The sequence below is a fragment of the Eleutherodactylus coqui genome, chromosome 11 (genome assembly GCF_035609145.1).
Source record: "Eleutherodactylus coqui strain aEleCoq1 chromosome 11, aEleCoq1.hap1, whole genome shotgun sequence".
Taxonomy (NCBI): Eukaryota; Metazoa; Chordata; class Amphibia; order Anura; family Eleutherodactylidae; genus Eleutherodactylus; species Eleutherodactylus coqui.
Genome location: NC_089847.1, coordinates 83,116,542 through 83,187,644, shown reverse-complemented (window position 1 = coordinate 83,187,644; position 71,103 = coordinate 83,116,542). Strand labels below are relative to the sequence as shown.

General features: G+C 45.7%; 5 protein-coding genes across 6 annotated transcripts in view; 1 reads left to right on the top strand and 4 right to left on the bottom strand.

Annotated features, from left to right (window-relative positions):
* The window catches only part of TAF6L (TATA-box binding protein associated factor 6 like), a 12,250-nt gene extending 201 nt beyond the window's left edge, over window positions 1-12,049 (bottom strand). Inside the window, exons 1-9 of the mRNA XM_066582856.1 lie at window positions 11,974-12,049; window positions 10,279-10,432; window positions 8,685-8,771; window positions 6,876-7,026; window positions 6,737-6,787; window positions 6,563-6,657; window positions 3,548-3,622; window positions 1,371-1,588; window positions 96-228 (exon numbers count right to left, since the gene is read on the bottom strand). Coding sequence (XP_066438953.1) covers window positions 96-228; window positions 1,371-1,588; window positions 3,548-3,622; window positions 6,563-6,657; window positions 6,737-6,787; window positions 6,876-7,026; window positions 8,685-8,771; window positions 10,279-10,425 — 957 coding nt within the window. The 5' untranslated portion in view covers window positions 10,426-10,432; window positions 11,974-12,049. The remainder of the gene's footprint in view (window positions 1-95; window positions 229-1,370; window positions 1,589-3,547; window positions 3,623-6,562; window positions 6,658-6,736; window positions 6,788-6,875; window positions 7,027-8,684; window positions 8,772-10,278; window positions 10,433-11,973) is intronic.
* An 8,534-nt stretch (window positions 12,050-20,583) lies between these two features.
* Window positions 20,584-23,064, bottom strand: LOC136581725 (mRNA decay activator protein ZFP36L2-B-like). The gene is made up of 2 exons (XM_066582349.1): window positions 23,041-23,064; window positions 20,584-21,470 (listed from the first exon to the last, which is right to left on the bottom strand). The coding sequence occupies exons 1-2, from the start codon at window positions 23,062-23,064 to the stop codon at window positions 20,715-20,717; spliced, it is 780 nt and encodes a 259-aa protein (XP_066438446.1). The 3' UTR covers window positions 20,584-20,714.
* Window positions 23,065-31,523: 8,459 nt separating this feature from the next.
* Window positions 31,524-45,302, bottom strand: POLR2G (RNA polymerase II subunit G). Its single transcript, XM_066582854.1, has 8 exons — window positions 45,188-45,302; window positions 43,624-43,733; window positions 40,123-40,282; window positions 39,849-39,899; window positions 38,576-38,641; window positions 37,712-37,783; window positions 34,416-34,449; window positions 31,524-31,705 (listed from the first exon to the last, which is right to left on the bottom strand). Exons 1-8 carry the CDS (start codon window positions 45,197-45,199, stop codon window positions 31,692-31,694), a joined length of 519 nt encoding a protein of 172 aa, XP_066438951.1. The 5' UTR covers window positions 45,200-45,302; the 3' UTR covers window positions 31,524-31,691.
* Window positions 45,303-45,335: 33 nt separating this feature from the next.
* ZBTB3 (zinc finger and BTB domain containing 3) lies at window positions 45,336-52,416 on the top strand. 2 transcript variants are annotated; one of them, XM_066582852.1, is made up of 3 exons: window positions 45,336-45,612; window positions 45,899-46,035; window positions 49,895-52,416. In XM_066582852.1, the coding sequence occupies exon 3, from the start codon at window positions 49,897-49,899 to the stop codon at window positions 51,988-51,990; it is 2,094 nt and encodes a 697-aa protein (XP_066438949.1). In that variant the 5' UTR covers window positions 45,336-45,612; window positions 45,899-46,035; window positions 49,895-49,896; the 3' UTR covers window positions 51,991-52,416. The 2 variants fall into 2 exon arrangements, with proteins under 2 accessions (XP_066438949.1, XP_066438950.1); XM_066582853.1 differs by lacking the exon at window positions 45,336-45,612 and adding an exon at window positions 45,638-45,799.
* Window positions 52,417-52,477: 61 nt separating this feature from the next.
* On the bottom strand, window positions 52,478-61,941 carry LOC136582079 (microtubule-associated proteins 1A/1B light chain 3A-like). The gene is made up of 4 exons (XM_066582855.1): window positions 61,836-61,941; window positions 59,527-59,582; window positions 56,313-56,419; window positions 52,478-54,546 (listed from the first exon to the last, which is right to left on the bottom strand). The coding sequence occupies exons 1-4, from the start codon at window positions 61,915-61,917 to the stop codon at window positions 54,387-54,389; spliced, it is 405 nt and encodes a 134-aa protein (XP_066438952.1). The 5' UTR covers window positions 61,918-61,941; the 3' UTR covers window positions 52,478-54,386.
* Between the last annotated feature and the right edge of the window lie 9,162 nt (window positions 61,942-71,103).

Here is a 71,103-nt window from a genome sequence, read left to right as displayed (position 1 = left end):
AAGCACTGACTAGATTATTACCCTACATACTAGATCTGTGCAAAACATGCTTTCACCCTTAAGAAAAGATGATAGGCCATGTTTGAACAACTTACCTTCCAGCCTAGCGCATGGAGACCAACCACAGCACCATAATGGGAGCAGAGAGGGCGCACAGGGTCTCCCAAGACCTTCTGCAAGGATTGCAAAACCTGCGTATATAGTGACCCCTCCAAATCCCGATGTGTCCTGAAGATTAAAAAAAAGATAGAAGTAAAGCAGACGTATGTATTCTAAAATCTAAAGGTAAGTTCATATCCGTGTAGGAGTAGTTGTCAGGAGCTGCAGTCATAGATACTACCACCTGTGAAAATAACGACCGACACCATAAGCTGCATAAAATCCTGATCGCTCAGTGTAAATAGCAGCTGTTCAATACTGAACGGCCGCTATGTTAAGTGAATGGAGAGGGTTAGGGTAAAGGGAGGAGTGAAATCTCCTGCAGCCTCCACGCTGTGGAGCAATGATACCCACTCCTATGCAAAAGCACGTGAGTGGGTACGAGTGTCGGGCATCGTTTGCCCGACATTCGTCCCATCTAAATGGGCCTTAAAGGCAGCAGCATCCTGGACAAACAAACTTCACAGCCAGCATGTATTACTGGGGGGGCACACTGTCACATGAGGAAAGTTTGGAACAAGGAGCAGGTTGCAGACCGCATGTCATGGGAGTCTAAAAGTGAATGAAGAAAAGGAGATTGCCGTCTGAAACTTAGTGCCATTTTTTAAGCTTGAGGTAACTACTACTAGATGTAAAAACCATCTTGCCTTATCAAAAGTGTCCACAACCTCTCCCAAAATAGTGGGCCTTAGAGAATGGCTAAGTGCCCCAGGTTGTGCTCACAGCCAGCATTAGCAGCTGATTTTGCTAATAGAAACCACCACTGCTAGGGAAATTTAGAATGAAAAAAAGAACACATCTTCACATGAATGTCTGTGCTGTAATACTAGGGCAGCCACAGCGCCGTGCATTATCTAGCAGCCGTGTCTGGCACTGCATCTGAATCCCATTCACTTTAATGTGACTGAGCTGTAGAAAGGCCATGTGACCGATGGACGTGCTGTTATATACAGAGTAAGAGGCTGCAATGTTCATTTTCGAGAGCTGCAGCCTCTTCAAAGAATTGAATGTGGTGGTACCAGGACTCGGACCACCAATCTGGTATTGATGACCAATCCAAAAGGACAGACATTCAATATCTAAGTCTCGTCAAACCACTTTAAGCCTCACCCAAATCTTTACTTACATGTAATTTTTAATACTACAACTTCACTAAACATTTTATTCTAAACAGCGAAAACTTCCAACATTCTCTTCTAATTCCCCCTTACCATATGCAACTCAGTAATCCTGCTCCATAGTCTCGCAGAGTCCAATGATCATTAAGTGGATTGATGGAGGCAGCAAGTGGCTCCGTCACACAGTACAACACACTCTGCATGAGGCTGCAGCCATAACTCCCCAAGTACAAATAGGGATTGGACAGGAGAGACCGAACTAATTGCAACAGACGACTCAACTGCTCCAGATCATGGCTCACTGACTTCACCTAGAAGAAAAAAAGGGAAATAGTTGAGTAATGTGGTGCAAAAGAAAAGACAACCAACAGGTAGGTTTTTGGCTGACCTACCGTCAAATATTACTGTTATTACGACGATTGATCATATCATCACTTCTTACAGTAAGGTTTGGTAAAGTCAGCGGAAACAGCTTTTAAATATGTGTGGCCTGACAAGAGGAGGGGTAGCACCCAGTTCTCAATGTATTCATACATTTCTAAAAGTTCTAAGAGACAAGACTCCAGAATTGCTATTTTATGGGCAATACAGTGGCCCCTCAACATACAATATTAACCCTTTCCAATCCAGTGTCAGACCTCATCCAACATTCAGATTTCCCTGCACAGCTCTGATGTCGGGCGAGGTCTGACATGTTTCTAACACTATGCAGAACAGAGCTCCGATGTTGTTGGCTGTTTTGTGCAGTGTAAGGGTGTGGGCAGACGAGCGCATAAACGGCGCGTTTTTGCGACCAAACGTATATACGTGACCATCTGAGGCAATGGTTTCGAATGTATTCGTTCACATGGGCGATTTTACGGCGCGTAAAAACGGCAATTCGAAAAAAAACGGAACATATGCGACCGAAATACGCGCCAACGCATATTCGATCGCCGAAAAGACCGTTTGCAAAGTAGGAACAAACGAAAATACGCTTTCTAGCTCTGGTCGTGATCGGTGAAAAACGATCGCTCGGGCGATTATACGTTGCGCTCGTGCGAACGTAAATACGCCTACGCTCGTCTGCCCGCACCCTAATATACGACATCCGAGAGCTGTCCTGCATCCTCCATTTCTAATTGACATAATAAGACTATTCATTTCTAACTTCTCTAAACATATCTATCATTAAAGAAATTAGAAATGAAGAGTCTTCTAAATGTATGTCATCAATATATTTATTACAAATGATCTTCCCGATGTGAAATACTCATAACTCACGTTTAAAATTTCAAAACAATTGCTAATAAAATCATCAGGACATCATTTTTAGGTGTTTCTGTTGAGTAATTCCAAGGGATCCACAACGCACTTTCACACCCAAAGTAAATAAGAGCTGGCGAGTGTGTGGTTGACAGGAAAGTTGGATTGGAAAGGGTTAATGGAAGACCATGGTACATTGAAAATATTGTATGCTGCAACAATTACTATATGGGAAGCTGGTAACTGGATCGGAAGCAGCCGTGAGAGAAAAAGTCTGACTTACAAAGATGCAGTTTTCATGTGAGGTTTTTTTTGTTTTTTTTTGCCATAAGCCAGAAGTAGATATGGGAAATATAAAGGAAGGACTTCTACTTCTCCTTCCTGCTGGATCCACTCTGGTTTTGAACCAAAACACTCCATCACAAAATAACACTGCAGATATATGGCGTCTATGGGAGCCAAACGCTAGCAAAATAAAACCTTCCGCCTAACATCGTAACATAGTAGTATGCTATGCTGAAAAAACACCGACACTATGGAACAGCAAAAGTGCGCTGGTGACAGGTGAGTGACAGGTGAGTTGCGGCGGGGAGGAGAGGGAGAGAGATCTCCCCTCCGTTCCTCCCCGCTCTCCCCCGCCGCTGGCCCCCGAATCTTTAGAGACGAGCAGGGAGATACTCGGCTAAGGCACTACTCGCTGGAGTAATGTGCCTTAGCGAGTATACTCGCTCACCTCTAGTGCACACGAATGTACATTAGACTGTAGCTAGGTCCTGTTAACATCAGCTGAAAATAATCTAATGTGTAGGACCAAAATAATTAATCCACATACTATAAGGGTGCGTTCACATTTGGCTGATTAGCTGCAGATTTTGGTGCTGATCTGCAACAGATTTCACCATTTCAAACGAATTCAAGTTGAAGGGGTGAAATCTGCACCAAAATTCATGATAAAATCTGCAAAGATTCAGTGACATTGGAACGCACCCTAAACATTGTTACAACACTGGTAATTATATACTCACCCCACTCACAACATACACAAAATATGGTAGTAATGCAGCAATTTTTGAATTTGTCTGTAAATCTTGCAGTGCCACCTGGGAGGGATTAAGATAAATAAGTTACGAATATGGCAGAAATCACACATGCAGTTTTTGGTGCAGTTTTTCAAGGCAGGCCAAGAGTGGATCCATAAGGAAGAGGGTCATTTAAAGGAATGATGAATAAATTTCCTTCCTGCTGGATCCACTTTTGGCTTTGGCTAACTATAAAACTGCATGTGTACTTGCAGCCTAAGGGTGGCTTCACACGATCGTGTTTTTGTGCGTACATAGGTGTGCACCCATGTATGTGCAAAAACACACTTGAATCACGGTCAGTGCATTGTTTTCAATGAAGCTGTGGCTGCTGCCGGCGGCTCCATTGAAAACAATGCTCCGCCAGCACCCCTACATTCTTTTTCAGGGAAGGGCTTTACATATAAGCTCTTCCCTTAAAAAGAAAAATTTTAGTGTAAAAAAAAAATAAATAAATAAAAAACATAGTTACCTGTCTGCCGCTGCTGTGTCCCCCGCGGGGATGAAGAACACATCTGCTGCATGGGGCAGATGTTTCCTTAAACCCCGCTAGTTAAAAGAATTCCTTGCTGCTACATCTGCCACATCTGTGACAGATGCAGCAGAGGAATTCTTCAATTCTCTACCACAGCTGTCACACATGTCAACTGCGGTAGAGGATTCTGCTGCTGGCAACCCCTTCAATTGATTTCAGGGAAGGGCTTTAAATATATGCCCTTCCCTGAAAATCCAGAAAGTGGTTTAAAAACAAAAACAAAAATTAAAAACATACTTACCTCCCTTCGGCTCAGCCGCGTCTTCTCCTGGCTGTGCCCGACTCTATTGCTGATCTATCAGTAGGCGCGGATTCAAAATCCCTGCCTGCTGAAAGAGCTGACAGCGAGAGCTGCCTGTGATTGGCTGAGCACGTCAGCCAATCACAAACAGCTTTTTCAGCAGGTGGGGATTTTAAATCCCCACCTGCTGATAGATCAGCACTAGAGATCCAGGGACAGCCAGGAGAAGACGCGGCCGAGCCCGGCAGCCGAAAAGAGGTAAGTATGTTTTATTTATTTATTTATTTATTTAAAACCACTTTTTCTGAATTTTCAGGGAAGGGCACATATTTAAAGCCCTTTCCTGAAATCAATTGCCAGCAGCAGAATCCTCTACCGCAGCTGTCATGTGTGACAGCTGCGGTAGAGAATTGAAGAATTCCTCTGCTGCATCTGTCACAGATGTAGCAGCAGGAAATCCTTTTAACTAGCGGGGATGAAGGAAACATCTGTCGCATGTGGCAGATGTGTTCTTCATCCCCGCAGGGGTCACGGCAACGGCGGACAGGTAAGTATATATATTTTTTTTTTTTCTCAACTAAAATTTTTCTTTTTCAGGGAAGAGCTTATATGTAAAGCCCTTCCCTGAAAAAGAATGCAGGGGTGCCGGCAGACCATTGTTTTCAATGGAGCCGCCGGCAGCTGCCGCGGCTTAATTGAAAGCACTACATGCATTCCCTATGGTGCACGCATGTCCTATCTTTGCAGGCACACGCCTGTAAAGCACAGACATGTGAACACACCATAGGGAATGCATTGCTGCAAATAGAAGCATGTTTTTGTGTGTGTGTATATACGCAAAAAACGCGTTGGTGTGAAGTCACCCTAAGGGTGCATTCACACGGGCGAGTAAATCGTGCAAGGTTCATGAATTGCAAGACACACAAAACTTATACCAAAATATAACCCATTATTTGTACATGACCAATGCGGCGAGACAGAAAAATCAACAGCATGTTATATTTTTGTGCGTTTCTCGCACAAGAATAGAACATGCAGATGTGCGGTCTCCAGCACATCACATAGTTGGAGAGTTAATGTGCTTTGAGTCGCACCCGAGAATGTCGGGCGCGACTTGCTCTTATCTGTGTGAATACATCCAAAAGCTAACTTCACACGGACGAGCATAACATTGAGCGGTGAATCACGACCAGATATCGTGCTCGCCAATATGCAATTACCCTGTGGATGCGAGACGTTTTTTTTATCCAAACCACTTTGCATCACTTCGGGGAAGTAGCAATCCTCCGCCGCAGAGTTTCTTTCATTGTTTTCAATAGGGAGACGTCACATCTTACTCTCATGCACCTAGCACCTGGTGTGATGCCAACGCCGGCTCCATTGAAATCAATGGGCGATGTGAGGGTACGCCCAAAGATAGGACATGCTGCAATCTGTTTCTCGCATTGTGGTGCGATGCGGGAAAACATTGCTTTTGTGTATGACCCATTCAAAAGAATGGGGTTCATATTCCTACGTTTCGCAATGCAAGAATCTTGCCCATCTGAGGCCGGCCTAAGGCCTCATGTCCACGGGGAAAATCGGGCCCGCTACGGATTCTACATGTAGAATCTGCAGCGGGTCCCTCCTGCCCCGCGGACATGAGCGCTGAAAATAACAATAAACTTACCTCCCATCCGCTCCGTTTCTTCTCTTCGCGGCGGCGGCATCTTCTCTCGTCGCGGCCGGATCTTCATTCTTCGGCTCGGCGGATGTGCATGATGACGTCGGTGACGTGCCCCGCGCATGCGCCGGGCGGAAGCAAAATGATCCGGCCGCGACTGAGAGAAGATGGCGCGGTGCCGAAGAGAAGAACCGGAGCGTGTGAGTAAAATATGATTTTTGTGTCCCGCGGATCCGGACGGCTTCCATAGGCTTCAATAGAAGCCCGCGGGAGCCGTCCCCGCGGGAGACCCGCATGAAAATGGAGCATGGTCCAGATTTTTTCATGCTCCATTTTTTTTAAATCACTTTTATTGACGATCCGCGGGTATTTATCTACCCGCGGGTGGTCAATGCATCCCTATGGGGTGCGGATCCGCGCGCGGGAGAAGAGTTAAAATCCGCTGCGGATTTTAATTCTTATTTTCCCCGTGGACATGAGCCCTAAGGGAGATAAAAAAGTCAAATATTAAGAAAGAAAAACCTTCATAAGATGCAAATCGTCTCCCAGCACGGCTCTCGTCACACGCTGATAATATTTCAACAGGTCGTCCGTTAGCATTGAGACTGCAGCAGGAACTGGAAGGAAAGGATATGAATAATTACCACCCCAAACTGTTGATAGGGAACAACATGTACATGACAGCTGCACACTTGCCTGTCCCTTGTGGCTCCAGGTTTCCTTTACTGTCCAGATAAGAAACATGAACTGGAGAAAGGAAAGGCAATTCAGCCAAATCCAAAAAACAAACTACCATTTACTAAATGCACCGACGCAGGAAAAGATGTCTTCATACCTCTGACAGCAGTCTCTGCGGTTCCTTTGGGAATGCTGGTGGCCAATGCCAGGTCTACCAAATTTATTTCACGGTCCTCAGCGCAATGACAGTCACCGTCTCGAACACTGCGGAACAGAACTGGGTCCGGGGAGCCGTGACCATATATTGGCTGAAAGATACAGCAATGCTCGTGTAGTAAAGAACACTGCCCGGCAGGAGATCATGTCACCTGCATCACATCAGCTGTAGCCATGCATGCGTCCCCCATATATCACACAGAATGAGTGGATTACAACATTAATAATTCAATATATGAATTACACACAAAGTGGACTTCGAATACCAATAGCAACTTAAATGGGGTTTCCTGTAAAAAAAAAAAAAGAAAAAAAAAAGGATATAAGCAGCGAGTGGATTAAAATATAATAAAATATGTCATACTCAATCAGTCAATGTGCAAACCAACCCCCACTGCTCCAGTTCCTCAAAGAGCTGCATTTGTCACATGCTGTTTATTGTACATATGAAAGCCTAGCCAATCACAGGCTTAACCCTTTGCAATCCACTGTCTGACCTGAAGACATTATGATTTAAGGCTGTACAGCTCCGATGTTGGAAGACGTCCGTCGGGATTCTCTTACTGTATATTGCCAGCCTCTCCGCTGTCGGAGTCTATCCAACGTGTCACATCATGCAGTACTGGCTTTAGCCAGCAGATAGCGCCATTGTATAACAGCAGATGAAGAGTAAGGCCTCCTTCCCACGAACGGATTTACGCCGCGTAAATTTGCGGCAAAAATCCACTGCGTGGCCCCCTGCTATTAGGTTCTATTGAACCTAATAGCACAATGCTCACGATGCGTAATTCCACCGCGGAATTACGCACCGCGATTTCTCCCGTCCTCACCCGCAGCATGCTCTATTTGCTGCGGGTGAGGACGGGCTGTACGCGCTGACGGCTTCCATTGCAGTCAATGGAAGCCGTCCGTTCACGCTATCTCCCGCTGCAACCAGCGGGAGATAGCGTGAAAAAACGCTTCCCCACCTACCGCCGCAGCGTCATTTGACGCGGCCGGCGAAGCGTTTTCACGCTATCTCCCGCAGGTAAGTATAGGGGCTCTGGGGGGCGCCGTGACGGGCTTCACTGCGTAATATTACGCGGCGGAGCCCGTCACGCTCGTGGGAAGGAGGCCTAAGGCCTCATGTCCACGGGGAAAATAAGAATTAAAATCCGCAGCGTTTTTCCGGCACGCGGATCCGCGCCCCATAGGAATGCACTGACCACCCGTGGGTAGATAAATACCCGCGGATGGTAATTAAAAAATTTCTGGAGCATGAAAAAAAATGGACATGCTCCATTTAGGTGCGGCTCACGCTTGCGGGAGCTCATAGAGCACAGAGCTCAATTGAGTTCCCGCATGACAAATAAAAGACAATTACAGTGCATCCGCAGCCCAAATCCACGATACAAATCTGCAGCAGATCTGATTATCCTCGTGGACATGAGGCCTAAGCCTCCTAGGAAAACTAGAAACAAACTGGATTGGAAAGGGTTAAGTGTTGATACTGGTATGTATGTCACATGACTGCTGAAGCCAGTTTTGGCTGAGTGGCCATGTGTACCATGAAAGGCACATGACTGCTGCAGTTTCTATCAGGACCAGAGCAGTGGGAACTGGAGCTGCTGCGCTGGGTGGAACATCTAACAGAGAGTATGACTTATTTTTATTTTAACCCATTCCTTGCCTGTATCATTTTTACTCCTGGGAAACCCCTTTAAAGTCTGTAACTAAGTTTGATTTCCAATATATTGCAGTATCATAGTACCTCAACATTGCTCCAGCGCAACGCTCGGTTAAAGTCTTCCACCGTGAGTCTTCGCCTCCGGGAGTGCCTGAGAGACTGCGCACTGAACTAAGAATAAAAGAATACACAACAGATATAAGACACCAGAGGCAGAGTTTATAGATGTACAAGAAGTTGGCTCGCTCTTTCCTTCATACTTCAGTAATGTCAGACATTCCTTTCCTCCTCCTGTACGGATCTTGAGTAAATGGAACCCTTACATGGGACAACTGGCTACTATTACTCCAGTGCTTTTAGACGTTCCAGGAGTTTGAAGATGAAGGGGAGATTAGATATCGGCCGGTAGTTGGCAGCACAAGTTTAAGTCAAGGGATGGTTTCTTTAGTAATGGGGATATGACAGCAGGTTTAAAGATGAGGAAAAGATACCAGGAGAGAAACAGGTTGAATACTAGTAGCAATGTTTCTGGTGGCACAATGGGCCACTTACTAGTAGCACATCACACACACAGCTCTGCCACATGCACGTCACAAATGCAACTGACCACATGATGGTGACATCATCACAGGTCCAGTAAGCACACGGCTCCTGTCAGGCTCTGCATTTTTTGGGCTCTGTGATGACGTCACCGTCATGAGATCACGGGCGGAGCTCACAGCCCCGGTGACTGGTCACATGATGGTGACAATATCACATGTAACTGACACAGTCACACACAGACAGCTGGTCCTTAGTACTTTGATTGTTGTGAGGTGACCAATAACAGCCAGGGAGAGGAACTAAAGGAGGTTAGAGGGAATAGGGTCACTAATGCAGGCAGTAGGGTGAGAAGGAGAGAGGAGCTTGGAGATGACCTATGTTGGGTCAAATGCTAAGAGTGAACTAGAGGAGGTGCAGGAGAGAAGGGGATCAAAGCTAATTGGGGACTGGAAAGTTATTTCCTGATGAATATTGCCAATTTAGCCAATTAGGAAGACAATCCTGGACCTAAATATTCTCTACGCCACTTTGGTCCATGAATGACGGCTTGCACAACGGGGCATCTGTGCACATGCAGAGAGATGTCAGGAACACTCATGAGCAGAGAGTTACGGAGGAGTCTGTACAGCGCAAGTGTAGATGGCCTGAGGGGGTCAGGAGAGCCTCTTTAATACAAATAGGCATTAAAAATGATTTGGGAAGAATATGGCCGCCTGCGGAATCCGGCCCTGATCGTAGTCGGTGACCCCGCCTGCCTGTCGTCAACTTCTTTTAGCTGTACTGTGGATGGTCCGGCCATCACACATGCACAGTACAGATTTTCCCGCGATTATGCGGGTTCCGCGACCGTTCTGCAGTGTTATTTGTGGAAGGGTCGCAGGTCGGACGGCTTCTATTAACTTGAATGCAAGCTGTCAGTGTGGACACCGCAGAAAAATGGGGCATGCTGCGATTTTTCCTCTGTGAGCGGAAATCACAATTGATTTCCGCTGGTGTGCAGGAAGAATCACTTTGCCATAGCATGCTATGGGCGGTATTTGTTGCGGAACCCAGATCGGACGCCCGTCGCGGATTCTACAATTCAGATATGCCCGTGTGCAGGCAGCCTAAAGCAGACATTTTCCATGAGCTCTACCTGTGTGATCTCCCGCAGCCGGTAACACACATCCTCAGCCAGCAGGGCGGCCACCTCATCTGTGATCTCTAAGCCCACGCTCTCTGCAGTCAGACGGACCGAGTCCTGGCACAGCTCCACATAGCGGCGGTCCTCAGTGTGCGTCATCCCGATGCTGCAAGAACAAAACATGGTGGACTCCTGTCTAAGTACTCCTTGTAACTTCTTAGGCCAGAGGCACAGTAGCCCCTGAGACATCTTCATCCATATGTGCAATGGACCCATAACAGCCGGTTAGACTAGTCACACGTATGTTCCACACGGACCAGTGGTCCATAGTTTAAAAAAAAAGAAGTAAACCCCAAGCGTGCCCAGCTCTAATCCAGCCCCACAGATGGTAACAGCCGGGCAACGGGCAGCGCTCCGTGAGATATCAGACCGCACGCGCAATGGCTTTTACGTCTGTTGTGAGCACAGCATACAGGGTCGCTCGTGCGGATCAGCCTTAGGGCTCCCTCACACGGGCGTATTGTCACTGCGTATTACACACGCGTATTTCCCGTTCTTAACACGCAGTGGAGGCAATGAAAGTCTATGGACCCTCATTCTTCCATTCACCCCTGCGTTGGAGCCGCGAGGCGACATCCGTATAATACGCAGGAGAAATAAATCGCAGCATGCGCCATCGCTCTACGCAGCATACGCAGCCCGGCTCTGCACAGACCGGGGAGGTCCAAAAAAGTCACACTGCGCATATCCGTGACGCACACAAAAACGCCTCGCATCTGCGGGGACATCGCATGCTGGCGAGCGCGAGTTTCACAGCCCGGTATCGCCCTCGTCCATGTGAAGTTAGTTAGCCGTAGGACGTTTCCCAAATTCTGCACCTTTATCCGCCGCTGCGAGTTCCACACAAAAACTCGCAAGATTCAATGCAGATTCTGATGCAGAGTTGCGCTTTTTTTCATTTCGCATCAAGATCTGCACGGAGCCGTGTGGCCATTACCGCGGCATCGGGGGCAGAATCCGGAAAAGACTCCATGAGAGTTGAAAGCCCCTGAAGGGCTCCTGCACACCTGCGGTCGCTGCGTATTTTTTAACACGAACATCAATAGGACTCTCTAATGTTAAAAACGCATCCACAAAAATTGCAAGTTTGTGTTTTGCGACTTTTGTGGATGTTTTTAACATTAGAAAGTCCTATTGACGTTCGCGCTAAAAAATACGCAGCGATATCGCGCTCGCAGGTGTGCAGGAGCCCTGAGCTGCCCACAGGGGGCATCGGACCATCAGCATGCCTGACTAGTCTGACAGAAGGACTTTTAGGCGCGGCGGCGGATCGCTACTTCCCTGAAGTGATACGCGGTATCAGGCTGATTGGCGCGGCCCGTATTGCACTGCCCCATGGAAAACTGACTACATAATTTGTAGGAACTTTTCCATTAGTTGCCATTGTGCTCCTCTAATAAGACAAGGTGCAGCGGCTCCTGGGCTCAGAGGACCATTAGCTCTGCCCCGGCTCCACCACGCCCCCTACAGGTACCGCACTAGTGTGCACGCAGCGCCAGCGCAATTGTAGGTTTTCTCTTTATGACGTCACTAGTTACTTCACTCCCAGCATGCAACACTGTGCGCGCGCTCCGCTCTAGTGAAGCCCGTCCTGCGCCTGCTTGTGCCGGTAGCCGCACACCTGAGCTGCCGCTACGGACAACTCACCTCGTCGGAGCCGCCGACCACACACTACGGAAAACATCCCCCGCCGCCGGGTAACCAGTCAGCCGCCGGCCGGTGGGCGGAGAGCTCGCTGATTGGTTAACGCAGACGTCAATCACATGAGCTCTATACCACTGACGCGCGGGCTCGTGCGCCCTCTTGTGTCTGATTAGTGAATGACACCCTGTATCACGTCACCAACACAGACCTGAAAAGTTCTTCCAAACCAATTCGTGGCCTTCCTTACCCTGTCATACGAGATGGAGCTTGTGGTGACAGCTTCACTTTATATGCTCCACCAAAGCCCACCTGGTGGCATGTAGAAAGATGAAGCTTAAAGGGAACCTAGCATCAAGTTTGGGGAGACTACTTTAAAATGTAGATTATATGGGGTACAGAGGGGTTACAATGGCAATGTTGATAGTGGCCCCATCTGTGCTCTCATACCATAAGGCTAATTTCACACAGGCGAGCGCGATATCAGTCCGTGAAACTCGTGCCGATATCGCGCTCAGGAACGTGCGAGGCATCTTTGTGTCAAAAACACGTTGCATCACTTCAGGGAAGTAGTGATCCTCCGACACGGCAGAAAACAATAGGAAACCTCCCATCGCACTCGCTACACCTCACACATAGTGCGATGCTTTTGCTTGCCCCATTGAAAAGGCCCAAGGTATGGGACATGCCACAATGCGAAGCGGGGACAAAAATGGCCCATGTATATCACCACATTCAAAAGAATGGGGCTCATATTGGTGTGAGATTAGTGCATCTTGCAACGCACCAATCTCCACATGGCTTGTACTGTAAACGCTGCGGAACTTCCGGAGAGATTCCACCAGCGGAACTTCCACAGCGGCTGCGGCCCGTGGCTGTCCGACTAACAGCAACAGAATAGCCGAGGACTTCTGTCGTGGATTTACAGGTGGCTTCCATGCAGAAAAATCCACGGCAGAATCCGCCATGTCAACATACCCAAAGTTTGCCTCAAAGAAATTGCGCATGCAGATTCTGTCCACTGACAGGGAAAATTCCATGTGCGGATTCGTGACAAAAAGCCGCAGACTTTAACGTGTTTTTTAAAGCTTGAGGCCGCGCTCACAGTCTGTTTTTGTATGCGATTACCGCAGCGTGTTGATTTCGATGGGGCCTCGCTGACATGCTCGAATGCGCCACTTTCTAGCACTTTTGAAGGACTGTCTGCTCTATTTTGCCGTGTTTAGCGCACCTTGTCACCCTTTACAATGATGGGGTGCGATAAAACCCGCTGTTGGAGGCAGTAACCTGCATCTGAAAATGACAGTAATATTGCTGCGTTTTGCCGACGGCATGTGTGAGAGTGGCCTAACCCGCCGTGGACAAATTTCACTGTGTAAGCATACTCTTAGGCTAGGTTTACACGGGGCATAAATCTCGTGGAATGTCCACAGCCACGGACCCCACGGACGTTCCATGAGATTTCTGCAGCCGAAAGGCAGCTTTAAAAACCCCTCCTGTATTCCACTGCGGCCATCTCTCCCTATAGAGAGGAGAAGGCAGCAGAACTGGCGATACAATTGACATGCCGCGGATTTAAATTCTGCGCGACATGTCAGCCTAAGCCCGGCTTGGCCGCAACAGACTGTCCTCAGTGTGTGGCTCAGGTTTAAGATTGCCGGCAGAATTTCCGTACGGAAAGTCTGCACGGAAATTCTGCCCCGTGTGACCCCAGCCTTAGGCTGGGGTCACACGGGACTGGATTCCAGTGCAATTCTCACGGAATGGCCGCACCGAAAAACTGCGAGAATTCCACTGGAAAAGCGCAGCTCCAAAACCCACTGCCTTTAGCCACGGGTTCTTTAGCAGTTTCGCCGTCGGCATTTCGCTGCGGTTTTCTCTCCTCACAGAGAAGAAAAAAGCCGCTGCAGAAAAGAGAAAATAATTGACATGCTGCGGTATTGAATTCCGCGCCGCATGTTTGTTTCTGAGCGGTTTGGCCGCAGCGTGTGGACAGAATTAGGAGCTGCGGGCGGAATTGCCATGTGGACTTTTCGCACGGAAGTTTTGTGGCAATTCCACCATGTGTGAACTCAGCCTTATAGTGGTCCAGCCACTTCTAGGGTGTAAGGGCACAGAAAGGGCTACAAGTGTACAGATTAGACCGCTATTAGAATGTGGCAGACAGAGGGATCACTATTGGTTTGTAGGGGCATAGAGCATTATTACCTCGTGGGGGTGGGATGCAAGGGAGAAGAGTTATTGTATTGGGGATACAAAGGGACACTATGACTATGGGGAGAAACTGAAAAGAGGAGGTAGTGGTGGGATGGAGAGACTAGAAGTCATGGTGGTCTGGGTCCAGCTGGAGAAGAAAACTGAATATCACATATGAGACATCACCTGTGATCACTGTCATGATGTAGAACTGGTCAAAGTAACAAAATAAGTGCAGCACTCAGGAACTCCATCCAAAAAAAGCATTTTGTAGGAAAAAAATATATAAGCTTTATTATACTGCATAAAAATACATGCAAGGTTTTGACCTAACTGTCACGATATAGAACTAGTATCTGACTCTTATACGGTGACTACATTATTCAGACATACGCTAGACCTGCGCCGAAAGCATCCAAGCCCACCATGTTACAAAAGTTTTTAAAATATATTCGCTGTATGCTTTTTCTTTTTCCTCTCTTGGGGGGAGGGGGGGGGGGGAGGTAATAGAGTGATGCAAGTGTTTGGGTTTGTGCCCTTAAACTCTAGCAATGTCCCTGGCTGCTAGCGCTGCATCAATGGCCCAGCGATACACTGAAGGGACTTATTTGTACAGCGCCAATTCATTCCGCAGCGCTTTCAGGTAATGTATATGAGCTCACAACCCTTAGGCCGTGAGGGAGAGCTTAGCACTGTATACTGATATCTTAACACTCTGCCCCGCTTGAGGCCCCCTGAAACATTTCAGGCATACAACAGCTGGCAGCTATGAAGAGCAGCAGGGAGCCCAAGCTGAACTTTTTGCACCCAGGCCCATGGGCCTTTAGCTATGTTGCTAGTGAAGTCCCATAGATTGACTGCCTTATGATAGCGTTGCCCTTTAAAGGTCTTTTCAGTTTTTGTAAGGGCTAATGACCACGGCCGGATTTCTGCTGCGTTTTATGTGGCGTTACGCCGCAGCTATTAGGTTCTATTGAACCTAACAGCTTAATGTTCACGCTACAGAATTCCGCAGCATGCTCTAATTGCCACAGGTATACGCGCAGCCGACTTCCATTATAATCAATGGAAGTCGTCCGTTACGCTATACTTGCCTGCTCACCGCGTCATTCCGCACAGCCGGAAACGAGTATATGCTTGGGCTTATGTCCATATGAAAATATATCTCCCAGAGGAGCATGCATGGCCTTACAGGCCTCCTCACTCATCTGCTAGGTGCCCTCTTTAAGGAGTGATACCCCTCCCGACTCACGTCCCAGGCCTCTCACTAGCTTAGCCAGGATCCCACTGTATGCTGATGAGGGGTACAGTTTTCTGTCTTAGGCCGGCTGCACACGGCCGTGACGGGCTCCGCCGCGTGAATTCCGCGGCGGAGCCCGTCACGGCGCCCCCCAGAGACCCCAAACTTACCTGCGGATCCAGCGTCCTCGCTCCCGCATGACGCTGAGGCGTGACGCGCCGGCCACGTCACATGACACGCCCACCGCATCACATGACGCAGCCGGCTGTGTCATATGACGCGGTGGCGGTAGGCGAAGAGGCGATTTCACGCTATCTTCTGCTGTGCTACAACGGAAGATAGCGTGAACGGACGGCTTACACTGACCGCAATGGAAGCCGTCCGTGCGTACACCCGTGGCAAATGGAGCATGCCGCGGGTGAAGATGGGAGATTTTACAGTGTGGAATTCCGTACCGTAAGCATTGTGCTATTAGGTTCAATAGAACCTAATAGCTGCGGGCAACGCGGCGGATTTTCGCCACGTATTATGCGGCGGAAATCTGTCCGTGGGAAGGAGGCCAGAGTTTTCAATTCCTAATGTTTTAAAGACTTGTTTAAAGGGTCTGACCTTGACTTGCAGGAATGCTGCCATCCAAGAGGTGGCGCTGCAGAAGTATTGTTCAATCTTCCTTATTTTAAGAGGGCCATTATTGGAGTTTTGTTCTGTATATGTAGATTATAGTATGCAGAAGAGATTCAACATCAGACCTCTCCTCCATGCTGTATTATACATATACAGAAGAGATCTCCTATGTCGGACCTTTCTCCTGCATAGTGTAATATATTATAATACACATTAATCCCTTCAATTTTCAAAAATTGAATCAGGACAGTTCATTATGTGTTTGTTTAGTAATTCCAAGGATTCCACAACATATTTTCCCACCCAAAATGAATAAGAGTTGGGAATTGGGCGGGTGGCAGGGAAACTGTTGGAAAGGGTTAATAGCAAAGTAAGGCCGGCTGCACACGACTGGGTCAGATTCCACATGAAGAAGTCCACAGCAGAATCAGACCTTGTGCCGGGCCAGTATCCACGAGTACCTGACATTTGTTTTTCTGTACTGCAGCTGGTCATCATACCGCGAGGTTTATGGATAAATAAGGGAGTTAGGATATTTTTTATTTTTTTTTGGGGGGGGGGGGGGGGGGGGTGGAGTGTCATTAAGCAGTTAATCAAGAGCACTGAGTTGGGATTGTCTACACAGGAAATGAACATAAGTCATCTAATATATAGACTCACATAATTTGTTATGGGCCACTTAAATAGGACAATTATTGCTCCAAATTCATTCAATGAACACATTTGAGGGATCCTGCAGTGTGAGGGCAAATGTAAAGAATATAAAAATTTGAGAGACCTTATTGTTAACTTTGTCAGCATAAAAACCCATTGCTGGATTGTGGGCTTGTTGGTCAGCATAGAAGCCAACGGTGAAGTCTGTCAGTGTAAACACTCTGAACAAGCACCAGCCTTACTGATGTCACTCGTTTACCCAACGGTTGTCCTGTGTAAAAGGGCCATAAGGACTCCTGTAGTAGCAAGCTGTTTGTTACCACAAGCACACTGATTGGATGACAGAAGCCCCCTTCAACCACTTGGTAGTCAAGAGGTAAAAGTGAATAGGTCAGCCTAACATGTTGTCCAAACGAGCCCGCCTTTGCTAGAGCCCGCCTCACAGTAAGGACTGACTATAAAAGCCAAATGGTTTATTAAATATTTGTTAAAAACTAATACACTAGGGCACTAACAATTAACAAAGTCCGATACTGCAAAAAATTGCAGTTACTCAGAAACTACCCCACAAAACAGGACAGAAACCATACTTGGTGTACTACCAACGAGTGTCTAACCAAAATTGAGACCATTTCCCCCAACTGATACAGGGTGGAGTAATTGTCCGAGACCTCCATTGGTGTACAGTAATGTAGTCTAATCACAAATTAGATATTGTCTTGTTTCATTCCATTCAAGCCAAACTAGGTGGAGTCATTCATAGGATATCATTTTGTTATAGAGTGTACTGTCACCAAGCACTCCTATCTACCCTGTTTGAGTAGATCTAATGTACTCCAGGTGTCTATTATTGAAGTGTAGTACTCTGTTGGAAAGTGAGTATTTTAATGGAAGTATACTCTGTATCCCCTACTGGACCAATGGAGCTTATATGATCAAAGGATGTTTATTGTCTCTGATTATATGATCTTATCAAGGATGTTTGTTAGCTCTGATGTGTATTACTCCAAAGGAGATTTACTATATCTAATTTAACTTATTCAAGGATGTTTGTTAGCTCTGATATCTTACTTCATGCATTTCCCCGCTGGTTAGGGCAGGTCAGGAGTATTATAAGGATGGTAATTGTTTTGAGGAATGCGTATTGTAACTAATTGATAACCCAAGTGACACCCGAGTTGATAAACTTCTATAGCGTTTTGAAGGCTGCCAGAATATTTGGGTTATCCCGAGTCGATGCCCTAAATAGATGTTACCTAGCTTGAATTATCTTAGAGGGCTTGGTATGTACCACTAGATGCAGTGCACCTATACCGATAGTAAATAGCTCAGTCATAGTGCCATTATGCTCAAGGGAATAACTATGCTCTAAAATAACTCGGTAGTGTGGCTCACAAGAGTCCACCAGTATAGAGCGCTCTAGGATGTATGTGCTAGAGTATCTAAACCCCGAGTTATTGAACTTATTCGTATAGAAAAGGAGTTTATTGCATGGACAGACAACCTAATCTCCCTAATCGTTTAGCAAAATTGGTATCCTAGCCTCTAAGATTGATGGTAGAAAGATATGATTAGAGAAGGGAGTGAAGCCTCTGGCCATCGATCAGGATAACCTGAGTATTCTGCCACTAAAATACTTGCTTTCCAACAAAGAGTACTAAATTTCAATAATATTAGACACCTCTGGAGTACATTATATCTACTCAAACAGGGTAGATATAGAGTGTACTGTCACCAAGCACTCCTAACAAAGTGATATCCTATGAATGACTCCACCTAGTTTGGCTTGAACGGAATGAAACAAGACGATATCTAATTTGTGATTAGACTACATTACTGTACACCAATGGAGGTCTCGGACAATTACTCCACCCTGTGTCAGTTGGGGGAAATAGTCTCACTTTTGGTCAGACACTCGGTGGTACACAATGTTTTCTGTCCTGTTTGTGGGGTAGTTGTTTCTGAGCAACTGCAATTTTCTGCAGTACCGGACTTTGCTAATTGTTAGTGCCCTAGTGTATTAGTTTAACAAATATTAATAAGCCATTTGGATTTTATATTCAGTCCTTACTGTGAAGGGCGTTCTATACTTTAATTTTGGACTTTCTGCCTCTGAAATAGACCAATGCTGGAACTAACTTTACAGAGGAAGATTACAGCACATTCCGTGCACCAGTGTGCGCTTTACTACAATGTGCCGAGTCTACCAAATGCAGTCTAGATTTTACTGAAGCTACGTTTCATCTTGCTAGTTATGATTACACATGAAAGTTGTTAGGCTGGGTTCACACGGGGCAGATTTGCCACGGAAATTCCATGCAGAATTTTGCCGTGGCAACTAATCCTGGGATTAGCCAGCCATGTGGACAAGATTTTGCCGACCGTAGCATGTCCATTTTTTTTCCCCGCTGCAGCTGCGCTCTTTATGGGAACGCCAGCTGCAGCGGAAGAGTGCGCGGCCAGGCAGCTTCAAAGCCGCCACGGGTTTTGCAGCAGCGGTTCTCCAGGCGGAAATCTCAGTTTTTCGCTGCAGCCAAACCGGGAGATTTCCACCGAGAATCTGCCCTGTGAGAACCCAGCCGTATGTGCAGTGGTTGTACCACCATTATTGCATGCCTGTGTTTTAATAAAGCTTGAAGAATTACACTTAATTTGGTGCATCTCCAGCTGTCCAAGCATCAGAAGTCTGTACCTTCTATGAGCAGGTGTTAGTTTGCGTTTTAGGCTGCAGCCACACAGGGTGTAAATCTCACGGAATGACCACATGGAAATACCATGATTTCTGCGGCAGAAATGCAACTTCAAAACTCACGCTATTTGGCGCGGGTTTCAAAGCAGCGTCGCTGCCTGCATTCCACTGCGGCCGTCTCACCCCATAGAGAGAAGAGGTGGCTGCAGCGGCTTTGAATTCTGCAAGGTATATCAGTTTCATCGCAGCTTTGCCACAACAGTTTCTCCGCAGCGGACGAGATTTTTTGCAAATTCAGCCACATTGCTGCTTTATCCCGGGGTTAAGATTGACGGACGAATGTCTGCATAGAACCCAGCCTTAGTTTACACCAGTTTGTTGTTTAATATAGTAAAACCAGTTTCACAACTGCGTCAGAACCTCCGTTCAGATGCCACATCACAGATCCAGCTCAAACTACCAGAGAAGTGCAACATGCAGCACCTTTCTCATCCAAAAGCAGACAGACCCCATTATAGTCAATGGGCTCTGGCTGGTGCTGTACAGTTCCATCTGGTCAGCTGCAGGGAGTCCCCCTCCCTTTCCTGCTTCCCAAAAAGGAGCAGGAAAACAGAACTTTAGGTGCAGTTGTGGAGCCACCTTGATTCTAGTGGTCTGCAAGAAGCCACATCTGGACAATCCTGCACACTTCTGAGTAGTAAGCAGATCCATGACATACCTGTGCATGTTGTAGGATACATCCATACTAAGGTCTGCATTATGAAGGTTTACAAACACGTATCTGAAATAGGCATTTTGGGCATAAAGGGTCCACCAATCCCATATCTGAAACAGGGTCTACCAGTCCCATTTCCAGATCAACAAGAACAATGCAGATTGCAGTCTGGGAAGTACTGCTGTTTTTTGTATCCAGTAGCAGAGGTTCATGTAGTCCAAGTTGGTGCCAAAGGAAACCTGCAGAGAGGTCCAGTATCTTGGCAACCAACTGTCAGAGGGCAGACATGCTGTGCCCTTCCAAATCCCACTTACTATACTGTAAGTTACATGATGAGTGCTATAGGCGCACCTCACACCAAGGATGGTAACAAGACCTGGCAGTGTACAAACACCACAAATGATGTATATCAAAACAAGTCTTAATTTTAATTAGTGACATAAACACATCTTGTCCAATAAAATCATGAGTCACCTAATAAAAGGTCCATTAGGAATATTAAAACTTAATCTACATAGAGGGATAAGGGAATAATTTAAACAATTATGTACATAAGAGCTATGGGGCAGCATGGCTAGAGCGAGTCAGATTAGCTGACAGGTTTAAGATGAATGAAAGGCACAGAGTCGTCATCCTGTTACGTTGGGTCCATTCACAGAGAGGTCGTCCTCTTCTCCCAGGATCTGCAGCTTCAGTGCAAGTGGTAGCAAACTCGAGAAGTTAAAAGCATTGTTAGCCAAGGATTCAGAGAAACATTCATTCCCAGTATCCATTTCTGAGGGGGAAAGGGAGCCGCTTCCAAGATCACTGCCACTTCCAGAATTACTTCCCGCTCCCCAACGGTCTGGAGGTGGGCTGTGCTTGAACAGACAGTGGGCGCCATATGGGCAAACACCAAGTGCTGCATAGTGACGGCAGGCATCACGGGCAGTATTTGGGTGCTGGAAGAGACACGTTGACCCATAAGGGCAACCTCCAGGTGTGTGCCAGTGGCGGCATGGCTTTTTGCTGAAGAAAGGTGATCGGCCACGCTGTCTGAGGCGAATGGTATCCGGTATTTCCCTCTTCTCACTATGGCTATGTATGAATAGGCAGCGGGGGCCATAGCTGCAGGTTCCTAGGAGATGAAAAGAACGACAGAGCTCAGTCTTGTACTTTGGGTGCTGGAATGGTGGGCGAAGATCGCTCAGCCCATGGGCAAATTGGCAGCGATTTCTGTAGACACAAAAGCCAGTTTCAGCATATCTGTTGCAGAGCTCAGTCTTGTAACGCAAGGAGAGTCTGGTGTCTGTGGGTGCCGTGCAGGAGGAACCAAGTGGAGCTTCACCTAGAGTCAGGCTGATCGGAGAGAAGATATCCAGACTGTTTGAGAAATTCAGGAACATCTGCAAGACAAATCAAGTTCTTAGAAGATGAAGGGTAATGCTCACTCAGAAAGGCATGCCAAGATAAGTGCTGAGATACAAGCCCATATATATATATATCAAGACTGCTGAACAGCAAGTGCACCCATTACATCTAGCCCCATTCAGTTTGTAGGTACTGTTGTACCTTGTCCCCACCCCAAGTATGGGTGGAGACCTAGTAGTGGACCAGTTTGCACATATGCAAGACAGCGCATTAATGGGATTTTATGCCATTTTAGGGTTCATTCACAGGCACAAGTATATTTTGGACACAAAATACTGTGCATTTGTGTGACCAAAAAATAAATATAATACAATACACAGTGATTTGTATGTTTATCGTTTTCATGGACATCTATGGTGTGTAATATGCACCAGCCATACTGCATATTTTTAACGTGATCATGCATCACATGAAAGAAAAAACTAATGGGTTCTATGCACTGTATTATGCAAGCAAAAATTGCATGTGTAATACAAACTGCAAATATGCTTGTGTGAACAGGGCCTTAGAGTAGAATTTGAGCAGCTTTATATCACACAGCCAGAGGCTTTACATTGGCTGACAATACAGCACATCAGCATTTATTACTACTGTATAGTCCAGCTGCACATGAGTAATCTACTGCATGCCACAGTTGTCACTCTACATGCTGCACATTGCCACATGCCATGATACAACATACTGCAGTTTTTTTTTTGCATAGTGTGTGATCGGCAGCATGGGATCCTATAGCAGATGGTACAGTGTATTCCGCATGCAAGATATGCTATACCAATCCAGTCATCTGAAGGAGCCCTTACATGCAGAAGATTGCTTGTATGGGGGCAAACAGTTGCCATCACCCCCATACAGGTTCTATGTGTCAGCGGACAGAGGGATGTGCTGCTCACAGACAAGACAGACAGCTAACAAACATCTGCACCAAACAGTACATTTGTGTCCAACCATCCCATATAAAGCCGGGTCCACATGGCAGATTCAACAATCCCAAGCCATTCATTTGATAAACTGCCCTTCAGCACAGCAAGTGCCAATGTCAGGGATTATTCTACCAGTACAGAGACCCTGTGCCAACCTACTGACCAAGCATTTACTTACAGGGTGCCAGAGAATAAGACTTGGGTGACCTTACAGACGTGTGAGCACTGAACACACTGGTAGCTCTGCAGCAGCAAGTACTGGGGTGATTAAAGGGAACCTCACCCTGCAACCTCTAGGCTCACCTGTGCCCTCCACCCAATGCAAGCTGTAGTGGGGGCTGTGGGGCAAAACTGTGCAATGTGTTACAACAGAAATCCCAGATACATTTAATGGGGTACAAACAACCCAAACGGCACAGCCTGTACCCACTGGGGGCATAACTCCCCCCGCAGGAGTGCTGCGCACCGTACTGCCCACTATATAGACTACTACAACTCCACGATCTCCCCGCTAGCAGCCACTGAGCCGCACTGCTCGCAGCGCCCTTGTCTCCGGCACACAGCGCCTGCAGCAGAGCGGCCGCGGCTCCCGCACCTCAACCCTCCATACAGCCCGTCTACTCACCTTCGCCTCCTCGTTCAGCTCCATCCTGCCTGCAGATGATGTTCTCTCTAAACGCTTACTACATTCTCCAGCTGCTGTTGACTGTTTTATTGAAACGATCAGCCAATCAGGGGGAAGTGTGGGGGCGTGGTCATAGGACAAACAAGGAGCCGATTGGCTATAGTCGAGGCGGCCAATTTAACTCCCGACACCTGTGTATGTAGTAGTAGCTACCTATAGACATAGCAGGGTGCCCACCCAGTACCACTGGGTAGTGCATAAGCATCTCTGTATAGTCCTTGTAGTATTATCTATATCACACATGTCAACCGCAAGGCACGCCGACCCAAACTGATCGGTAACTGCGCTATTACTAGTGGGACTACTATGGGGGTAATTTATACCACTGGAGACAGTATAGGTCACTATCACTACCGAGGCCACTATGGGATTATTATTACTACTGGGACAACTATGGGGGATCCTTTTACTACTGCGGCTACTATTGGGGACCCTATTACTTCTACAGCCAATATGGAGGATCCATTTACTACTGGGCCACTGTGGGGCATCACTATTACTACTGGGGCCACTATGGGGGTGGGGGTCACTAATACTACTGCGGCCACTATGGGATTACTATTACTACTGGGGTCACTAATACTACTGCGGCCACTATGGGATTATTATTACTACTGGGGCAACTATGGGGGACCCTATTACTTCTACAGCCAATATGGAGGATCCATTTACTACTGGGCCACTGTGGGGGTCACTATTACTACTGTGGCCATTATGGGATTACTATTACTACTGGGGCCACTATGGGATTATTATTACTACTGGGGCAACTATGGGAGACCCAATTACTGCGGCCACTATAGAGTACCCTTTTACTACTGAGGCCACTATTACCACTGCAGCCAAGCCACTATGGGATTACTAATACTACTGGGGCAACTATGAGGGACCCTTTTACTACTGGGGCAACTGTGTGTGTGGGGGGGGGAGGGGGATCACTATTGCTACTAGGGCCACTAAGGTGGGGGTGGGGGGTCACTACTACTACTGTGGCCACTATGGGATTATTACTACTGGGGTAAGTATGTGAGACCCTATTACTACTGCAGACACTATGTTGGACTAGTTGCTAGTGGGGCCACTATGGAATTATTATTACTACTGGGGCAACTATGGGGGGGGGGGGGGGGGCATTTTTACTACTGGGTCCACTATGGGGGACACTGTTTCTTGGCTGATGTGGCTCTTGGTGAAAATCTATCTGTGTCTATTTATCTATTTATCTGTCTGTATTAACTATCTCATATCTCTATCTATCTATCTATCTATCTATCTATCTATCTATCTATCTATCTATCTATCTATCCATCTATCTCCTATCTATCTAATATCTATTTATCTCCCATATCATCTATCTATCTAATATCTATCTAATTATCTATCTATCTCATATCTATCTCAAGCTGGATTCACACGAACGTATATCGGCTCGGTTTTCACGCCGAGCCGATATACGTCATCTCTCTCTGCAGGGGGGGAGCCTGGAAGAGCCAGGAGCAGTGCTCTGAGCTCCCACCCCCTCTCTGCCTCCTCTCCGCCCCTCTGCACTATTTGCAATGGGGAGAGGCGGGACGGGGGCGGGACTAATTCGGGAAATTTAGCCCCGTCCCGCCTCCTTTCATTGCAAATAGTGCAGAGGGGTGGAGAGGAGGCGGAGAGGAGGCAGAGAGGAGGCGGGAGCTCAGTTCCTGCTCCTGGGTCTTCCATCCCCCCCTGCACATGAGGACGACGTATATCGGCCCGGCGTGAAAACCAAGCCGATATACGTTCGTGTGAATTCAGCCTCATATCTATCTATCTCATATCTATCTCACATCTATCTATCTATCTATCTATCTCATATTTATCTATCTCATATCTATCTATCTATCTATGTATCTATCTATCTCATATCTATCTATCTCATATCTATCTATCTATCTATCTATCTCATATCTATCTATCTCATATCTGTCTTTCAATCTATCTATGTATATCGATCTATCCATCTATCTATCTATCTGACTGTATCTGTCTGTCTGTCTGTATCTAGCTATTCTATTTTTTTTATTCTCTCCATTCTAGTGTAATGTAATCTATTTTATTCTATTCTATATTATTTTATCTCTTCTATTATATTCTATTCTATCTCATCTAGTCTAACCCCTGATAGCTATTGAAATACTGTAAGAGATCTTTCACCTGGGGCAGAATTACTCAGCAGAATGCAGCCAAATCCGCAGCTGTGGAAGTCCACACCAAAATCCGCAGGTCTAACTGTGGATTTTGATGCAGAACTGCAGGCCAGTTTTAAGCCATTTTCAATTCCACATCAGATTCCGCAGGTAGCCGCTGATTTTGGTGTGCAATGTACCCCGGCTGGCAGTGCATCCTGCAGCGTAATCCCATTCCATGTGAAAGGCTCCTAACATACGTATAGGTGGAAATTGGCGCTCACGCTCCAAGCAGGACATAACAGCCACGACTGCCACGTGTTTGACCGTCCTAGACTATTTTGACGCACAACAGAAAATCTGCGCTATATTTCACTCAAGAGGTCGGCTCATGATTTAGTAGCGGATTGGTCTGTGGAGTTTCACTTTATTACATGTGAAATGAATTAAATTTGTTCTGCATTTTCTACAATAAATGGAGGAGGCTGAGTATTAGAAAATCCGTAACATGGCTGGGATCCGCTGCAGCTTTTATCCACTATTAGTTTATGATCACTGATCCATGTGCATTGCAATGAATGAACCTCGTGGGGAAAAGCCATGCCACTTCCCCAACAGACAGGGCATGCTGTGGATGAGTGTTAGCCCCATTCACTTACATTGTACAGTACATTGCAGCCCACATTCTACAGTAATGCTGCAGTAATGCTGCTGTGTGAGAACTCGCCCTTAGAGAATAGGCTTTGTTAGGATCCCATTTACTAATAGTATGGTCACATGGCAGATTCCACACCCAAATTCGCATCCCCTTCCTTTGAATAGGAATTCACATCACTGTCTTCATGACTCAGACATTTTTGAGGCAGATTTGGAACCCCGTGACATGTCACTTCTCGATGCAGATTCCACGTGCAATTAGTCCCATTAAAGGGGGTAATCCACATGGAGATCCAAAACAGCACTAATGCAAACCCACCACAAATTCTGCTGTGTGAACAGGGAAAGGGTGTAGCGGCTTCACACGGCCGAGAAAAGCACGCTAGACTTGTGCGTTGCGAGATGCACTCATTTTAAATGAATATGAAGCCCATTCTTTTGAAAAAAAATCGCAGCATGTCCTATCTTTGGGCATTCCCTCGGACCGCCTCCTCCATTGTTTTCAATGGGGCCAGAAAACACATTGCACGGTGTGCAAGGTGCACACAAATGCGATCTGAGGCTTCCCATTGAAAACAATGGGAAACATCTGCTGATCCTCCAGGAGCTCAACTGTACTGAAGTGATGGGAGGCGTTTTTGACACAAAAGCACCTTGCATCCGCGGGGACATCACATGTGCATGAGCGCCATATCGGGCTAAGTTTAACGGCTTGATATTGTGTTCGGTTGTGTGAAACTAGCCTAAGGCTGTTTTCCCATAGGCATAACTGCAATTGCACACGCCTTAGCATAACTTTTTTTGCGCATGTATTGGCACAAGTTTTTTTGCGCACGTATTGACATAGTGTACTGTAGTTGCGTACAGGACAAGTTCATTTGCGCGCAGCACACAAACGCGCCGATTGAAATGGCTAAGTTCCAGAAATTAGTCTGAGATGTGTTCTTATTCCAGCAAAATTATGCAGTGTTTCACGCACCTCCTTGCATAATCCGTCTGCATTTGCGCACCCCCATTGACTTCTATGGCGGCCTCTGGTGTACAACTGCGCAGAAAGATAGAGCATGTTCTGGTTATTTTTGCGAGGCCAATATGCATGGCTATTGGCATCATCAGGCTCTATTTACTGGGTATTTCGCGCACAAATACGTCCGTGTGAAGGAATCCAAATAACCATATTTCTGCTTAATTCTGAAGCTTAGATGAGGATCAGGAAGCCGTAGAGCTGGCACACGCCTGCCATGCTTTCTTCATTAAGGCTGACGTCAAACTAACATTGATTTGGCAGATCCTGTTTTACGAAAAAAAATAAATGTACAAAATGGAAATGAACAGAAAGCTCAGGCTTTTTTGGGAGATTCATCAAACAAATGCACCAAAAAATGGAAAGTATGCGTTCTGTTCACTTTCGTTTTTCAGCATTTTAAATGGATCCGTTTTGGTCTTGGTCTTCGTTGGCTCCTGCCCTCTGCACAAGCCCAGAAATAAAACCTTATACAAAAGAACAAAGGAAAAAATGGGGTGCCTTCTATTATTGTCCGTCTCCCATTGACTACAATGTGGTCTGGGCTATTGTTCTAGTGTAAAACTGGAACGGACATCGAAAATTTAGAAATGGAATGAAACGGAAGGGCTTCAGTTTCAATGCACTTCTATGGGCTGAAAACTTTTTCTGTCCATTTTTGCTGCCCCCACAAAGGAGCACTAAATGGTTTACAGTTTGGGCCAGCATCAAACCCTTAAAGGGAATCCGTCAGCTTGACTTTGCCGTCCAAACTGCAGGCATGATATTACAGAGCCGGAGGAGCTGAGCGGACACCCTCTTTAATGGGCGCATGTTTTGCCTGAAATCGTGAGCCATTAATGAGCCATCAATAATTTGTGAATCACAGTGAGCTAATGTTTTTCGCGGAATCGCAACTGCACCTCAGTAGTCACGCAGCCGCAGGGCATTGGGTGTAACTCTATCCTAAAACAGTTGCCCATTTCAGGCAATTCAATACATATCAAAAGTTCACAAGATCCCCTGAGGAGTTGATCACTTCTAATAATCAGTATAACTAGTAGACAAATCAGTCACACAAAGATGAGCCACGTTTTCGAAGGGTAGAAGCATGCAGGGAGGGAACCCCCCCGAGGGAACCCCCCCCCCCTTTATTCTATAGGTCTCACACACACACACAACTTTATTTAAAAGGAAAAAAATACAACAACCTCAATGTGAATGTGGATGCCAGGAAAAAGAAGTAAAGTTTTATTTGGGGATACTTACTCCTGTGGGGAAGGTTAGGCTGTTCACAAAAGCACATCCATCAATGGTCGTTGTGTCGAAATGCGTGGGCATCGTGCACTGTTCGTCCATCGCTCATTTGTAGCCAGCTAGAAATTAGCTATGAGCCTTATTAGCGCCGCATGCTGATAGTGCAGCGGGCAGTGCTGATCGTATTCTTTCAGCTAGTATCCCGCTGGCAGTTCTCAGTGGGACACCAGCTGAAAGCACCGAGAACAATGTAGCCGCTCGTATATACAAAACAGCTGCATTGTTCTCCAAGCTATCACAGTGGTATCCCGCTCCGCCTGCATAACGCTTAAAGGGGTTGTCCCACGGCAGCAAGTGGGTCTATACACTTCTGTATGGCCATATTAATGCACTTTGTAATGTACATTGTGCATTAATTATGAGCCATACAGAAGTTATAAAAAGTTTTTTACTTACCTGCTCCGTTGCTAGCGTCTTCGTTCCCATGGAGCCGACTAATTTTCGCCCTCCGATGGCCAAATTAGCCGCGCTTGCGCAGTCCGGGTCTTCTGCTCTCTTCAATGGAGCCGCTCGTGCAGAATGCCGGCTCCGTGTAGCTCCGCCCCGTCACGTGCCGATTCCAGCCAATCAGGAGGCTGGAATCGGCAATGGACCGCACAGAAGAGCTGCGGTCCACGGAGGGAGCAGACCCCGGCGGCCATCTTCAGCAGGTAAGTATGAAGACGCCGGACCGCCGGGATTCAGGTAAGCGCTGAGCGGTTTGTTTTTTTAACCCCTGCATCGGGGTTGTCTCGCGCCGAACGGGGGGGGGGGGTTAAAAAAACAAAACAAAAACACGTTTCGGCGCGGGACAACCCCTTTAAGTAGCTAATTAGTCACTCAACTGTCCTTTGAGCGAATATCATTCACACTTAGTACTCAATCAGCATTTTTTATTGGTCACCATCAACCTATATTTGAGGAATGCTAAACTAGTGCCTCTGCTGTTTCTATTGATGAACCTTTTTTGTGCCAATCTCAGTTGATATTCCAAGGTGGTCACACATGCTCAGTCTTGCCTTTCTCTCTACTCCTCTGTATATGTTGACGAATCCCTTGTGTGACGGGCGGCTGCTTCTGAAGCATGAGTCTTCTCTACTTGTCAGAAGAGATGCTCAACCAGCGCAAATGCAGTAACGCTGCCTCTTGCTCTGATTGCTTGTTCAGTATGTGCTCCGATAAGCAGAGAGGATGCAGCAGGTTGAGAAGCAGATCCCTCCATATACCAGTGGAGCAAAGAAAAGCAAGACTGAGCATGTGTGACCACTGTGGAACAAATACGGAGGTGGACACAATTATTTTATATTAAAAAGGGAAAAAGAAAAAGGGAGGTGGCGCCATCATAACATTGGGAGTGGAATGTCTGTGAATATAAACTTTTTTTTTTTATAATCCGTGTAATACAAAAAAATGTTTCTAATTCTGAACTAACTATAACCAATATCATGTCATGTAACAACCCCTTTAACCCTTTCCAATCCACTGTCTGACGTCTGAAGACATTCTGATTGAAGGCTGTACAGCTCCGATGTCAAAAGACGTCCGGCAGGGTATTCTTACTGTATATTACTGGCCGCTCCGTTGTCGGGGGGCCTCTCCAGCATGTCCCTTACCGCAGTACTGGCTTCAGCCAACAGATGGAGCCATTGTATAATGGCAGAAAGAGAAAGCCCCCTAGGAAACCCTGAATCCAAAATTGGATTGCAAAGGGTTAAGGCAGGATTCACACACAGCATCTAGCAGCATGTATCTGGGTTGTTCATTGCAGTTTTAACACCTATATTTTATAACCCGTTTTTGTAAACTGCATATACTGTACCCAATCTCATAATGCGAACCCTCATAGAATTTCTAATTATTTCTAAATATTTTTATAGTCTTTTTGTGGAATCTTAACAATTATTCAAGTGCGAATTTCTCCGTTTAGGATACACATAAATAGTAATATTATATATATACACATATACATACATATATACATATATATATATATATATATATACACACACACATATACATATATACATATACACACACACACACACACACACACACACACACACAATATATAAATAAATTGTATATATACACATACACACATTATATATTACACATACATACATACTACAGGAAGCATAGGCAACGCTATATACTGTTGTGGTAGATTCACTAATCTTTATACAGTGTAAACTTAGACCAGGCAGCCGGACTTGTGGGTGAATGTCTTTTTAGGCCTCATGGCTGCAGGCACGGGGTGGAATTCGCTGTTGGATTCCACACTAGAAAACTGTGCGTGCCCGTGGACATGAGGCCTACTGCCTCCTTCACACAAGCGTGAAACGCACACCGTATTACCCTCCCCTAAAAAATTGCAGTCAATAGAACCAACGCATTGCTATGAGAACGTTCAAACTGAAGAATTTTAAGCACGTAAAAAAACTCACCCGCTTCCTCCCCGCTACAGGGGAATCACCCCATAGTGGGGTAGAGAGAGAAGGAGGGAAGCCCCCGTGGAACCTCCTCCTCTGCAGGGCTGGAGGGATATCCCCTAAAGTGGCGAAACAGGGGTTCACCTGCAGAGGAGAAAAAGGAAATCCCCAGCAGTCTTATTCACCCCTGCAGGCGAACCCCAGTCTTACCGCTGCTGGGAAAATCTCTCGAGCCTCGCTGACATAAAGGGAGGTCCAGCAGAGAAGGGGGTTCCCCTGGACTTTGCTTCACCTCACTCTCTCTCTCCTCCTGGAGCAGCAGTGTTTTTATAAAGCACCACGCAGCTCCCAATGGTGTTAATGGGCAATTTCATTGACAATTAAGCTCATGGCTTGATAATGGTAAATCAACCATTCACGCTATTTTTCACGTAGTTATTCGTTTTTTTTTTTTGTGCAGCCAATTTCAGCATGAATTTCACACACGTGTGAATGAGCTCTAACACAAACATATGCAAGGTTCATGGGTTAGTTTTTTGGTGGAAGTTGTACCAGAATACTGGTGCATTTATCTAATTTCCTTTAACACAAATTCCATGCTGATTTATTGCAAAATATCAGAGATGAATAATAGACCGCAGGGCTCTGATTGGCTGGAGCAGCCTGTGACGTCCCATCAACGGGCCGACTGCAGCCCGTAATCGGAGTGCCAGGGCTGGAGCTAGGGGAGTCCGGGCGGGCATGTAGAGTCCGTTTAATTATTTTACATAGCCAACATATTTCAATTTTTAAAAACCCCTTTAATATTTTAGTGGAGACCTGAAGTGCATCCACACACACTATTCATTGGGTCGCATTCATTCCAAAAACAGAAATATAAACACCTCAAATCCAAAATCTTTAATAAAATAACATTCTGTCAAGAACATGGCTCTCATGTTCAGATATCTAAACAGGTACAGCATTAATTAATCCCAGCTGATTACCACAAGAAGTGTGTTAGCAGCTGAAATACACAAAGACAATACACACAATGCAAATAGCTTCATTCAATCAGCTGACCAGACCTGTGGGGAAACAAAAGGGGAAACAATACAATCAGTTAGAAGTGTCTCTGGGTGTGGACATTCATCACACCAAGATTAAATAGTGGTGGGAGACGGATCAGATAAGCCCCTCTCAATCCACTAACTGCAATATAGAGTAGGTGAGAGGTAAGGAAAAAGCTTTTTCATAAGTAAACACATGGCAGCACAAAGAAAGAATCTGTGCATCTGTAATACAAGAGAGGTTTTAGGCTGCCTGCAGACGGGCGGGTCGGATCCGGCGGCAAGAATTCTCGCCACGGGACACGACCCGAGCGCCTGCAAGGACCAGCGTGTACTTACCCGCGGCCCCGGCTGTTTGATGTGCCGGCTTGCCGGCACATGCGCAGACCGGAGTCGGGTGACGGTTCTGTGCGGGGCTCTGCGAGCCCCACACAGAAATAGAACATACCGCGGTTTGTTTGCCGTGCGAGATTTCACAGGGCCGTCTGCATAGGATTGCGTTTGTTAATGTAATCCTATGCAGGCTTCCAGTAGCGGAAATCCCGCCGCGGAATTTCCGCTCATGTGCAGGCGCCCTTATATTTAGATAAGATTGTATTCCTGAGGTCTTGTTAAGCCCCATTTACATGCAAAGATGATCGCTCAAAATTCATTCAAAAGATGGCTTAACCTCTTCCCGCCCCATGACCTAAGGGTACGTCATGGGAGCGGGGTACTTTCCGCAAAATGACGTACCCTTACGTCATGGGGATAGCGCGAGATCTGCTATGATCTCACGCTATTCTGCAGCGGGAGCCGCCTGTCACTAGTAGCCGGCCTCCAGCTGCGAGTGCGGGGGGGCATCGGAGATGCGCCCTCCCCGCTGTTAACCCCCTCTGTGGCTCCAGCCGGCTCTCGCGATAATATCGCTAGAGCCCGGCTGGTTGCTATGTCAACAGGACACCAGATACCGGTGTCCTGTATTGCCATAGCCTGTGATCGCTATAGTAAGCGATAAGGCATGGCAGGAGAGAAGTCCTGCTATGCCTTATCGTAGCGATCATCAGTGCTGCAGTAAAAGTCCCTCAGAGGGACACAGACTGTGTAAAAAAAAAAAAGAAAAATAATGCTTTTTCTCATATTAGCATAAAAAGTTTTATAAAAAATCCCACATATTTGGTATCGACACGGCTATAACGACATGTACAATACATTGAATGCGCTTATTATCCCGTACGGCAAAAAGCGCAAAAAAAAAAAAAAAACTAAAAAGACTAAGGCAAAATGCTAATTTTTAGCATTTTGCCTCCCCCCAAAAAACGCAATAAAAGTGATTAAAAAAAAAACGTGTGTACCCCAAAATAGTACCGATAAAAACTACAGCTTGTCTTGCAAAAAATAAGCCCTCAGAGAGCTCAGTCAATGGAAAAATAAAAAAAAAGTTATAGGACTTTGAATGCAGTGAGTTAAGAAAAAAATAATTTTAAAAAAAGGGTTTTTATTGTGGAAAAGTGGAAAAACCTAAGATAGATAGATATATATAAGAATTTTGTTATCGTTGTAACTGTACCGGCCCGCAGAAAAAAATGTAGTGTGTCATTTATGCTGCATAATAAACACTTTAAAAAAATAAATAATAATAATCTCTGGCAGAATTGATGCGTTTTCTCTCCCTACGATCATAAAAAAAAAATTAAAAATCAAGTTTTACAATATATTCTATGTACCCCAAAACAGTACCAATAAAAACTACAGTTCGCTACGCAAAAAAAAAAAAGCCCTCATACGGCCGTGTCGACGGAAAAATAAAAAAGTTATGGCTTTTAAAAAAATGGAGATGAAAATACCAAAAATCGTTTGGTCCTCAACGCCAAAATAGGCCGTGTCCTTAAGGGGTTAAATGACAGTTTTGAGCGATCACTTTGCATAAAATGAAGCGGTCTTTGCTGTATGTAAATAACAGCAGGGCGGTCTGTTAGCTGCTTACTGCTTCATTGTTCCCCCTCAGGACTACAGCCGAAACAGCATGTGGTCCCTGTTATCAGCCGCCAGGCCGAACAATGGTTTTAATGATGAACTAAAAATAATAGTTTGGCAGAAAAGCAAACAATGGTAGCATGTACACGCACGATCATACCTCAAAAGGCATCGTCTGAACAAATCTGGAGCAATAATCGTGTGTAAAATGGGCACTTAGAGTAAAGGCCCATGGAGACAACGATTAACGATCAAGAGTCGCTCAGAAGACATCTTTTGAGCAATAATCGTTGTGTGCATTACAGGGCAAGATGATCGCTCAGAATGCACTCAAACGGCAGTCTGAGTGACAGTTTAGTGCGTTCACTTTGCATAAGTGTGTAAATGAAGGCTCCCGCTGTATGCAGAAGACAAGCGGGACCGATATCTGCTGTACACAGCTGTTGTCTTTTCGGAGCACTCAGCTGACACTCCAAGCAGGGTATGCAGAACACAGCTTGACCGCTTATCTTCTTCATACTCCTACTGTGTTCTCCGAGCGGGATACCAGCGGAAACAATAGAATGAGCTGTATCCCGATAAAATCTCAGCACGCGGCACTAATAAGGCTCATCGTTCTCTTTAAGCTTGCTGAAAGACAACAATGAACCACTCGTTAACTAAACTGCACGATGTCCGTGCAGTTAAGACTCAACGATTCTCACTCAAAAGACGGCTTTGAGTGATTTTTGAGCGAGAATCATTGGGTCTAAATGGGCCTTAAGGTACTTACCCAGATAATCATCCATCAGAGAGCCAATAGCAAACTGCAAAGAAAGGAGAGAATACTGAATAAAGCATCAATACTTCTTAAAAGGTAATACCGGGGCATCATACAAGCCATGGGCCACCGTCTCCACCAACACTTATCAACAGGGGGCACACTTGTTAGGAACACAAGATCCGACATTTAAGGGTGCCTACCCACTGGAGGTTTTTTTTCCCCTGCGAAATTTGCAGCATTTTTTTTTCTGCAGGGGTCTATGGGACTTGTAATGTTAAAATTGCGATCACGCAAAATCGCAATTTACCACGAAATCACTGTAAATTGCGATTTTGCGCGATCGCGATTTTAACATTACAAGTCCCATAGACCCCTGCAGAAAAAAAAATGCTGCAAATTTCGCAGGGAAAAAAAAAAACTCCAGTGGGTAGTCACCCTAAGTGTGCTGGAAAAGATGATGCAGGGGCTTTGTGCAGAATTATAAATACATGTATGCTAGAAATCCAGCAGGAATATACCGATAGATCTCTTCCACTGAAAAAAAATCTGGAATCTGGTCGCTATAGGCAACACTGATAATCTTTTAGTTGAAAAGTTTCCATGCATGAGATTAAAAAGTTTGCCGAAGAGTCTTTGGGTTGTAGTTTGAAATAAAATAGTTAAAATAGCGCCACCTGCTGTTTCTATCGAAGAGCCGGTCTCCTCCACCTCAGTAAAAGTGTCAAGGTGGACACAACTACTCAGTCCCGCTCCTCTGCAGTATCGCTGCCACAACTCCCATCACTTGCTGAGCGTTTCTTCTGACATCAGTGAAGACGCAGCGACTTGAGAAGCAGCCGCTCACCACCCCAGGGAGTCCTCCATATAACCAGAGACTGAGAAGCTGGGACAATTACAGAGTTGGATACAATAGAAACAGCAGGTGGCGCTATTCTAACATCAGGCCTGGACCATCCGGGGTAAACACCTTACGAAGTGTAAATACAAAACACAAATATGTATAATTATGGGCTGGATTTAACACTAAACAATATTTTTCATAAGGCCTCATGTCCACGGGCAAAAGAAGAATTAAAATCCGCAGCAGATTTTAACTATTCTCCTGCCCGCGGATCCGCACCCCATAGGGATGCATTGACCACCCACGGGTAGATAAATACCCGCGGATGGTCAATAAAAGTGATTTAAAAAAAAAAAGTGGAGCATGAAAAAATCTGGACCATGCTCCATTTTCGTGCGGGTCTCCCGAGACAAAAATCAGATTTTACTCACCCGCTCCGTTTCTTCTCTTCGCCGCGGCGCCATCTTCTCTCAGTCGCGGCCGGATTATTTTGCTTCGGGCCGGCGCATGCGCGGGGCACGTCACCGACGTCATCCTGCGCATCCACCGGGCCGAAGACAGAAGATCCGGCCGCGACGCAGAGAAGATGTCGCGGCAGCGAAGGAAGGATCCGGAGCGTGCGAGAGGTGAGTTAATTCTGATTTATTCTTATTTTCAGCGCTCATGTCCGCGGGGCCGGAGGGACCCGCTGCAGATTCTCCATGGAGAATCCGTAGCGGGCCTGATTTTCCCCGTGGACATGAGGACAAACCCTTTAACCCCCTTAATGCTACAGGACATACCCGCTGGTCGATACCCGCTCCATAAAATGCTGCTGCTGGGCGTTTCTTACAGCCAGCACCAACCTGCAATACTTATGATAAGCAGCAACACTGATCAGGGCTGTCAACCTTTTAAATCCCGTTGTCAATTGTGGTAGCCGCATTTAAATGCCCTGATCGATGTCCTGCATTGCCCCCCGCGATGAGATTGCGGGGAGCAGTGTGGTTGCCATGCCAGCTGTGGCCTTATGAAAGTCCCAAGGGCTGCCATTGCAGATTGCCTGTCAGATCACGGTATAATGTAATGCTATGGCATTACATCATACTGCAGGAGCGATCAAAGCCTCGCAAGTTCTTGTCCCCTAAGGCAGGGGTCCCCAACTCCAGTCCTCAGGGACCACCAACAGGTCATGTTTTCAGGATATCCTATAGTAAGAACCCGTGTGGCAATGTCTGAGGCACCAACAATAATTACATCACCGGAGCAACACTGAGGAAATCCTGAAAACATGACCTGTAGGCGGTCCCTGAGGACTGGAGTTGGGGAACACTGCCCTAAGGGAACAAAAAAAAAAGTAAAAACTAGTTTTAAAAAGTTTTAATTATTAAAAAAATAAATAAAAAAAGGTAATGAAAGTAAAAAAGAAACCTTTTTCTATGTTTATAATAAAGAATCTAAATAATACATACACAAAGACATATTTGGTATCGCCACGCCTGTAAGAGTCCATTCTATCAAAGTACCGTATTATTTATCCCAGACGGTGAATGTCGTCAAATTGCCAGAATTGTGCTTTTTTGGGTCACCCCGACTCCAAGAAAAAAACATAATAAAAAGCGATCAAAAAGTTGTATGTACTCCAAAAATGGTACCAATATAAGTTACAGGACGTCCCACCAAAAATGAGCTTTTGTACAACTAGGTCAGCCGAAAAAGTGATTTTGGCAGCGTTTCCCCCGTGCGGGGGAAATAATGCGGTACATTGATAGATCAGACTTATAGACGCAGCGATACCAAATATGTTTTTGTTTTTAATTAGATTAAATTAGATTCTTTAAATATAAATAATGGGAAAAGGTTTTTTGTTTAACTTTTATTAGCTTTTTTTATTTTAATAATTAATAACAAAAAAACAAATAAACTGATTTTCACTTTTAGTCCCCATAGGGCACAGGAATTTGCAACGGTTTGATGGCTCCTGCAGTATAGTATTACACTATACCACGATCTGATAAACAATTGATCAAGCCACGCCGCAGGCACAGCTTCATAAGCGACATGCAATGGCAGCCCTGGGGGCTTTAAGAAATTACCCGGCTGCCATGGCAACTGCACAGCACATGTGATCTCATAATGTAAGCACCCCCAAACATCAATCTGGGCATTTAAATGCCGCTCTCAGAATTGGTGGCATTTAAAGGGTTAACAGCTCTGATCAGTGGGCTGCTGATTGGAGCTGTTGTGGGTGGATGTCGGCTGTAAGAAACAGCCGACAGCCTCATTTTATGAAATGGAATTAACCGCTAATCTTCCTCCATACATGCCCCGAAGCACATGACATAACTGTACGTCCTGTGTCGTTAAGGGGTTAACGGCTTGAATTAGGGTCATCTCAATCCTGCTGCAGACAGAATAATAATCCAGTTTTATACTCCACTCTGAAACTGGCCTTAGTTTGTATGAAACTCCAATTAGCACTTACTATGTCGTTCTTATCCACTCTGGTTCCAACAATCTTAAGGCGAATTTCATCATCTTGATGAATAACTACATCCTACAAAAAAGAACAAAAAAAGGCTCCATAAAAGAAATTCCAAATCATAGGAAAGCTCATACGACACAATCACCATACAACCTATATTCAATAAACCCATCCTATAAAAATCACTGCGGGGGTTGCTTCTATCCCAGCAGTGACAGGGGGCACAGGACATGGTAGTTCGAGATCAGAAAATCCCTTTACGACAAAACCATAAAAATCTTATTGGAGTAGAGGGTAAGCGTAATCCATGTAGGGACACCATAACAGCCCTAATATAACTTTACAGATAGTCAGGTGGCAAAATGCTCATTGGGCTCATTTTCCCACAGTTAGGGCTCATGCTCACGGGCGTATGCTGAGAGTCTCCTGTGGCGTTTTACACTTCATAGTCTATACCTTCTGCAGGCAGAGACCGCGTATGGGACGAATATGGCACTGTGCATGCCTGGGAATCTGACGTCGAGGACATGCAGTGATTTTTTTGTTGTTTTTTTTTAATTCATGGCTCTGTTCAGAGGGCGGATGTGTACCGAAACGTTGCTGTACGCAATGCATTGCATCCGGGCAGAATATCCTATGCAGCCCATAGAAGAGCTGTGTATCACACGCAGAGAAATGAGAAATAAATCGCAGCATGCTCTATTTCTCTGCATATGATAGGCAAGATCTTCCATGCGCTGCGTATGATACGCTGTCCATACGCAATACTGTACACTGACTTTCATTGCCTCTATTAACCACGTATCATTGTGGTTTAACAGGGTTAATAAAAATTAGGAAACACAAATGCTTGTCGCCTCTTACCTCATCTACAGTCTTATAACACGGTGGGTTAGAATTGGGATCAAACTCCATTTCAGATGGGATTGACTGCAATAGAAAATGGGTTGAGACCGGGCTAAAATCAGGAAAAAGGTTATTACTGTGGAAAATTGGAGAAACAAATATACGGAAAGAAAAAAATAAAAACAGGGAACCACCGTAATTACAGAATAAAGACAACGCGCCTCAGTGATCAGCAAAAGGTTAAAATATAAAAACAAATAGTGTAATTGCTTCCTTTCCCCCCTTTAGTTAGTCAATAAGTTACATGCACCCCAGAATGGTAACACTGAAAACAACTCTTTCTGCAAAACAATAAGCCCACAGAAGGCCATGGTAATGCTTATTTTTACTTAAAGGGTACGACTAATCAACTTCTCATTGATCAAACGGACGGCACAGTGCTGTGGGACCTTTAATGAATATTTCAGCCGTGGTGTTATAAAGGTCACCAGGCTTCCTTTTTTGCAGAAAAAAAGTGTAAAAACAGCACATGCTGCGTGCAAACAACCACCTGGAGTCACCGGGGCAGTCATCACTGTAATCACACCCAATCCTGCAGGATCAGCATCCTCCTCACCCTGTATGTGCAGCATTTCAGAGTTTATAGTGCTGCCATCAAGAGGAGGAAGGATTGCAGTTAAGGAGGGGCGGGTGTAATTACAGCTCTGACTGCTACACCGCCCCGATCCCTGCAGGTACACCGCCCCGATCCCTGCAGGTACACCGCCCCGATCCCTGCAGGTACACCGCCCCGATCCCTGCAGGTACACCGGCTGCATAGTGTGCATTGTTATTAAACAATTTGTTTCTGCAAAAAAAGGGGCAACTTGGCATACCATGCGCCCATGTGATCAATAAAAAGCTGATGCCGGGTTCACCTGTCCTATAGGCAGTGAATAGTCATGCGTTACCAGTCCTCCATTCAGGTGGAGACATAGCTACTCCATTGTCTCCCAGGAAGAGTTTTCCGAGGAAGCGTCCTCACATGATGCAATTTCTGCTGCAAAATTTATGTTGATTTGGGTCAGAATCTGTATTTGTTACATGAAGGGGTGAAGTTCACAGCAAAGCTTGACATGATGCAGATTTAAGATCCCACTGCAAGTCTATTTACGTTATGGACTTTCCCCCGCAGTGTGCGGATGGGATCTCTTGAATGTCACCGCCGCTGCTTGTACTGTAAAATGCTGAGGATTTAACACAGATAATGCGCTACACTTGGATATAACCTTAAACTAAACTCTATACATACGTGTCTGGAGATGAAACAGGACATGGGGCCGATTTCTGTGAACAATCCAACCTGGAAGAAACAAACCCACACATGTATCAGGTTCATCACATCTCCTCCTGTGGATAGGGGATAGCTTGTGATTCTGGTAGAACCCCTTTACAGATTCTTCACACGGCTCTAGTCAGCACACACTTTGTGGGGCGCAGCGATGCAAGTTTGATGTCTTCCATCTACATTCAGGTATGTACAAGAGGCAACCAGAATGCAGATTTTAGTTGTGAACGGCACTCACCTTATTAACTTGGGTGACAATAGCATCTACTACTTCTCCCTTAAAGGGTCGGAAGACAATAGCTTTATATTTCACAGGGTACAGCACAAAGCCCCTGCCGGGCTGGATAACACCGGCACCAATATTGTCAATGGTCGTCACCACAATCACAAAGCCATACCTGAGAAAGAGAGGAAAAGAAGCTGAATATTGTATCAGACAGAGGAGGCGATACAAAACATTTCCTTGTAGAGCCGTACAGCAAGAAATGCTAAAAGCACAAATACTTCATGAAAAAAAAGGAACATATTTTTACTACGACAACAAGTAGTTTTCTCAAGCCGGCTCCATACCTGGTGGGCGCTGGCTGTGTTAGGCGCTAACACCCACTCTCTATGGCAGAACCTGGAGTTAGCGCTGCTCATGGATGTTTAACCACTTAGATGCTGCAGTCAGCAAATGACAGGCATTTTAGGCTGTTAACATGGGGAATTCCCTCCGTTGCTGCATCACACTTTCCCCATCAGCACAATCTTGTGGTGCCGATGGGTTCCCATGGCAGCGCATGGCCTAGTGAAGACTCCCATGCTTGCCATGTATTCCAACCATGACATGTATTTCACAAGCGATCAAGAGACTGCATGTTTTAAAGTTCCCTAAAAAGGTTTATAAAAAAAGAGTGAAAAGTAAAATCTAAAAGTTTAATAAAAATTTGCAATATTTAAGTTAAGTTATATTTTTAAGTTAAAAAAAAAAAATTCTCATTAAAACTTAAAAAGGAAAAAAAAAAAGATTTAGTCTTGGGACATCCATAGATTTCTGAATTAAAATATTGCATTATTTATCTTGCACAGCGAACGCCGATCACATGATTCAAAAATGCACAACAGCAAAATTTGGTCTTTCAAGAATAAACTGGATGTGAAGTGATCATGCAGCGTCATCGGAAGAAGGGAGCCGTGATAAAACTATAGTACCGGCTCATTCTTACCACACGGTAAATGCCATACAGACAAAACCCAAAAAACTATGGCACAATTGTGGGGTTTTTCCTTACTTCACTACATTTTTTTTCAAAAAAGATTTTTAATACATTATATGGCACATTAACCCCTTGAGTGGCGGGTTTCCTACCCCCCTGTCGTACCCACCAGGGCAGGTTTTTTAAATGATCTAATCATTTAATTTCAACTCATTTTGCAGTCGCGTTCCAAGAGCCATAACTTTTTCATTTTTCCATTAACCAGGCCATATGAGGGCTTGTTTTTTGCGGGACAGAGATGCCATTATTTTTGGGGATATATAATGTATTGCATAACTTTTGTAAACAAAATTGTAGGGAGATTGGGGGAAAAAAAGAAATTCTGCCATTTGTTTTTTCGATTTCATTTTCACTGCATTCAGCGTGCAGAATAAATAGTGTGATAACATTATTCTGAGTCACACGCTTCCGGCGATACCAAGTTTATACAGTTTTTATGTTTTGCACATTTTTTTCTTAAAGGTTTGTTTTTGTGTCGCCACATTCCAAGAGCCGTATTAATTTTATTTTTCCATTGCTAGCACTCTAGAAGGCCGTGTTTTCTGCGGGATGAACTCTAGTCTGCATTTATCTAATTTTTGGGACCATGTAAAATTTTTTCCATGCCATGCACCCTGCAGATTAACCTCTTACCGCCCCAGGATGTACATTACGTCCTGCAGCATCAGGGTAGGTATGAAGAGAGATCGCGGCGCAACCTCTCTTCATACAGCGCAGACGGTTTATTACAGCTGACCCCCGCGGGCAATAACTGCAATCATACAGCATTAAGTCAAACTGCAGGAGCAATCGCTGGTTGTGGTCCCCCAGGGGGGCTTAAAAAAAAATAATTAAAAAATGTAAAAATAAGATCAATAAAGTTTTATTTATTGTAAAAAAAAAGTAATAAAAGTTTATCACCCTACGTTTGCCATATCTATAACATGTCAGCTGCACCTCAAGAAGATTACAAAAATCTGCTCTTTTCTCACCGCAGACATGCTAAAAACGCTCACTGTTGCCCTTATCCACTCTCGGCTTGATTATTGCAACTCGTTCCTGATCGGCCTCCCCTGCTCCAGACTCTACCCTCTCCAATCCATCCTGAATGCAGCAGCCAGGCTCATCTTCCTGTCCAGCCGCTACTTGGACGCCTCTGCCCTGTGACGGTCACTGCACTGGCTGCCCGTAAAATACAGAATACAATTTAAGCTCGCTACCTTCACAGCCCTCCACAGTGCAGCACCCCCCTATATCGCCTCCCTCATCTCAATCCATCACCCAGCCCGGGCTCTCCGCTCTGCTAATGAAACTAGACTGAGCGCCCCTCTAATTCAAACTTCTGATTCCCGCCTCCAAGACTTCTCCAGAGCAGCACCAGTCCTCTGGAACGCACTACCAAAGGCTACCCGAGCAATCCAGGACTCGCAGAACTTCAGGCGTGCTCTAAAAACGCACCTCTTCAGGGAGGCATACCGAATTCCCTAAACAAACCCCTCTGTATTCCGCCTGATAACATGCTCCCTGACCTACTGACTGCAATCCCTGCTAGCCACCATCAACCGCTCCCGGCAGTCATACCGATTCTGCCATCACACGGCTAAATGTCTGACCATTGTTTGTGTATAGCACCCCTTACACTCCACCTCGCCATACTGTGCACATCTCCAGCCCCTTTACCTTCTGTATCACCCCAGTATTCGTAGTATGTAAGCTTGTTGGAGCAGGACCCTCACCCCTATTGTATTAATCAACCGATTACTACATGTAACCGTGGTTCTGTAATTTTTGTACTTTTGTCTTTCTGTATCCCCCCTGTCTATGTAAGCGCTGCGGAATATGTTGGTGCTATACAAATAAAGTTTATTATGAAAAAAATCTAAGTCATAAAAGAAAAATACATATTTGGTATCGCCGTGTCCGTACAAGTCTGATCTATCAAAGTAGTACATTATGTAACCCGCACGGTGAACATCGTCCGGAAAAAAAAAACAAAAAACATAAATGCACTTTTTCAGTCACCCTGTCTCCTAGAAAAAAATGTAATAAAAAGCAATCAAAAAGTCGTATGTATTCCGAATTAGCACTAATGTAAACTACAGGACATCCCGCAAAAAAATGAGCCCTCGCACAACTACGTCGACGGAAAAATAAAAGTTATTGCGCGCACAAGATGACGGTAGAAAATAATTTTCAAAAATTTAATGTCTTTGAAAAAAAAATACAAGTACTACGGCAAAAAAAAACTATACAAGTTTGTTATCGTAGTAATCGTACTGAGCCATAGAATAAAGTTAGCATGTCACTTTGTTGCAGTTTGTGGGCTGTAGAAACAAGACGCACCGAAAGATGGCGGAATGTCGTTTTACTCCACTTAGAATTTTGTTAAAGTTTTTCAGTACATTATATGGTACAGTAAATGGCACCATTGAAAAATACAACTTGTCCCGGGACAGCGATCACCCCTGACCGGTCCCTCCCCAGGTGACTCACACACTTACTTGCCCGTACAGGTCCCTTCCACCTCTGTGAAAAGTTTTTGTTTAACTGTATTCAGAAGGTTCGGCCCGAAATATCTGGGGTGCAGAAGGATCTCATGTTCCAGGGAGATCTGTGGGAAATAGAGGAGGCAGTCCACATAAACAGCAGGTCTCCACAAGTGCCGCACACCGCTATACCATCAGCTACATCGCCCCCTAGAGGGACAAGTATTCGGAGAACCGTTCCTGCGGGGACAAACAGCCGCCATCTTTATCTCTTTTGGATGCTACAAAAAAAAATAAAAAAATTGCACGATGCAAGTATTAAAGGGAATTTCCCATTAAAGGGGATGTCCAGAGCATCAATAGTAGATCAGCGGGGTCTGCTGTCTGAGGACCTGCGGATCAGCTGTTCATTGGGCCAGTGTACTTGTGCACTAAGCCGATTTAAGCAGGGAAGCGAACAGCGAAGTGACGGTCACACACGCACACCGCGGCTCTAGTCACATGGGCCATTTAAGTGCGCCAATCTTAGGGTGGCTGGGGGCGCAGCGGTCAGACCATTATCCCCTATCTTGTGGGTGGGAAATTAATGTTTAATGGGAAAACCCCACTGATGTGTGCGGCGCCATGCTGACACTGAGCGTGGGGGGCGGCTATGTCCGGTGTTACAAAGTAGTCGGTGTTACGTCTGCCGCCTACGGTCGGGCTCACTGACAGCTGCACTGCGCATTACGGCGTACTCACACAGGCGGCCATGCACAGTACACTTGTTTCTCTTGTTTACTTTTTCATTGGCACTTAGCGATGACACGGATACGCCCCGCCCGTACGCATTGTCATCACATATGGGCTGCGGGTATATCCGCCACCATAGAGAACAATGGGCTCTACATCTGGGATATACGCAGTAAAAAACAACATGCTGAATTTTATTTTCCGCGAGCGGATTACGTAATTCCGACCCGTCAATGTGATCCGGCCTGCGTCATCCAATGCCTTGAGTGATCTGCGTATTACCGCTGATCATACGCTCCCAGAATCCGCTATTCAAACCCGATCGTGTGAGACACGCTGGCGCCTGGAGCGCGGTACGGTCCGCTATTACAACATGCAGCCCTATGGAGGATCTGGATCGCTGCACTATGGCGACAGCTTCCATGGAAACTCCATTATGGGGCTAAAAAGTGAGGAACGGGGTCCGGGAAGCGGCTTTTTATACTCATTGGGTCGCCATTGCAGCAAAGTCAGCATGCGGACCCAGCGCGACTCTTTACAGATGGCACTGTGCGCACGCTCGCCCCCATGAGAGATATGCGGTGTATTGACGTTACTAAAAATCACTTACACCTGTATATTTTGCCTCCTGTATATTACAGTGCGCACAAGACAAGGTACACAGAAGGGCTCCTGTATTCTCTGAGCCAATCCGCAGGTTTCCCCACACTATAACCTCAGGACATGCCTGGTACTCTATAGCGCCGTACAGTCACCTGTGGAGACTTTAGGGGCTGCTAGCAGTTAACTACCATGACTATGGATGTATTATATCCACCTCCTACGTAATAAGCCTCTATATACTCACGTGGTAGAACATAGCGCACGGACTAGTGCTCCCAGCAGTGCGATACACGTCCTGTGCGTCTGTGTCCACTGTTCGAACAATAAAGTTTGTTCAAAGTAGGTGTTGCAGGGCGGTGTTTCCGCTCTGACGTCACTTCATGGAGGGCGTGACGTAGCGGCGGCGCCGTGTAACCGCTCCGGCTCCCCCGCTGGACTCCGCGGAACATGCCTGCTGTGTATGGGAGAGAAGGCGGCCGCGGGATACTTCCGTGCTAGGAGAACGACTGCAGCCCGTTGTCCCGTGCCACACAAAGACCATTGTTAATGATTGGTTGGCACTCTTATCAATCACGTGTGCTACCAGCCAATCAGCGTAACGAGATCAGGTCATTCCTCAGCCAATCACAGCGCGGGAGAGGCGGGTTTTCCAGGGTTTGCTTTGTGCAGGTGAGAGACAGAGCAGAGATCACATGACCCCATTATATTCTGTATTCTTGGGGATCGTTGGGAAGGTTGTGTGAGCCTGGCAGAGAATGACTGTCTGTGCGGACTGTACCATGCCCGAGCTGGGGGGCTGGCAGGGCAATGCTCCCTACATGTTATTCCATGGAGTCAGTATGTAGGGCTAGATAAGGTAAGACTGGAGTAATACTGGTAGTCATGCAATAACACCCTTATGTCGCCTGCCTGCGCATTCTATGCCCTATATATTTATTTGTGCACTTATTTGCAGGCGATCTCCGCTCTACACAGGAGGATGTTGCCAATTCCCCGCCTCCGGCGAGTCATGTTGGGACGCCCGCTGCAAGAAACCAGACAACTGTTTTAAACAGATTTTACCTTAATTTATATTTATAGGATATTTTGTAGGTAAGTTCTGCTGGAATGAATACACATTCAGGTCCGACCATATTACGGGTAGGTATCTGGGCCTGGCTGCGGCTCTGCCGACCCAAACTTACGGCGCGATAGGGACCTGTGATGCTGTAAGTTTGGGTCGGTAGCCCCGCAGCCAGGCTGGGACATTCATCTGTCATCTGCTCCAATGAAACTGGCGTTACTGACAAATGTTAGTGATTGCAGATAACAAGTCAGTGAAGGTGCGTGTAGACGGAACGATTATAAAAAAATAATAGAAAATGCAAACAAGCGAAAGTGCGTGATAATCGTTCCCATTTTACGCAGGCGTTTAAATTATTGTTGGCTCATTCAGTCCCTCTCATTCACTTATACAATGAATGTGAATGACTGAATGATTCTCGTTTGTACAAGCCAGCGCTGTATCTGCTGTATAAACGGGCTACGCGAGAGCAAACAATGACGTCACTCGCTCGTTCAAACGAGGATCGGCTCGTCTCATAGGACCCTAAAGGGCCCTTTACACGGGCTGATAATCTACTGTAAGAATGTTCGTTCCTGATTATTGCCCCGTGGAAACAACGCTGCGAACAGCAGACAGGCGAGCAAATTCTCATTTGTCAGGTGATCACATTGGGGGGATACACGGGGGATATGCTGCTGGCAATATGCACTCTATGGGGCCAGAACAATCACTTGTCCCCATACAGTTTACATCAGTCGAATGGTTATACACTGGCGGGATAGGAGGGGATTGGTGGGATTTCCTGACACCTGATAGATTTGTGCAGTCGTACCCAGAATACATGTTAGCAAATTGGAATGCATTAGACAAAACTTCATTAGTGTTGGGTACCGGTGTTGGTGGGAAGGTTGCCCACCTTGAGTATGGGTACCGGTGTTGGTGGGAAGGTTGCCCACCTTGAGTATGGGTACAGGTGTCGGTAGGAAGGGTGCCCACCTTGAGAATGGGTACAGGTGTCGGTAGGAAGGGTGCCCACCTTGAGAATGGGTACAGGTGTCGGTAGGAAGGGTGCCCACCTTGAGAATGGGTACAGGTGTCGGTAGGAAGGGCGCCCACCTAGAGCACCTCCACAGTCTTGGATCCCTGCAGGCACTGACTTAATAAGTGTTCAGATATCTTGTTGGGGTCTCTCCGGCCTGCCTCACTTTTGCAGTCTGTTGATAGTTTGTAGTGGGCAGCCACGTGACGTAATGCGTCTACCTATAGCACCCGAGACATGCTCTGTTGGGGATACATTTGGGACCGTATGGGCCAATCCCTGGTCGTGTCTTGTGATCGCTGCAGTATGTGGATGGGAATTATCCTGTTGAAAGATTCCATTTTGGATGGTGGTCATGAAGAGTATCGCTCTGTCCGCATATTGGTGGCCAGTCATTGTGCCTGCAACACTTTGTAAATACACATGAACATTAGAATGGAAACCCTTTATGAGCCGTTTTTGAAACCTACATGTACTGCCCTTTTAACCCCTTAAAGGAGATGTCCCGCGCCGAAACGGGTTTTTTTTTTTTTAAACCCCCCCCCCGTTCGGCGCGAGACAACCCCGATGCAGGGGTTAAAAAAACCACCCGCACAGCGCTTACCTGAATCCCGGCGGTCCGGTGACTTCAATACTTACCGCTGAAGATGGCCGCCGGGATCCTCTATCTTCGTGGACCGCAGCTCTTCTGTGCGGTCCACTGCCGATTCCAGCCTCCTGATTGGCTGGAATCGGCACGTGACGGGGCGGAGCTACACGGAGCCCCATAGAGAACAGCAGAAGACCCGGACTGCGCAAGCGCGGCTAATTTGGCCATCGGAGGCCAAAAATTAGTCGGCACCATGGAGACGAGGACGCTAGCAACGGAGCAGGTAAGTAAAAAACTTTTTATAACTTCTGTATGGCTCATAATTAATGCACAATGTATATTACAAAGTGCATTAATATGGCCATACAGAAGTGTATAACCCCACTTGCTGCCTCGGGACATCTCCTTTAAAGGGGTTCTGTCATTAAAAAAAAAAAATCAATACTTACCTATTCCTCCCCCCGTCAGTCTTCTTACCACATCTTCTCCTGGCTCCTTTAGTCTCCCTGGGTCACCTCACCTCCAGCCGGCCGGATTCTTCGTCTTCCGGTGACGAAGCGTCCATTCTCTGCAGGCTCCTTACTGCAGGTCAGTATATGTTATATCACTAGTGACATAGCGTTCATAGCCTAGCTGTGAGTGCCAAGCTATTGCAAAGACTGTACATGCCCGCTGTCTCAAAACAATAGTACATAAACTGTCGCAATGAGACAGCACGCATGCACAGACTCAGCGATAGCTCAGCATTCCATGCTAGGCTGTGAATGCTACATCACTAGTGACGTAACATACACTGACCTGCCGGAAGGAGACTGCCGAGAATGGACACTTCAAAACAGGAAGAAGAGGATCTGGCCGGCTGGAGGTGAGGTGACCCGGGGGACTTGAGGGGCCAGGATCGTCGAGGAGAAGATGCAGTAAGAAGACTTGACGGGGAAGGAATAGGTGAGTGTATATATATATTTTTTTTTCTAATGACAAAACCCCTTTAATGCCACAGGACATAAGTTTACGTCCTGGCTCGGGAGCACTGAACGCAACAGGATGTAAACTTATGTCCTGTGGATAGTGGGGGCTCAGCAGCTGAGCCCGCGCCATCCCACAGCAGCTCCTACTGCAACAGCAGAGATCGATGAGAACAGCAATCCCTACTGTTGACTCCCTACCTGCCGCAATCAATATATCGTGACATGTAAAGGGTGACATCATTGGCCCTTCGTGATGTAATCCCCGAAGGCTGATGGGTTGCCATAGCAACCGGACCCTAGACACTGCAATGTATTCCCATAGCTTTTATAGTTCAAGTTCCCTACAGGGACATAAAAAATGTAATAACAATAAAATGTAAAACAAACAAAACCCTTTTTGTGCAATTTACAATTTCTTTAAAACTGCTCCGGCTGTGGAAAAATGAGAGTTATGGGACTTTAAATGCAACAATGTAAAAAAAAAAATTAAAAAGTGGAAAAACCTAAGAAACAAATAATAATTATAGCATCGTTGTCATCGTACCAACTTGCAGAAGAATGGCATTCTGTCACTTATTATTATTATTATTATTATTATTAACCTTGTACAAAAATGGCAGAATTGATGCGGTTTCTCTGCCTGAAAAAGTTTTACAACACATCATATGTACCCAAAAGTGGTACCAATAAAAACTACAGTTTTCCACACAAAAAACAAGCCCTCATACGGCCATGTTGATGGGAAAACAAAAAAAAGGTAGAGATGAAAATACCCCAAAAATTGTTGCTTCCTTATGGCCAAAATACTCCATGTCCTTTAGGGGTTAATGCCTTTGCTTGGGGTATATTACAGTACCCTTCTCAGTGCTCTCATTTCTAACAACCTTTGCGATCATCGTGTGTCCATTAAAGCGTCTCATTCAATGTGTGCAAGCAGAGATCTTGTAGAAACAATGCAGAATTTATTTGCTAAGTATAAAAAAAATGCCCCATTTTCAAAGAACGTGCTTTGTTTAAACCATAAGATACATTTAAAGGTCCTTTTTGTACCTGCCGAATTTTCGGCCCAATGTATTGATCTCCAATCTATGTGTGTCTATAGCTTGTTTACTGAAAATCAGCAATCAGCCATAGAACGAGTTTTTGCCCGTTTGTTGGCCCTTTTACATGCCCAAGTGTTGGGTGAATGAACTTTTGGAGGAACGTTTGTGTCCAATAATTGGACTTTCTAAAAAAAAAAAGGCCTAATGTATGTCTATTGTAGCAAGATTTATAATTCATTTTACTTATTGTGTGTTTTTTTCCCCTAGCCATGGAGTTCCCAGATCACAGTCGCCGCATACTGCACAGCCTTAGAGACCAACAGTCCCAGGGGTTCCTTTGTGATTGTCAAGTGTCAGTTGGCACTGCCCGCTTCCTGGCCCACCGTTCGATCCTGGCATCATGCAGCCCTTTTTTCCACATGTCGTGCAGGGAGCGACCAGACATCCAAGAACTCACGCTCAACAACCAGATTGTCACAGCTCCAGCGTTTTCTTTACTCCTAAGCTTTATGTATTGCGGGCGACTCAGTTTCCAAGAGGCACCTACGGAGGACGTGCTAGCAGCCGCCAGCTATTTGCACATGGATGAAGTTGTAAGGGTGTGTAAAAAAAGGCTGCAAGGGCGAGCACCTGCCGAAGCGGACAGCACACGGCGGGAGGAAGAAAGTGGCACAGGCTTAGGTTTAGAGGAGAATAATGGAGACCGAAGGCATCAGGACTTACAGCGCGGCCAGACAGCCGAAAAGAACTTGCAATATCAAGGGCAAGATACAACAGGAAATGGTCAGCGAACTTCAGCGAGTGCCATGTATAGTTTGCAGGAAGTGGCGGGGAGCAACAGATATCAGAGGCAGGAACCAGCAGGAAATAGTCAGAAGTTATTAACAAGTATTAAATGTCAGGGTCCTGAAGCATCAGGGAGAATAGAATGCGTTTCTAGATTTGAGGTGCAGGCCGAGAGTGGGCAGGGTGTAACAGGCAGTTCTAGGTTTGATCTGCATCAAGGAACAGGTAGTAGTGAAGCGGTCACTGGCAGCATCAAGTGTCAGGTGCAGCATATACCCTTAAATACCCAGGAGATTGCTGGGAGCTCTAGGTTTGAGACACAGGACATGGCAAATAGTGAACAGATGGAATCGGCTGGAAGATGCTCGGTCCAGGAAGCAGTTGAAAGTACACCTATGCCATCCAATCTGAGATTCTCTTCCCAGAACCAAGATACAGGGTCCGGGGGGCATACAGGGCTTTCTAGAAACTCCCCAAAGAGGCAAGAACCAGCTGGAAGCACACAGGGTAATGGTAGCTCTAGGTATTCTCATCTGGCACAGGATACTGTAGGCATTGGTACGCAGTCCTTACCTACTCCTAGGTACTCTTTGCAAGATGAAGCTGGTACTACATTGCCAGTAGTAGGAAACTCCAGATTCTCTGTGCAAACTCAGGATCCCACTGGAAGTGTTCTGGCAGTGCAAGGTACAGTCAGATATTCCCTTCAGAGTCCAGATTTGGCAGGCAACAGCTTAGTACAGTCAGGCAGTTCTAGGTTCTCCTTACAAGAACTGGCAGGGAGCGTACAAGGAGGGCCGATGCGTGCAAGATATAATTTGCAAATTCAGGAGCCCACAGCCAGCACAGCCGCACCTCCTGTCCCATCACGGTGCTTTCTACAAAGTCCTGAGTCTGCTACAAATGCACTGGCACTGCCAGGAACATCAAGATACCCCTTGCATAGTCCAGAGTCCCCTGCTGCAAAGAAGGAAGAGAGAGAATGCACAAAATCCGAGTTGACCGTCACCACCACTACTCAGCCGGGCATGGAAACGGCGGCTGCACCTAGCCCATGTAGCTCCACCGTTAGTGAGGGCCAGCCAGCTCCTGGTGTAGCTGTAAAGATAGAGGCCATTGTAATATCTGATGAAGAGTGCGAGAGGGCAGTTGGGACTTTTAAAAGGCATGGGTATGATGAAGAGGAGGAAGGAGAAGAAGAATCGGGGTATGTGCCTTACCATATGATTGCTGTGCCAAGTGGGCACCACCCAAGCTATGGAGGCATATTGCCTCCATCCATGCACCCAGAGGGCATGTATTTACAGGATTTTGAAGGACATCCCGGTTTTCCTCTATTCCCTGAAGATGTACCCACTTGTAAAACATGTGGAAAAACCTTCTCTTGTTCGTATACCCTTCGTCGGCATGCTACAGTTCACACACGGGAGCGTCCCTATGAGTGCCGTTATTGCTTGCGTAGTTATACGCAGAGCGGAGACTTGTATAGACATATCCGCAAGGCACACAGTCAACAGGAACCAGGCGCCAAAAAACCCAAGGGGGACATGGAGCCTACGCCCCCAAACTTGCCTTAAAATATTGGAGGGTTACTTTACATCGTTGATATCATATGGTGAACTGATTTAAGTGCTATGTACTTTCAACAGTTTGACAATAGTTGGGAGAGCTGCGTCCTTTGTGGAGCAGCCAACGTTCATATCTCCTTTATATCCATATGGAAGTTCTCAGTTGTTTTAATTTATTGACAGTAATGTTGTGGGGTTTTTTCTTGAGTCTAGAATCGATCAGAGCCTGGAACTTGCTAAATAACTATAGCAAGATAGCTATTAAAATATTGTTATACGTCAAAGTGCTGGCTTTTTAACTTTACCAATGTGCTCTGAGAGGTGGCAGTATTGGAATAATGCTGTGCGCTGCTTTGTGCTCCGGTTTTCTGGTATGTCATTGGTGTCTTTACAAGAGTAACTGACCATGCGTCATTAAACGGTGTCTCCTAATGAGCGAGTCTTGGTGTGTGCAAATGTTCCAGGAAACTCACATGCAAAAGTCTGGGCAAATGAATACACTACGTTGACCCTTTAATCATATTGATTATGAACCAGATGGTCTTGCTAAGAATCCATCGACGCTCCGCTGTTCTACAATTTGGAAAACCAAAGCCTATAGTATCATAGATACATACATATGTCTAGGAAAATACATTTTAACATCAGTATGCCCGAATCAAAAATAATGCACATCTGAGGCCATTATACATGTAATATATTTGCAATATGTTTAAATCTGCATCTTAAAAGAGATAAGGCCTGGTAGATACTACTAAAAAAGTTCTATAGTAGAGGTCCGAGCAGGTCCCAGTAATGCACAGGGGTAAGTTTACACGTTCAGAAGCAGGAGTGCTTTGGGCTTTTGAGGTGGGGTAACTAAAGGCCCTTTTACACACAATGATTATCGTTTAAAATTAGCTCAAAAGTCATCTTTTCAGCGATAATCATTGTGTGTAAATGTGTGCCCCTCGTGCACTTTTCGTCCATCGCTGACTTCAGGTCCGCATGAAATGCTTGTCTTTCAGGACGATAAGGCAGACCGCATGCTGTGTTTTCTGCAGGCAGCGCTGTTAACAGCCGCTGTCCCGCTGGAGAACAATAGTGATGTATTTAGAGAACAGACCACCTGCTGTTCTCTAAATACATGCAATAAGGTACTAAAGGGCTGATTAGCCTATTAATACCTATGCAAAATGATCACTCAAAACTGTCAGTTTCTGACAAATTTTGAGCATTCATCTGTGTGTAAATGCATCTTTAATCACATTTTAAAAGGAAGCATATTATAGATAAGGGTCTATTGTTCACAGACAAATCAATATAAAGCCAGACTTAATACTCCTGTATTCATGAGCATAATGTTGTCCTGCTGCTCTAAGAGCTACTAAACAGCAATGGCAATATTTCATTGAAAGAATATTGTATGAAAGGACTGCCCTTTGTCCAGTGTCATTGTGTGGCCAATATGGACTAAAATGTATACGGCTGCTTCAGGGAAATGATCATTCCTTCATCCTACCTCCGTCTATAGTATATGGACACCTGTGAGGGCCGCCTCTACATCTACCTGTATAGGAAGGCTCCTGTCATCTAGGAGGGTGGGGACATCACTGGGACTCATACACTTTGTGTAGTGGTCAAAAGCAACTGCATTTCTCTTTAGAATTTGGTCCCGACCTGTTATAATGAACACAGGATATTAAGGTGACCGCTGCTTAATAACTCCACTCATACCGCTAATTATCGGGAAGGTGCCGGCCTCATCTGTTTCTGCACTCATACATGCTGTACAAAGGTAGGCAAAAATACAAATGTCCCTCTGCTTATACCTAGAAAATTGGGGAAAATGTGCATCACCATCTACTTCAAGCAAGTTTAGTTTAAAGTAAGTTAGTCTACTCTGATAGGTGTAGTAAGATAAAGTATATTCAGGAAGGTTTTCCTTATCCTGTAAGAGATCCAGAAGCGGCCTCGTCTGTTCTGTTTGATTATGCAGAATGCCCGAAGTGTGGAAGGATTGCAAAGCTCTCAACGACCAAATTGTTTTCTTTCTAGTTTCATCTAAAAAGGTGGCAAAGGTAGGTATAGTACCATCTCACCGTGGTACCTAATCAGGGGCAACATCTGGTTGACCATCTTTATAATACCAGTATTACACTGTGCTGATACATAAGACCTATATCTTCAAGATCTCACCTTATCTTCTATCCGGATAGCAATAAGCAGAGTTACTTTGCTGTTTAATGTAAGCAATATCTGAGCATGAACATCCCTCTCCTCTAATCACTGCTGCTGGTCACCGTCCCCGCGGAGGTTGTGAGATCATGTAGGTCCGGCAGCCAGAAATCAGCATGGTCACCTCTCTAGGAATCTAGATGGGGAACGTCTACAGTGTACTGTTAGATGAGTGCAAGAAGCAGCCCTCAGCCGAACACTTCATGCGACTTATACGTCACGTAGAGGAAGCCGTCCTGGTCCTGGTGTTCTGCGTAGACTTCCAGCATCGTCATGGATAAACTTGGCATTTGAAATTCATTGACCAGTATGCAGAGGGAATGTGATGGAGGCAGGGTAAGTCGGCACCTGCGGAGACCGGAAGGACCATTATCACAAATGTAGTGTGGACTTATTCCTCCAAAAGGGGATTATAAGGCTGGCTTTGCAGAAGCGTATGTGCATTTGTGCACGCATGGGCGCCACTTTTTGCGCATGCAGTGGCGTATCCAACTGTACTTTTTGCATACGCATGGCATGTGCATTTATGCGTGCCAAAAAGGAAAACAAAGGAAAAGCACAGATGCTCCGATTAAATTATTAATCAGTCGGATTTCAGGATATGTTTTTTCCTGCACAATTAACTGTGTTTCACACATCTAGCATATTGTGCGCACATTTACGTATCCCCATTAACTTCTATGGGGACTTTTGATGCACAAATGCAAAGGAAAGTAGAGAATGCTGTGGGGTTTTTGCGCAAATGAAATGCGCAGGAAATGTTTGTGCATGTGAAGATACATATTGAAATCAATGCGTTCTATTCTCTGTGTATTGCATAAGCAAATACGCCTATGTGAAGCCGGTCTTACTGAGGATGCAACAGTAGAAACACAATTTTCCAGCTATTAATGATAAAAAATAAAAAAGAGTTTGGGCTTCATATAGAAAAAGTAATGTAAATAAACCGTGCAAGTGAAAAAAGAAGCCTGTGGGTGGCGCCACTTGTATTGGGCCATTGTGACGTCACCTGAGGAGTTAGTCATGACTTAGTGCTTGCACCAGGGCACTGGCGGAACGATAGGGGATGCGGTTGGACCCAGGCCCAGGAGCCTTAGGGGGCCCATAAGGCCTCTCTTCTCCATATAGGGAGCCCAGTACTATGAATAAAGCATTATAATTGAGGCCCCTGTTACAGGTTTTGCATTGGGGCCCAGAAGCTTAAAGTTACGCCTCTGCTTTAAGAGGAGTTGTGGGGGCCCATGAGTCTTTAGCTACACCCCTGCACCAGGGGACTTTACCTTTACCTCTTTGACAGAAGTGTAAGTAAATATTTTATTAAAACATTCAAATAACTTGAGGATAAATGGCATTTTTGTATATCCCTGACAAAAAGTGTGTAAATCACACAAACGCTCTATTTTGAATACTTTTTTCGTCTACCCATCTCTATGAGGTTTCATCAGCAGTTTCATTGGGGCTAGAAAAAATAAAAGTGATTGGCTGACAGCATCACAGCTCATATTCATACTGTCAGCATGGTTTCGATGCCCCAGTTGTGCGCAGAAGTGTAGCGTATTGTACTAAATAGTCAGTGCGAATATTAGCATCAGGGATCTCTTAAAAATGGAATCTGTGAAGAGAGCTTATGTATTACAGCTGTAGGATCTGGATTCCTAGCATTTTGTGTGAACCGCATTTACATCACCCGAAGGGTTTATGGTAATCTAAGCTTAAAGCATGTGAACCCGGTGGAGTCCGGCTCTTGTAGATGTAATACAGACGCTCAAATTGCTTTTTAAATGTAACTAAATACCAGAAATCTGATAGAAATGTTTCATTTTTGGTAACTGCTTCCTGAATGACTTTCACCTGCCAGTTATCTAATATATATGGTGGGTCTTAGTAGATGGCCATAAGCTTTGTTGGCGATGAACATGTTAGGTAATCCATACTGAGGCACATTATACTTGTATTGGGGGTTCTATGCCTCTTCGTGCTCTGGGGGATCATGTTTAGCTTGCTGTGTGAGAAAGCACTGGTACAGCAGGACTCTTCTTCTGTTCATGCAGCTGACGCCCCAGTCTGTTACCTAGATCTGTCCTCTTCTATGTACCTCGCACAGCTTCTCTTACCTGATCATACTGACAAATTGTCCCATTGTAATTTCTGGAGGCACAAGGAATTTGATCTTCTGAAGTGGAGGAAGCCGTTTTTCCCGATGACTTCTCTCTACTATAACCTGAACAAAAAGGAAATAAGTAAATCTGCTTTATTATACTTAATGGTGACTTTATTAGAGACTCAGTTGGACCTCTCCTATATAGAAATACAGACATATGATGCCAAAGTGCAGCATAAAATCAGTTAGCAAGTTTTCAGTGGATTAGTTTCGGTGTACATCCATGCTAGAATGGAAAAATCAAGTGATCCTGACTGAACAAGGCAGGGTGGTCATCAGCGCTGGATGAAACAGGGTCAGTGTTTCCAAAACGGTGAACCTTGGGGGGTTTTCTGATGCAACAGGGTGAAGAGTATTCTGAGAATAGCATGATCGAGGAAAGTATCCAACGACAGGGAATCCTGTGGACATAAAGCACTGAGGGCAAAGCACAGCACAGGGTATGTCAAGAATAGTGCTGATGGACATGTGGTCAAGCAGATTATAACTGAATAAAATGCTAACTAATGTGGCCTAAAGGCCCATTTAGACGCAACGATTATAGTTCAAAAAGCGCTCACAAGCTGTCTATTGTGCGATTAATCATCGTGTGTAACTGCACTGACCGTGCAGTTTTCATTATCCCGTCACTCATCGTCGTCTTTCAGCATGCTGAAAGACAACTATGAGGCTGGGTTCCAACGGGGCAGATTCCCGACGGAAATTCCGCGGTTTGGCCGCAGCAAAAAAACGCAAGATTTCCGCCGGGAGAACCGCTGCTTCAAAACCCGCGGCGGTTTTAAAGCGGCCCGGCTGCTCGCTCTATCGCTGCGGCCGGCGCTCCCATAGAGGAGAGCGCGGCCGCAGCGGATTTGCCGTCCCGTGTGGACGAGATTTCTGAGATATCTCGTCCACATGGCTGGCTAATCCCGGGGTTAGCGGCTGCATGCAGATTTGCCGCGGCGAAATTCCGCACAGAATTTCCGCGGCAATTCCGCCCCGTGGGACCCAGACTGAGCCTTATCAGGGCTTCACAGCGGATACTATTGTTTCAGCTGTATCCCGATCCCTGATGACAGACGGGGTATGAAGAACAGAGCGGTCCAGCTCTGTTCTCCATACCCGGCACGGAGCGCTCAGCTGTATAACAGCCGTGCGCTCCATGCAGAAAACAACTGCATAACAGCCGGGCACTCTAAGCGGGGAACAGCTGGATGCAGAAGACAAGCGGGGACACCCAGCTTGTCTTCTGCATCCTCCGCTAGCAGCGCAAGGTGATCGCTCATCTTGAGCTCCAAATGACACAACGATTGTCGCTCAAAAGTCGCTTGAGTGACATCTTTTGAGCGATAATCGCTGTGTCTAAATGGGCCTTAATGTACAACTTGCTGTTTCCTTAGCACGGATGGGCTATAACAGCAGATGACTAATGCTAGTGCCATTGCTGTCTAAAGGCCCATTTAGACACAATGATTATCACTCAAAAATTGCTCAAAGCCGTCTTTTGAGTGATAATCGCTGTGTGTATCTGCACTGACATCGTGCAGTTTTCGTTAAGCTGTCGCTCATGCTGAAAGACAACAATGAGCCTTATCAGGGATTCACACCGGGATACAACTGATACTATTGTTTCAGTTGTATCCCGCTCCCTGATGACAGGCTGGGTATGAACAACACAGTGGTCCAGCTGTGTTCTCCATACCCCACATGGAGCGCTCGGCTGTATAACAGCTGGGCGCTCCGTGCAGAAAACAGCTGGATGCAGAAGACAGGCGGGACCACCCTGCTTGTCTTCTGCATTCTCCACTCAGAGCGCTTGGCTGTATAACAGCCGGGTGCTCAGAGCGGGGAACAGCTGGATGCAGAAGACAAGCAGGGACAGCCTGCTTGTCTTCTGCATTCTCTGCTCTGAGTGCTTGGCTGTATAACACCCGGGTGCTCACAGCACGTAACAACTGGATGCAGAGAACAAGCGGCCCCTGCTTGTTCTCTGCATCCTCCGCTTGTAGCGCAAGGTGATCGCTCAAAACATTTGAACATTCATCTTGCGATGTTAATGACACAATGATTATCGCTCAAAAGTCACTCAAAAGACATCTTTTGAGCGATAATCATTGCGTCTAAACGGGCCTAACGAGAAGCAGAAATGCAATCACACCAATCGCATTAGTTCATCAAGCACTACATTGATTGGCTGAGCCATGGCACTCGAGAACCAATCAGAGCCATCGCTTGCTGTAGGCGGAGTTACGAACCCCATTACCAGCAAGTAATCTTCTGTCAGTGGCAGAGGACGGCAAGCAAATTTATTTTGCGTGCTGTTGCCATTTTTGGTTTCTGAGGACTGCAAGCAAGCGCACCGGAGCGCCGAAGACCAACGGGAGGGAATTAGATGGCGCCTGCTAGGTAATGTATTGTTTTTTGTTTGTTTATGTAGTGTAGCTATGGCTTATATTTCAAGGCCCCACGAAAATCAGTAGCGTTTATTTCAGGGGTAGGTCTTATTTTCGAAGAAACGTGGTATATATGTATAAGTAGGATGTCATGGGTGAAACTGATGCAGAATTTGATTAAGTGATTTGTTCTTCTATACAGCTGAAGGGGAATCTGTACCACATCTGTTATGTCTGAATATACTCCCAGCCAAGTGCAAGTTTTGCAGTTCTTAGAACTGTTTTAGGCTGTTTTTACACAGGCAATAATGGAAATGTTCTGTGCGATCGTGCGGCACACAGAACTCATATGTTGAAATAACCAATTATTTTCAATGGGTTAATTTACAAGATATTGTTCACTCACAATGATTGGACATGCAGCGTTTTTTGTTTTTTTTCTTGCTCTCACAATATTTTCAGTTTAACCTCGCACGAGAATTGGTCTTGTACTGTGTGGCATCCCGCAGATCACACAGCACATGGATGGGGTGTCCCTGTGCTGTGCGATGCGAGTTGCACCCAAGAATCTTGGGTGCAGCTCGCTCTTGGACATGTAAATACGGCCTTTGAAAAAAAAAAAAAACCCTACTGCAATAACAGCAAAAGGAATATGAAATCTAGAAGGAAGAACACCTTTTTCAGTAAAAATAATAAAAAAAAAAATAGGCTTTCCATTGTACTAAATAATGTCTAGAACAAGCTCTTTTGTTAAAAAAACAAAAATGCGTAAAGCCCCCGCCCAAACTATCTTACCGGTATTTTGCAAGGGTATCTGCTCTTCACTCTATTAACTTCATGAATGCGACTGTCTACAAAAAAAAATAAAAGTGCTTGTATAAAGTTTTTAAAGCACAGTTTTACTTCCTGCAGGTATAAATCAGTGTCAGACTCACCGGCTCCGGTACACAGCTTTGTATCGTCATATAAGCTGTTTTCTACTAAAAGTTGGTCTTGGAACTGGCCTGTGTACAGCATATTTAAACAAGTGCCAATCGCATTGATCGCTGCTCATATGAAGCCATGTAAAATCAGGCTTGCAGAGCGCATAGCAAAAACACAGAGAACATCATTCAGATTGCAGGGGAATAGCTTCCTAAATGTATAGAAGTAAATTAGCGCTGGTGGGTAAAGGCAAATTTGAAGTCTTAGGCCTCCCTCACACAGGCGTTTGCAAAAATGCTGCATTTACTGTGGTTTCAGCAGCGTTGGCATGCATTTTGCCAGCGGTTTTGGTGACAGAGCATCTCCTGCTGGTAACGGGGATTCAAAACCTCGCCTCCAGCAAGAGATTGTTCTGATTGGTGCATCGAGCGCTGGTTGTGATTGGCTGAGCCAGCGGTCGAGAACCAATCACAGTCAATCAATGGACAGTACCTGCTAGGTGAGTATTGCTTTTTTTCAAGTAGTGTAGCTAGGGCGTTTAGCGCTGTCAAAAACGCGGCACCAAGTTGTGCCACATTTTCTGCAGTGCTGAAAACTCTGCCCATTTATTTCAATGGGCGACGCACAGAGTTTAGAAATGCTGAAACGCCCAAAAATAGAACATGCACCGCTCGAAAATCATGGGGCTGAAAAGCGCCACGATCGAGCTGCTGTCTGCGCCTGTGTAAGTGAAAACAATGGGAGTGTTGTACCGTGGTATAAAGTGCCAGTGTGAGCAGAGCCTTAGTCCTCATGTCCACAGGCGGATCGCACTCTGCATGTGGGAGCCTGCAGGGGAATCCGACCCAGCCTGTGGCTAATGACACTGCGTTACCTGTCTGGGCTTTCCGTTTTTTCCAATGCGAATGTGTGCAGAAGCGCTGGCCGATGCACATGCGCAGTGGAGTTTTTTCTGTTTTTTTTTTGTTTTGTTTTTTAAACTACCGCTTTCTTGCGGCCCGTTCGCAATGTCAAATGTGGACGGGCTGTAGATTGGACGGCTTTCTTTGACTTCAATGGAAGTCGTCCATACGGGACTGGCACTGAAATGGAGAATACTGTGATTTCTTTTGCGGACCTTTTCGGTCAGCAAAACAAATCCACATGCTTTTATTGCACGTGCGGATGCCCATGCTTCCCTACGGGCAGCTTGATTTATGAATCTTCCGCAAATCAGATCCGCACGTGGGCATTGGGCCTAAGGGACATCTTATACAGGTGGACTTTTTCCAAATTCCGCATCTTAATCCACCCGCTGCAAATTACGCATAAAAACCTGCAAGATTTATTGCAGATTTTGATGCAGAAATAGGCCATTTTTATTTTGCATCAAAATCTGCACGGAGCCGTGTGGAATTTACCATGGCATCGGGGGCAGAAGGCGAAAAAATCCCACAAGAGTGAAAAGCCCCTAAAGCTGCCCACATAGGGCATCCGACCATCAGCATGCCTGACTTGTCTGACAGAGAAGGGACTTGTTTAAACAATATAAGGCAAAAACCAACGCACTTATGTAAAAGACTGATGAAGCCATATACACACAGTTTCTCCTGATCAGCCTAAAAAATCCAACATGACCTTTTTCTTAGTCATCAGCCATCAAATGAGGAGTTTCTAAATTCTATGCTTCCATTTCATAAGCACACAACATTCTAAGGCTAATTTCACATGGGCAAGTGCAATATCGCGCTCGCCAACCTGCGATGTCCCCGCAGATGCGAGGCGCTTTTGTGTTAAATCCATCTTGCATCACTTCAAGAAAGTAGCCATCCTAGCTTTTAGCCGTAGCGGAGGATCACAGACTGTTTCCCGTTGTTTTCAATAGGTAAACTTCGCATCACACTAGCGTGCACCTCGTACACCGTGCGACACTGTGTCAGCCTCATTGAAAGCAATATGCGATGCAAGGCATTCTGAGGGAACACCCAAAGACAGGGAAAATAGAACAGAATTAAATTTAAGATCATTCATGTGTATGACCCCCATTCAGAAGAATGGAGTTCATATTTGTGCGTCTCGCTACTCTCAAATCTCACGCGATTTTCTCAGACGTGTGAAAACAGCCTCAAGGACATGGAACCATGAAACTTCAAAAAAGTCTTATCAAACCAGTGTCATTTCTTGCCCCGCTAAGCCCTTACCTAGTCGTTTTCTCTGCTTGAACGAAGTTGTGTTCAGTTCCAGGCTGCTCATTAGAGGGGGCATTGTCACTGTCTGTGGCATCTGCCCATTACTACTGCCCACCTTTTATAAGTAAGAAGCTGCTGGAACCGGTTAGATCCGTCAAGTCGCACCCCCTTTCTGTTAGTTCCAGGAATGGCCGCCACATCTCACACCCAGCTGTAGAGCTGACCTCCGCTCCTTCACTGCTGTGTGATACTTTGTGCAGAACATACTGGAGAAGACACAACTCCATCTAACTGGGGCTCCCGAAATATCACACTTCACTATGGGCCCAGAATCACAGAGAGCTGGAAAATCTCTTCTATATAGTATCGTAAGGGTAGAACTAGGATTATGCGCAGATCTAAAAAGTTCTCTAATATGTGAAGTTTTTATGTATGTTAAACAAAATAGGATCTTTTCGGACTTATTTTCACACCAGGATTCGATCATTATTTTCCATGCCAGGGGGTTTGAAGGAAGATATGTTTCAATTATATATTTTTTCTGTCTTTAGGATCCACTTCTGTTTTTAGTTTGAAAAAAAAAACCACTGATGAAAAATACAGATTGAGCCGTTGTGTCTACATAACCTTAAACTAGCCTTAAACTGGTCCCAGAAGATCGCTGCCTCCCACATCAACATGCCGAATGTACATATGTACTGCCACTGCTGCTGAGCCCCAGCCCCTCTGTCAGTCTTGATTTCACAGGGCAACAAAATATCAAGCATGTTGCCAATTCCTGCCAGCAGATGACAGATAGGGGCTCGTACCCACAACCGTATGCATAACACAGTGAGCGTTTCCCGCAGCGTTTTACACATTTCAGCCAATAGGCTCTGCCGGCAGAGACCACGTATTGCCTGCGTACGTAACTGTGCATGCCCGCAAATGATGCGCTTACAGGCGTGCGCAGTGTGATTTCTAGCATTTTTTATATTCCCCGCTCTGTTAAGAGTGGGGATGCGTATGGAAACGCTGCCCTCACTCAATGTATTGCGTATGGACAGCGTATCATACGCAGCCCATACTGGGGCTGCGTATGATAGGCAGAGCAATAGAGCATGCTGTGATTTTTTTCCCTTGGGTATCGATATGCAGTGTCCACAGATCAATGAAAGTCCATTGACTTTCATTGACTCCATTCACCCCGTGCGACGCACGCCATGATTCGTGGTGGAAACACAGTCGTGGACATGAGCACTAGCCCTCACCCTGCCCGGATACAGTTTTGATTGGTGCCCGATATCCCCAAAATCAGTGGAATCTGATGGCATTTACAGTATTTAGTGTCCGGCTTTAGATTTATGGCAACAGATATTGACATTCGAAAGGTATTTTTACATTGGTAGATCTTCTGCAAATTATGAGGCCTAATCAACGATTTTACAAGTCATTAGAAGCGATTGGCAACTATTAGATGTGCCCAAACGATCATTAGTGTAATTGTTCAGGCACATGGATTTCCAATTATTCGGGGTAAAAATAACAGTGAAACTAGAGTAGCTCCAAATCAATCTATGTATGTATGGCCTAACCCCTTAAGGACGCATCCGTTTTTGTCTTCATTTTTGTTTTTTCCTCCCCACTTTCAAAAACTCTTATTTATCTATCCATTTGTCTGAGGGCCGAGTTATATTTTTCAGTGGTACCATTTAATGTACCACATAATATACTGAAAACCTTGTTTCTACGGCGTACACACTGCAGCAATAATGACATGATGATTTTATTCCATTGGGCTGCAGGATTACGATGATACTAAATCTATAGATTTTCTTTGGAAAAAAATATTTTTTGCAACCATTTTCTGACAGACATAACTTTTTTTATTTTGCCATTTACATACCCTGTTACCCTGAAAATAAGACCTACCCCTAAAATAAGCCCTAGTTACACTACAAGAAAGAAGGTTTGGTGCAGTTCCCGCAGTCCTTTTTGTCATACATGGTCAATCACATCGCAGGCGGGGGGTGGAGTGGGGGGGGGGGGTGTACCTTTTTTGCCATACACAATTTATACCCACCATGTCTGGGTTGCAACAGCCTCATGTTTTTCCTCCCAGCTAGTTTCTTCCTGCATTCATCTCCGCAGTCAGGCCGACCTCCTACGTGATGTACGTGTCTTTCTCACGTCTCCTCTCTGCATACCTTTCACTCATCCTCATGAGGCCTCTGCTGCCCCACTGTGACCTGTGCCTTCACTCTTCGCACCCCCTCTGTTTTTAATAGCTCTTCTACAACTAATGACTGCATTCCTCCCAAATCTTCCATCTGGTTTAGTATTCCCCTTTTCCCAGCATTTACCATATGACTGAGGGCAGCTTCACACGGGCGTAATTCACTACGTACCACAAGCGAGGCGGCACTCAGCAAGCACACAACGACATTTCATACTTGCTGCGTAGCGCCAATCGCCATGCACTATCTTGGCGTGTATTTGTGTGTAATATGCGCTAAGATAGAACATGCTGTAATCTTTCTTGCACACGTAATAGGTGTGAGCAGCAACACAGGAGCCTATGGTAGATTACTACAACATATTACATGCGCAAAACCTGTGCGCGTAATACGCTGTCACCACACGCCTGTGTGAAGAAGCCCTTCAAAGTATTTAATTTGCATTATAGGTTTACATGCTATGTAAATAAAACAGAATGTAATTAGTGGTCATCAAAAGAGTAATGCCCCTTTTACACAACCTGATTCTCATCTGAACGAGTGAGTGACATCACTGATAGGGTGCGTTCACACGAGCGCATATACGTCGCGTTTTTGCGCCCAATCGTATATACGTTACCATCTGAGGCGTTGGTTTCGAATGTATTCGTTTGCACGGGCGATTTTACGGCGTGTAAAAACGGCAACCTGAAAAAAAACGGAACATACGCGACCGAAATACGCGCCAACGCATATTCGATGGCCGAAAAGATAGTTTGCAAAGTAGGAACAAACGATAATACGCTTTCTAGCTCTGGTCATGATCGTCGAAAAACGTTCTTTCCGGCGATCATCGTTGAGTATCGCTCACTTCTCGCTCAGCGCTTCACATTCCTATGTACAACACCGAGCCGGGGGGGGGGGGGGGGCGTTTAAACGCAACAGGAAGTGAACAAGCCAATTTAATGCAGAAATGAACGAGAAATGAAAAGCGAACAAAATCCTGTTTGGACTTAATGATTTTCGTGCACTTACGATCGTTTATCACAATTTTTTTCAATATATTCTAAATAGCTCTTAATTTGAACCTCCTGGACCCCAATGCAAAATCTGTTACAAGACTTCGCTATGGCCAGGTCTACTGGAGAATGTCAATCTCGGGCAAAGAAGCCTCCACCCCTCCCGAATGTTATAGGGAGGGGAGGAATTTGTAGTGGGACTCTGACAAGTGCTGCTTGTGACATGGAACATCTATGGGAAAGCTGGGTTACAGGCAGCTCAGTGATGATGTTTTCGACCCTCCGAGGATCTGAAATGGCCAAACGTGCTGTCGCTGAGCTGTAAGGCTTTGTTCATATATACATAAGAGGCCGTGTTGGAAGCCAGACATAATAGCACAGCGTACTGTGACATTTTGTCCAGTAAGACGCAGGACAGAATGACAAAAACCCAATGGACTCTATTTTAGTCAATGGTGTCCATCATGTGATAGATCCATCCCTGGCTGTCATTCTGTTTCTATGATGGAACAGGAAAATGGAGTGCCCCAACGCAGATGTGAACTAATTTAACCCAACATTTCTACTATGTATTGAGATTGCACTGAGCCGAGCAGTAGAAAAGCTGAGTTACATCACAGTAAGTCCGCCACCAATCATGTACTGAACTTTGTTACTTGTACTTCTAACATAAGTCACGGACACTCAGTCACTGCTGCCAAATAGTAGGGAATATAGTAGCAATGAGTAGCAATAAGTAGCAAGGAGCTCAGCTGTAACCCAGCTTTGCTACTGCTCAATAGCAGAGACTGAGTGTTCCTGTGACTTGCATTATAAGTCAGGTGGGAGGTGGCCGGCGGGACTCGGGAGGCTGATGAGAAGGAACAGTCAATGTGGTGAATGAGCACTTGATTCTGGGAGAGCCAGGAATGGAGCCTCGCAGAGCAACGTGGTGGCCAGGCACTGAGTAGTGTGTGGTACTACAGATGCTGAAGGACTGGATATGTCAGGAGAGGTATGCAGGTCCTGACTTAATAAGGGAGATGGAACTCCCTTATTTGCATATTACCCAGAGGAGCGTGCGTGGCCATTTGAGTCTCCTCACTTAGTTTATAGTATATAGTTGCTCTCCCTAAGGAGAAAAGAGCGTTTCTGACCCCTGTCCCAGGCCTCTCACTAGCAAAAGCCAGACTCCTACTGTACACTGATGATGGGCAATAACCCGGAAACAGCTGTATGTACATGGAGTCTGGCTTTGCTTTTGATTCCCAGTCATTGTAACAAGACTTGTATAAAAAGTCCAACTTTGACTCGAAGGAATGCTGCCTTTCAATAGGTGGCACTGTGGAGGATTTATTCCATCTCCCTTATTTGCATATTACCCAGAGGAGCGTGCGTGGCCATTTGAGTCTCCTCACTTAGTTTATAGTATATAGTTGCTCTCCCTAAGGAGAAAAGAGCGTTTCTGACCCCGGTCCTGAGTTACAAATGGCTAGTAATGGACAGCAGCAGTCATAGTGGGACATCATCGCAGGACCACAATAAGATTACAGCGGGGGACCGGGCACTGTTGGGAAGGGAGACGCAGGGGATCAGGAGGGTAGGACTAAAAAATAGTCATACCGCACTGAGCAGGTTTCAATTTATTTTTGCTTTCCAGACTATCACTTTAACTTGTCTTTCCATCTGATGTTCACGAGGCGTGGGGGCGTCTTTGCCAGAGACTAACATTCTCCATTAGACCCAAAGGCGTACCGGCAGGGGGTGCCGGGGTCACAATGGCGACCCGGCCCATGCGCTTGAGGGGGACCAGAGGTCTATCTATCTTTCCTGGTCTCATATCTATCTCTCTCTTTTTCTCTCCTATCTATCTCTCTATCTCTGAATCTCTCTCATATCTATGTATCTATCCATCTCTCACTCCTAGGCCTCATGCCCACTTGGACGCACGGATTTCACTGCTGAATCCCGCAGTGAAATCCGTGCATGCACGCGGACATGCAGAGGGAAAATACATTATACTCACCTCTCTGGACGCTACGGTGCTCCCCTCTGTGCAGGCTGGATCTTCTTTCTTCCAGTCGGCGGACATGCTCGGCACGCCGGCAACGTGCCGCGTGCATGCGCACCAATATTTTGAAAAATCTCCTGTTCTCCCGCGTATCCGCGGCACACCCCAAAAACAGAAAGGAATCCCATCTGCATGCTTTTAGCTGCCCTACCGATGCCAATGCATCCCTATGGGCAGCAAGATGCACAGATCTCCCGTGTGGGTTCACGTGCAGATTTTATAAATAAAATCCGCACGTGGACATTGGCCCCCAGGCATAGGTACGGGGCGAGGGGGAAAAAGGGCCTGGGGGGGCCCGTGCTGAACTTTTGCACCCGGGCCCCTGAGCCTTTAGGTATGCCCCTGATTAGACCTGTCCATAGCTCAAAATTTTCACCCCTCCAAAAATAATACCCTGGATCTCCCTCTAAAACGCTGACAGGCCAGCAAATGTTACAGTCCTTATAGACGATACAATTCTTCTTTGAACGAGTGAGCAAGTGAGTGACGTCACCGCTAACTCGTTGGCACTCGTGCAGCCTGTTGTAGACAGGTAAATGCATCGTTGGCTCGTTCAAATGAGAATGGTTCAGAATCGTTCAGCCCTTGTATAAGCGAATGAGAAGGACTGAATGAACGCTGTTTAAACCGAACAATAAGTGAATAAGACAACAGCGGTTTTTAGGCCTGCAGAAAATGAACAACGAACAAAAAGCGAACCATTCTTGTCCGCCATGTAGTCATTGACTCGCATTTAGACGAAACTATTATTGTTCACTTTCACTCGTTTGAAGGGGGTTTTTTTAACGATAATTGTTCCATCTGAACGCAGCAGTACTGACAGTATAAGGGTGGTCTCACACAAATGGATTTGAGTTGCAGATTCCACGATCGTCGTCTGTGCGGGTGAAGAAAAATGGCAGCATGCTCTATTTTACCACAGATTCCACCTGTCTAAACTCCATTGATCCCTATGGATGCGTTCGATCCACAGTGCATACGCAATTGACATGTGCTCGCAAGTTGCTAGGAGACTAGATAAAAATGGTAGAAAGAAAGCAGCAATGGGGGCAGACAACACACGACAGAGTCTGGTGAGCAACAACCCATCCAGCCTGTCTGCAACCTCCGCTTATTCCTCCGGGTCGCGGCGAGCCACCGCCAGGCATGTGCAGTACAGATTTTTATCAAATGTTTTTTTTTCCTTTGCCAGAATCAGCGAACTGTCCGCAATGATAATTGTGGACAGGCCATGGGTCAGACAACTTCCATTGACTTCAATGGACGACGTCCGCGTGGAATCCGCGCAAAAATTGAGCATGCTGTTGTCGAACCTGATAAGTAACCTTTTCTTTTCTGTGCCCATCCCAAAATTTACAAATAAAGAATTTATAAAAATAAATAAATAATAATGGAGCATGCTGCGATTTCTCCTCCGTGAGGGGAAATTGCAATTGATTTTCATTTGCGTGCAGGAACAAGCGATTTCCCATAGCATACAATGAGCAGTATTTGCTGCAGACCCGTGGTGCAGATGCCTGCCGCGGAGTGCACAGTAAAAATCCGTTTGTATGCAGGCAACCTAAATCAGCCAAGCCAAGAGAGCAGTATCCCGTTCTGAAGGCTCTTAGAACAGCTCTCACCACAACAGCACAAGAGAATGTCGACTAAACGGTCGCCTGTGCAACAGAAGGTTGTTTTCAGGGTGTTGGGCTACTTTCTGATGTCATTTCCTGCTTTCAATCTTTCTATGCTGTCCGTACGCAGTACATCCACGCGCAGAAGCACACGCATATGCGACCATTTGCGATTTGTGTTTCCACTATCACTTGCAGGTCTCCCGCTGTGGATTTCCGCTCAAAACTTTGAAGTGACTTGTGCTGCAGCTGCTGGAGAATAACTACTTTAAAGAGAAAGGTAGCCACGGTAGAAAGGTTTATGCAGCATAAGAGATGGGTGATGAGCTGATCGCTCAGTGTAAATAGCAGCTGTTCAGTACTAAACGGCCTCTATGTTAAGGCAATGGAGAGGGGCGGGGAGCGCAAGGAGAGAACTAGCTCCCGTGTAGGTGCACGGAAGCTAGTATGTGCGGGGACGAGTGTTGGCAAGTTGACACTTGCTCCTTCTAAATGGGCCTTAAGAATGTGAGGAGTGTACAAAACTTATTTGCAGACAATGGAGAATTTCCCTTGATGAGTATTACAGTATTATTACAGAGAGTGTATCGAACCAGGTTGAGAGAAAGACTGTGCCTATTACTTCTAGCAGCCAATCATACTTCTACAATGGAGATTGACTGCCCGTATGCGCCCACTACTGCACTGGGAATAGGTAGCAGAATCTAGTTACAATATATATGGGTTAATCATTGTACACTGAATGATCATTGCATTAGGAACAACTGCTCAATAAAAGGTCCGTCCACCTTTTTTTGGGTAATCATGGCTTCAGACATCAGGGAAAAGATTCCACGAGGGGGCGAACATCCTCCATACTCAACTCGACCCATACCTGCTACAGCTGCTCCATCAGTTGGTGCACATTTTGTGGATGATTTGGAGCAGATCTCACAGCACTTTCCATCATATCCCAAACATTTTCAAGTCTTTTTCGCATGTGCTGCTTAGCCCAATTCCTCCCATTCTGTATGTACTTTTTTCATTTTTCTTGCCTAGATGTAGAACTTTGAATTTCTTCTTGTTAAGTACCATTCTGTTAGTCGCTGCCCACTGTTCAAGCTTTTCTAGATCTTTTTAAATCCGCTCTCTCTCTCTCTCTTCCCTAGTGTTAGCTATCCCTCCTAGTTTTGGGTTGTTGGCAAATTTGATCAGTTTCCCATCAATTCCTTCCTCCCGATCATTTATAAAAAATGCTGAACAGCACTGGGCCCAGGATAGAGCCTTGTGGTACCCCACTTGATACATTCTTCCAATTGGATGTGCAGCCAAATTTATGACCACTTTTTGAGTACGATCACTCAGCCAGTTGTGAATCCACTTAACAGTTGCCTTGTCAATTCCATATTTGGTCATTTTTCCAATAAGTATGATATGAGATACTTTGTCAAATGCTTTACTAACGTTTAAGATATACTATATCTACTGCATTTCCCTAATCAACCCAGTCTGGAGTTCTGTCAAAGAAGGAAATTGGATTTGTCTGGCATGACTTGTTTGTTACAAACCCATGCTGACTCTGGTTAAAGGGGTTGTCCCGTGAAAGCAAGTGGGGTTATACTCTTCTGTATGGCCATATTAATGCACTTTGTAATGTACATTGTGCATTAAATATGAGCCAAACAGAAGTTATTCACTTACCTGTTCCGTTGCTAGCGTCCTCGTCTCCATGGTGCCGTCTAATTTTCAGCGTCTAATCGCCCGATTAGACGCGCTTGCGCAGTCCGGTCTTCTTCTTTTCTCAATGGGGCCGCTCGTGCCGGAGAGCGGCTCCTCGTAGCTCCGCCCCGTCACGTGCCGATTCCAGCCAATCAGGAGGCTGGAATCGGCAATGGACCGCACAGAAGAGCTGCGGTCCACCGAGGGAGAAGATCCCGGCGGCCATCTTCACCAGGTAAGTAAGAAGTCACCGGAGCGCGGGGATTCAGGTAAGCACTGTCCGGTTTTTATTTTTAACCCCTGCATCGGGTTTGTCTCGCGCCGAAGGGGGGGCTATTGAAAAAAAAAAAAACCCGTTTCGGCGCGGGACAACCCCTTTAATTACTCCATCATCATCCAAGTACTTGCATACTTGCTGTTTAATAATTTGTTCAAAGTTCTTTCCCGGTATAGAAGTCAGGCTCACGGGCCTGTAGTTTCCTGGATCCACCTTCTTCCCTTTTTTAAAGGTAGGAAAAACATTTTCCCTTTTCCAATCTTCTGGGACTTCTGTTCTCCAGGAATTTTCAAAGATTATGGCAAGTGGTTCAGCAATTACCTTCACTGCTTCCTTTAGTATCCTAGGATGTAATCCATCTGGACCTGGAGACTTGAATTCATTTAAGTTAGATAACTGTTCCCTCACCATGTCTCTGTTTTTAG

Excerpts from the sequence above, each read along its gene's own strand:
- LOC136581725 (XM_066582349.1), bottom strand. The coding sequence starts at position 23,064 with ATGGAGCTGAACGAGGAGGCGAAG. Across the intron at positions 21,471-23,040 it reads AGCTGAACGAGGAGGCGAAG|ATGTTCCTGAATTTCTCAAA; the intron begins GTGAGTAGACGG and ends TTTGTCTTGCAG.
- LOC136582079 (XM_066582855.1), bottom strand. The coding sequence starts at position 61,917 with ATGCCACAGACAGTGACAATGCCCCCTCTAATGAGCAGCCTGGAACTG. Across the intron at positions 56,420-59,526 it reads GATACCCTTGCAAAATACCG|GTTATAGTAGAGAGAAGTCA; the intron begins GTAAGATAGTTT and ends CTTTTTGTTCAG. Across the intron at positions 54,547-56,312 it reads CAATTTGTCAGTATGATCAG|GTGCCGACTTACCCTGCCTC; the intron begins GTAAGAGAAGCT and ends CGGTCTCCGCAG.
- POLR2G (XM_066582854.1), bottom strand. Across the intron at positions 39,900-40,122 it reads TTGTCACCCAAGTTAATAAG|GTTGGATTGTTCACAGAAAT; the intron begins GTGAGTGCCGTT and ends TGTTTCTTCCAG. Across the intron at positions 38,642-39,848 it reads CCTGTTTCATCTCCAGACAC|TCAATCCCATCTGAAATGGA; the intron begins GTATGTATAGAG and ends TTTCTATTGCAG.
- ZBTB3 (XM_066582852.1), top strand. The coding sequence starts at position 49,897 with ATGGAGTTCCCAGATCACAGTCGCCGCATACTGCACAGCCTTAGAGAC.